Source organism: Narcine bancroftii, chromosome 6 (assembly GCF_036971445.1).
Source record: "Narcine bancroftii isolate sNarBan1 chromosome 6, sNarBan1.hap1, whole genome shotgun sequence".
NCBI classification, from domain to species: domain Eukaryota; kingdom Metazoa; phylum Chordata; class Chondrichthyes; order Torpediniformes; family Narcinidae; genus Narcine; species Narcine bancroftii.
Window position 1 is genome coordinate 35,087,368 of NC_091474.1, and position 60,948 is coordinate 35,148,315.

The window sequence follows — 60,948 nt, forward strand, 5'->3', positions numbered from 1 at the left end:
ATTATACCCATATTTTAATTTTTTTTTAATTTTACAAGTCAAGTGAATATATACAAACAATATAAGACATTTTATTATCACACAATATAATGTTCATATTTATAAAGTAGTTTTTCTTCCTTCCCCAGATAAAATGGGAAAAAAAACAAATTGAAAACTAAAAATTAAAAGACATCGTCTGTACCACAACCTTAATTCAGTCTTAGAGAGAGAGAAAGAGTGTGTGTGTGTGTGTGTGTGTGTGTGTGTGTGTGTGAGAGAGATTGATCTATATCATGTGTGTCTGTATACCCATCTCGTGGTTCTGCATCACTAATATACAGCCCTGATTATGAACTCACAACTTGACCATTAAAAATAGGGTTGAAATTCAAGAAACTACTACAAGTTAAGTTGGTTAATCAGAATAACATAATGGATTTACACATCCTGTCCAACTGGCATTCCTCCTAGTTATATTTATTCCCTCTTGTTATTCATGCCAAGTAGCTCATAAGTAAAATTCACAGCATGAGAAATTATGGAATGGAAATAAAGCTTCAGAAGTCATGGCACTTCATGAGAAATCAAAGCACTGCATTTTAAGAAGTGTGATGTAAAGGGAACCCTCTTTGAACTAAATTAATGTGCTAATATATTCATTAAAACATATCAGGCTCTTGAGCCATGATGAAAATGATGATCTTATTGTGAAATTATTTAACGCTCAGTTTTTCTTTGGTAGTTGGGGGGACGAAATGCATTACAAACACCACCCTCAAACATCTATCAAAGGAATGTTTAACTATGTGACTCTATAGTCTGCACAGCCAGAATTTATCCAAAGATAGAGAGCAAAGTCCACCACACAAAGAAGTAAGATCTGCTTATTAGTAATAAATTCACTATGACATAATGGCTTCTTTGTACAGCCATTGCCTGGAATTTCAAGTGTAATCAGTACATGCACCTCACTGTAGAGAATTAATCATTAAAATAAAATATCACATCTTTGGTCGAACATTCTGTCAACATTTCTGTAGGATTGGTCAACAGGCCAATTAATATTCAAAATACGAAGAAATGTTGCTACAGAAAAAAATTAAAGAACTATGTTCTAATTAGAATTACTTAGGCAAAAACATGAGCGTATCAGTTACTTGGGCAGCTTGTGTGTAATTATTACTGACAATTCTTAAATATGCTTTTTTTTTAGACCCTCAACAAATCATTGACCATGGTAACAGTTTACAACTTTGCTATTAATCTAAAGAACTTTTTTGTAAATACACACCAGACAATCGACATTTAGTGATAAAGAACATGATATGAAAAAGCGACAGATTGATTCCTAGTTTCCCAGACTCAGCTCTTAAAAAAATATGCAGGCTAAGAAAACAAAGATATTAACTTAACCAATAACTATTTATATCTACCTGGAGTTTTTAATCATGCCAAGGTCTCCAAAATAATCTTATACCATTATAAATAAGTCATTATTAGGGATAGTGTAATAAAAAGATTGATTGATTGATTGAACATTTTTTATGTAATGTTTTTCAAAAGAAAGTCATGTTAAGCAACAATGCCTTTTAAAAAAATGTTTCCAAAGTTTAAGAAAGGTGAAGTAATTGACTTTAGGGTTGAAAAAGAAGACAGAATTCACAGGCTATGGAGTGATTTAAAAACAAGCATCAGAATTTGAAAAGTATAGGTTTTGTTTCATTGGGAATGAGCACAAAGAATAGTGGGTAAATGGGACTTTACACAAGTTAGGTCTCTCCCGGCAGAATTTTGAAAACCCCTAATTTACAGAAATCTAATTAGTTAATCAGACTGCTTGGGAATCTGGGAGATTACCAGGTTTGTGGATCAGGATTTTTCCAGCACTTCTGTGTTTTGACGATAATCACTGCATCTGCAGACTTTCGTGTTTCACTCCTTTCAATGTCAGGTTAGCACTTTCAGACTTAGATTTGACAATGTCACCAGGGTGAAATGAGCAGTTTTGATGAAATCATGGATAGGAGAGCATACTGTGACAGATTATGTTGTATTTGTATTGTATATAGGTATGTTTTTGGGAGATAAATTTGGGCAGGTTTTTAGGGTAGGTCAAACACTTTAAAACAGATCTTTTTTTAAAAATACTGGAGCTTCCTTCATGCAAGACAGGCCGGCTCCAAGAGCCTTTGCAAAAGCTTTGGAGAGTGCCCAGGAGACTTCACTAATGGATTGTTGTTTACCAAAAGGCAACAGATGAAATAACTCGTCGGAGTCGCAGGCTGTCTGGAGTGAAACTTGCTGTTCTAAGAGGGTCATGTGGTTTTGCAAGCAGCGAGGGTCAAGCAGGCTTTCTCTATGCAAGAGGGAGAGAGAGAATTCAGTTCTGCAGCTTTACAGTCAGCAGCAGTAGCTGGGACTGGAAAAGGACAAACTGGTAAGCTTATGGAAAAAACCCATTTGGAAGACAGGATGTGAGTGCTTAGTTCAGCCTGGTCAAAGTCCTTGTAGTTCATTCAAGAGGAGAGGACTGGCTGCCTAATGTTTCACTTGAAATAAGAAAAACAAAAGGAACTCTGTGATGACCTGAAAGAAAGAGGTTATCATCTGGAGAACCCTGATGGGGCAAGTTTCTTCGGCAAGACACTGAAGTGGCTGGTTACAAGAAATCAGTTGTGGGTGTCCAGTGAACAACAAATCTCTCTCTGAAAACCGACAAGAACCTTTCAAGCACAAAAGCCTGGTGAATTTTATAAATGTTAAATTCAGTGCACAGTATAAGAATCACCTGCTACCAATGAACTTGGAGGAATGAGAAATGAGATTGAACATTTCTGAACTTACACACATATTACATACAAGCACGCTTAGAATTAGAAGGGGGTTAAGTTAGGTTAGTTAAGTTAATAGTGATAAGTTAAAGTGTGATCCTGTTTTCATGTTTAAAGATAATTAAAAGCAACTTTTGTGTAAGTTACCATTTGTCTTGGTGAATATCTATTGCTGCTGGGTTTGGGGTCCTCTGGACTCGTAACAATCCAGTCATAATAGCATGGAAACAGGACCTTCAGCCCAACCTGCACATGCTGACCAAAATGTCCCAACCAGACAAATCTCACTTGCCTGCATTTAGCCCATATCCTTCTAAAGGCAGCACGGTTAGCATAGCAGTTACAGCACCAGCAATTGGAACCAGAGTTTGAATCGTGGGCTGCCTGTAAGAAGCTTGTACATTCTCCCCATGTCTGGGTGAGTTTACCCCACGGGCTCTGGTTTCTTCCCACTGTTCAAAAAAACATGCCGGGGTTGTAGGTCAATTGGGTGTAATTTGGCAGCGTAAGCTCGTGGGCCGAAAGGGCCTGTTACCGTGGTGTATGTCTAAATTTAAATTCTAAAATATTTATAAATTTACATTTAAAATTTAAAAATGTTATTTTTAAAAATAAATATTAAATTCAAACATGTCATAACAAATCTTCTAAAACATTGCATTCGTACAGCTGATTCCATATACCCTGTGTAAAAATAGGCTACCCCTCAGAATACTAGTGAATCTTAACCCCCTCACCTTAAACCTGTCCTCTAGTTACCAATTCTCCTAGGCTGAGCTGTACCACCAATTAGTGGTGATTCTGCCGTGCCCATGGGAAAAAGGAATCTCAGGGTTGTATATGTGATGTTATGTATGTACTCTGACAATAAATCTGAAATCTGTAGAGAAAGGAACATGACCTAAGGAGAGAATTAATATCAAGGAGGAACAGTCAGGTTATTATATATCTCATTGCTGAAGGAATGCAAGGCAGAGTGAACCATGTTTTTCTTGAACAAAATAGATTTATTCACAATAAATTTCTTAAAATGGAAAACCATTCAAATTCTCTTTGAACCCTGAGTGTTGAATGCATACATTTCTATTTAGTAGCATTGTGGCACCTTGTTATTACTCCTTCCTCTGTTGTTTGAGGGCCTTTCCCTTGATCTCAGTCCTCAATCCCTGATAACAGAAAACCTCCAGACAGTGGTCCTTCCCTACAAGTCCTCTCGTTGGCTGCAGCAAGCCTCAGTGCATCCCTCATCACATAGGTCGGCAGTTTGGAATGTGTCAGTAAGCAGCATTCCACGTCAACATCTCTGTGTGCTGAAAGACCAACAGATTTTGGGCAAAACAGTGCTTCTTTCACTGAGTTGATGGTCTTCCAGTGGTTCTGGATGTCCTCCTCTGTTTGCATCCCAAGAAACAGGCCATAAATCAGAGGTTCCTCAGTCATGGTGCAGCTGGGGATCAACCATGTCAAGGATCCTTGCATCTTTCTCCATACACTCTTAGCACTGGCAATAGGCCCTTTTAAACTGCCATGCAAAATGGGGTTAACTAAACAACTTGCACATGGCAATTTGAAAGGGTCCAACTGGGTCAACCCGGTCAGAACCCAATCGGGTTCCTCACCTATCTCAGAGGTGGTCAGGGAACCCAGGAAAACTTATCAAGTCCTGCTCCAGTGGTTTGAAAAGGGAAATAGTTGACCCGGTTGCACTGGTGACATCAGCGCTTGCAATGCATGCATCACAGGGAAAACTCCTGGCTGAAGTGCCATTGCCACGATTGGGGGGAGAGGCCGCAATCGGGATGAGAGAGATCACTGACACGATCGGAGGGAGAGTGGGGGCCACAATCCGGGAGAGAGAGGTCGCTGCTGTGATCAGTGGGGAGAGTGGAGGGGGGACCACGATTTGCCACGGTTCGTGCCGATGGCTCAATGCAAGAGTGCAGGAACAATGGCTGTCTTTCTTATCTATAATTCCCCACTCCGCTGGAACCACTCTGACACCTGAGATTTGAAAGGTGCATCCTGCAACCATGACCCAATAATTGCACCCGGGTCCCAGGAGGACTGCCCGGATGTTGCAATTTGAAAGCACCTAATGAGGCATTCCCCAAGATGACCTGGACAGTCTGCTGCAGGAACTAATCCACCGTGTCCATCAAGTCCACATCTCTCACTGTCTGCAGGATGTTCTGTGCAGACCACTGCCTGATAGCCTGAAGATCAAAGCCGGAAAAACTTTTCCATGGTGTGCACCAGTGAGAAAGTGGCATTCTATTTTGTTCATCTGGACTCCTCCCCCTGCCAGTCTTCAGTTTTTATTCTGACACCTTCTTTATACCTTGAGGAAGGTCTCAGGCCTGAAACATCAGTAATACATTTTTTCCTCCACTGTGAGACAGGCTGAGTTCCTCCAGTATTTCTGTGTGTTATTAGGTTATTGAAGAAGTCAAGAGAGAACACACACACGCAAAGGAACGAGTATAAGCTATGAAATGCAAAGTCCACTATTCTTTTGGAGAGAGAAAAACAGAAAATGGTTACCTGAAGTCATGATTTGGATTCAGAAGACTATTATGTATGAGGTATTGGTCAAGATTTTATTGGGCCTTTTTGTAAGTACATAGGAGGCAACAAAAAGGTAAGTCACAGTGGGAAGCATCATACAACACAAAACTGAGTTGCCACTGTGGATTGAACATAGGTGTTTGATAAAACAATCACCCCGTCTTGTGTTTGTTTTTTTTTTAATAAGGCATGAGGTGGCCACATTGGAGGGACTGCAAATCAATCTGTTATGACAATGTTAACGGGACTGAACAGATATTAACAATGAACTCAGCCAATGCGAAGAAACAGACTTTGCATGGCTTCACTATCACCTGCTGAACATAGGTTTGAACACTTCGGTGTGTGCCAGTGAGAAAGTGGCCTTCGATTTGCACATTGCAAAATTAGGATTGACATTATGTGAACTCAGGCACACACTTGTACTTTTTTTTAACCCCAGTGTCTCACTTCCAAACCCTGTATTACATGTAATTTCTCAAATTATGTCACTTTTTCAGTTTCAAAAGAGGGCCAGCGTCCATTTCTGCACATTGAATTTCTGCAGCCCACATAGAATTGGTGAGTCTTGGCAGGCTAGGTCAACATGCTTCCTCAATTGCATGACCACAAAATGTGCCTGGTTTACATTTTTTAAGAGCTCTACATTACCTTCTTGGTCAAGGAATCAGAGGAAAACGATGAGTCCCATCAAGCATCCCTCCTATTGGGGAGGTAACGTGTGGGTGAATGGTTTGAATTGGGAGACTCAAACTGTGTCCTAGGGAGACTCAAACTTCTCCCAGCAATGTGAATGGTGCCAGGGATCCCTTTGAGTCTGAGGAGGGGATGCTACATTTCTAAAGGAAGCCTTGAGGACATCATCGTAGTGCCGCTTTTCCCTTGCTAGAAATCTCCTGTGGTGATGGGGCTTGAGAGTAGAGGGTCCGGTGCTCGTTCCGGGAGGTTGGTCATGAACCCGATCACACCTTGAAGCTGGACACGTTGGTTCGAGGGAAGACACTGTGTGTGTGTGCGTGGACTTTAGGAAGGCAGGCGTGGTTGGTCGGTCTCCAGTGCTTTGAGGTGCCTCCCAGAAAGGGGTCCACGTCGCTGCAGCCCTCACTGGTGCCTCGGAGCTTGATGTTCGCGATCCCGACTGGCAGCTGCCCTTCGGACGGCCCAAGAGAAGCAGCCTGTTTCGCGAGTTGTCACCCAAACGAGCAACTGGAGGGAGTGAATACCTTCCCCGTGACCGGGCAAACCAATGCCAGGCGGGAAACAAAATGCGGATGAGTTCATTCCTGGAGACTCTTCTGTTGCGCGCTCGGGGCTCCTGAACGACGCTGCAGTTTGTCTGGCAGGAAAGCTTTTGTTGGGCCTTGACGGGACCAAGTGTCCCTGTATTTCCAAGGTCAGTGCCGTGCTGCTGTTGCAACAGGACGCCAGGCTTCGTCCTTGAGGCGAGAGAATGCAGATCGGGTGCACCGAAGGTAAGAATGCTCCGGACTTTCGTGACCCACTGTCGGGATCTCGGGGGGTGGGGGAGTTTGCCACGTCAATCAGCAGAGATCCCGGCCAATGGGGCAGCTGGTTGTAAATTTCCATGTGGGTGGGACTGGTGTGAAACTGACAACAGCTGAATCACGCGGAGCGGTGAGCGGAGAGAGAGAGAGAGAGAGAGAGAGAGAGGGGGGAAAGACCCCGCTCCACTTGCCTGGGACCTGCGTGCACCGGACAGGAGAGCAGGCAGACCATGCTCGCACACTCTTTCCTGCCGTCCGGACCCTGCCTGATGTTGCAGAAGTGTTCGGCGAGAGGAGCCCGCGCCTGTTGGGGCGGCGCAGCTGTCAGACGGGGAGCTTGCACCGCCGGAGGGGAGCCCAACAGCCGAGCCCGCAGCCAGCCCCCGGCCACGGGCAGATGGCCGGACGCCCGCCTCGGGGCATTGAGAGGACTGTGCACGGTGAGAAAACCAGTGGCAGCTTTCTAACCTTCAGATCCGAATCTCCCCCCCGCGCCCCCGCGCCCCCGCCGCTGCCCGTGGTCCAGATCGGGGTCCGCTGGCCACCCTGAACCAACTCTTTGCTAAGACGTGCACCCGGACGGTGGAAAGTTGTTCTGTAAATAAGCGGAGCCAGACGTGTGTTCCCAACAATTTCCAGTTTGCTTGGAGCTGCTCGCCTTTCAGCTGTTTCAGAAATAAGGTTCAAGTAACAAAGGGCAACTTATAAAGCAGGATCACGCCTCGCCTGAGTTCCTTGGTATCTAGTCGATGTCAAGTGTTTCGCATGAGCTGGTCCAAGGTCAACAGGGAGCCGGTTATGTATGTCTGCTTGGCGGTGTATAAGGGGACAGTCTGGGGACATCTCACCGATTCACCGAGAGTTGAGGTGTGTTTAAAGTGAGGCGTGTCTGTTTGCAAATAAGATGTGGTTCATTGCTTTAAAAAAAAATAGAACCAAACTATTTCTAGAAGAAATGAACAAATCCAAACATTGTGCTGGAAAATAGTGATATAATTTTGAGGAATTATTCGATTTGGTGTCTTGGATTTAAGATCTGAAATCAGTATCAGCTGTAGATATCTGGAGGACAGCATGCAAATCCTATGCTTTGCATTAAATCCTCACAGCAGAGAGAGAGGCAGTTCCTTGCTACCCACCACCTGATTATGGGAAACGTTTCACTCCAATACAGTGCTGGTTTTTAGATTATTGTAGTGAAGCTTTGTCACGGAGGTTACCTGAGACACATTTATGACCCCAGAGCTTACAGAGGGAAAGAAAAATGCACTGAACAAAAATGATAATTACTCAATTACTGAAGGATGGCAGATCAGGCACCTACTGACCAATAAAGAATCCTTATCCCTGGATTAAAAGATGCAAAATGAATACCTTGAAGATTATTAAAGTGCTTAGTTTGAAGGAACTTAGTTTTCTGGAAATGGATTCATACTTCACGGAGGATAGAAGTGTTATAGTCATCTGATGAGTAAATCAGAGTAGAGCATAATTTGGTTTGAGAGAATAATCCAGTAATTTTATTGAGTTCATATTTTTACCTGAAATGCAACAAAGCAGTCTGGAAAATACTGAAATTAATTATATCTTTCAGTTTTCATAGATGTAACAACAAAGTAATAATTCATTAATCAAAAATTAATTTAATTTAACTAGTTTTGTGAAGTACATTGCTGTTATAATTTCACTTAATATAGTGCAGAAGTGACTTCACAATCTATTACATTGCCACCAAAAGGAAATCTGTGCTCCAGCAACAAAGTGATATAATGTCTTTCTTGCTTAAAAAATCCTTTGATGGCTTTTAAAAAAAATCTCATTTATTTATATTACTTGTTCATTTTGCTGACCCAGATTTTCAGTGTCCTTTCTTTGTATTGAGGATTATTAATGACATCATTCAACTGAAGACAGGTAATTCCACATGAAATTTGTGGCCCATGAAATTGATCTCTGCCACCGAGAAAATTGTGGTGTTGGGGGTCTGAGTTTAAACAGAAACTATTAGTCAGCTGTAATGTGCTGCATCTCGGTAACCCAGGATTGGAGGATAAATCAGGGCAGAGTACTCCGTCTTAAATCCCTTTTGGAGTTTGAAATGAATGGATTTGTGAACCTAATGTCTGCAGGCTAAATACATGGATTACTTTCTACATTGTGTCATGGGATTGATGCAGTTGGCTGAAGAAGGCCTAGGTATCATCGTGAATATTTGAAGGGTCCTGGCTTTGGTTCAATACACAAAAATGCTGGAGCAACTCAGCAAGTCACACAGCATTCCTTGTGCAGCAAAGAAATGTAACCAGCATTTTGGGCCTGTGCCCTTCATCAAGATATGAGCAAAAAACAGGCCAGGTGCCTGAATAAAGTAGTTGGGGGGAGGTGTGTATGTGTGGGGTGGAGAGGAAGGACCACAGGCAAGAGGTTATGGATATGGGTGGAAGTGCAGAAGTTTTTAAAAAAAGCTGGGAAGTGATGAGGGAGGCATCTCTGAATGGAGAGAGAAGGGGATTGGAAGCTGCAGGAAAGGAGCCAGAGATGTAGGGAGAGAGATGGAGTGGGGGGGGGGGGGGGGGAGGGGGGAGAGAGGAAGGAACAACGAAAGCACGGGATGAGGTAGATGACCCCTGCAGATTCACCAGTGAAGTGTTGTTTCACTTGGAATGGATGAGAGAGGCTCGGATGTAGCATTTCCACTTTAAATACACCTAAATTGTGGCTTTAAGTCACGAATGGTAATACCCTTCACTGCAAAGTTCAATCAGAGACTTGTATAGCATACAAGCACTTATTCTATGCAATCATAATTTTATAACCACCCCCCAATATTTCCATCTACTCCTCTGACATTTTACCATTCTACTATACACAAGGGGCAAGTTGCAGTGATCTATTAACCAACCAGCCGTGAGATCCAGAAGGAGACCAGCAGACATCCACATAGTCATGAGAAGAATGTGCAAACTGCGTGCAAACTGCATGCAAACAGTCCTAATGGACAGGATTGAACCCAAGTCACTGGAGCTGTGAGGCTGCACCACTGCGCTGACCCGACCTGGTCAAGCCCCAGTGTGAGTGCAGTAACGTGCTTGGATGATAGATCAGGACAAACAAATGGCACAAAATGGAGCAAGATGGGTGACAAAGTGACTGTAACCTTGCCCATGACAGGAACATTGCAACAGTTTATGGCCAGTGATGGCGAAGGTTCTAGCTGTTGTTGCATGTGAACAATCCAATATGACTGATGAAAAAGTTGATAATTTCTCAGGTGAGAATTTTCCCCTCCCCACAACCCACACTGACACAGCACCACTGATCTGGGTTTGAATCCAGCATTGTCTGTCATGAGTTTGTACCTTCTCCCCGTGTCTGTGTGGGTTTCCTCTGGGTGCTGCAGTTTCTTCCCACCCTTAAAAACCTACAGACCAATTGGGTGTAATTGGGCGGTGCAGCTTCACGGGCCAGAAGGCCTGTTGGGTTTAAATTTAAAATTTGAATCCTGTCTTTGGCACAGGAGTGGTTCCACGTGGTTACATTATCCTCTTTGCCAGGCTGAAGGAAAGAACAGCACAGATGGAGGAGGGGTGTGTTTATTTGGGGAATCAGAAACCTCTTGTGCTGAAGCACATTGCTTGGCCCAGTAGGTTTGTTTACTGCTTTGTGACAGCATGCAAAAATCCCTGTGGCATTGCATGCAGTAAATCATGCAATACACCATTTCCGAAACAGAATGCTGACAACTGTGTAGTGTTCCCTGAAGTGCCTTAATTGGGAAAAGTTGGATTTTGCTGAATTCAGCTAAAGCCCTAACTTTTGCAGATTTAAGTGTCAAATTAATACCTTAACGAGAGGATGAAAATAAAGGCAAACAATTTTATTGCAAATGTTTAGAATTAATGCCTGAAATGTGCCATTTAAAAATACCTTCTTACATCAGAGTATTTGTTTTGATGGTCTGGCTGAGGGGAAACATCTTATTTCCTCACAGTAGTTGAAGTGACATTCTAGGTTTGCATTCCTGTTTGTATTTGTATATCCTGGTGCATCTCTGTGTGAATCACTTTGAGGTAATGTAGATCAGAAGTCGTCATTCTTCTGGGTTCACCCCTCCCTCCCGACTGTGGAAAAGTATTGCTTTATGTTCCCTTACTAGAATGGTATTGGTTCTCAACTTCATAGTAGTGTCCGCTCTAAGTTTGTTACAATACTTTCACAAGAGTCAAAGGTGACGTGGATCCTTATTTTGCTCTGTGGATTGAAGATATAACCGAGCTGGCGCTTCGGTACCATATTTTGAATGAAACATTAATTTCAGTCCTGCATATGACATTTCGGTGGATCCTAAGGGAAGTTTTTTGAGATTTGAGACTCGCTCAAATATCACCAGGAAAATGGATTGGGTTATGTTGTATTTTTTTTTTGTCAATGCTTGTTAGAAACAAATTGGGTGTTGTGCTACATTATAGGCATAACTTTACTTGATGGGTGGAGGGTAACTTTATTGACTATAAATTTTGCCCACCTGCATATTGGTGGAACAATACCTTGCACTGGGTGGCATGGTTCATGTCATGGTTAGTGCAGTCAGCTCTGGGGTTTGAATCTGATGCTGTCTGTAAGGAGTTTACACGTTCTCCCTGTGCTTGCGTGGGTTTCCTTTGGGTGCTCTGGTTTCCTCTCCCTTCCCCCTCTCCCCCTTTAAAAAGTACCAGATTGCAGGTTAATTGGGTGTAATTGGACAGCATGGGCTCGGGGGCTGAAAGGGCCTGTTTTTTTTAAAAAAAAATTCCGACTCGGTAGTCTCCAACCAGATGGCATCACCGTCAACCTCCAGTTTCCATTACCACCTCCTGCCTCCCCTGGACTTTCCCTTTCTTCAGCCCTCTTCCCTTCCTTTTCCCATCATCAGAGAATTCATTATTAACTCTGCTCCTCCTTCCTCCTGCCACCTTTTTATTCAGACCTGCCTGACTGTAGACTGACAAAGGGCTCAGGCCCGAAATGCTGACTGCCTTTTCCTTCCAAAGGATGATGTGTATGTGTGACCTGCTGAGTTTATCTAGCACTTTTGTGTTGCAGTAGAACCCAGCATCAGCAGACCCCCTCGTTTACCTTTATTGGCTATAAAGTGCTTTAGGATATCCTGAGGTTGTGAAATTAACTATGCAAATTGAAGGGGAGAAATGTGTGCAGATATTGCTGTGAGCATTAAATAGCCCTGATAATGTGTTTCTTGCATAATGTTGCTAGATAGTTATACAATGTTAGGCTGTGCAACAGCATGACATTTGGCCTTGGATAAACACAAAAATGGGAACACTTGAATCTCAAAGGGCCTATAGCAAAGCTGGAAAGCTGCTCTAAACTTCCCAGCTCATTCATTTTCAGCTGTGTGTGAACTGAAAGGACAAAGCTTCCTTTACGATTTCTGAAGCAGTTCTAGTTACTTTTTTGCCACCGACTTCCTGACAAGATCTCAAACCGAGCCTGCCTCATTGAAGCATGATAAATCCTGCAGCACCTTTCTAAAAAAGACCAGGTGGGATTTAATTGTTCCAGTACCCTGGCTAGTTTTCACCTCTCCAATAATTTACTTTGCAAGCATATTACCTGTTCTCAGGGTGTTGTCATTTTGGTCAAGGGATTTTGCTGGACTCTAATCAGATTTTGTGTTTCCTTTGTTGAAGTAACTGGATTTCAAAAGGATGTAGGGGGAGTGAAGGAACATTCACCAGGTGGATTCCTAAGATGTTTGCTTGTGGGGAGATTGCGTCAGCTTGATCTGCTGTTCGGTGGTGTTTGGAAGATTGAGAGGTGACTTTATTAAAAAGCACAGAATTCTCACAGGACTAAGGGGCACAAATTGAAAAAGTGAAGTAAACCATTTAAAAGTGATTGAAATGTCATCATTCAGAGGACAGTGTGTTGTCGAGACCAGGGCTTCAGTGCTGCTCTGGCACCTCATGGGGCCGCCCCGGCACCTCCTTGTCATTGTTTTTGGTGATCCGGCACCTTAAAAACAAAAAAAAATTAGCACTGCCCCCATGCTCAAGACTCGGTTATCTTTCTTTGGCTTGGCTTCGCGGACGAAGATTTATGGAGGGGGTAAATGTCCACGTCAGCTGCAGGCTCGTTTGTGGCTGACAAGTCCGATGCGGGACAGGCAGACACGGTTGCAAGGGAAAATTGGTGGGTTGGGGTTGGGTTTTTCCTCCTTTGTCTTTTGTCAGTGAGGTGGGCTCTGCGGTCTTCTTCAAAGGAGGTTGCTGCCCGCCGAACGGTGAGGCGCCAAGATGCACGGTTTGAGGCGAGATCAGCCCACTGGCGGTGGTCAATGTGGCAGGCACCAAGAGATTGGATCTTCTAGAGATGAAGGGTTAGTGCATGAAAAGAATGTGGGGTAGAAGATCAGCAGAGTTGGCTTGAGGGACTGAATGGCTGACCTCCCCGTGCTCATATTTCTTAGGAATGGCTTTGGAAATGTGAAGGAGTGAAAAGTGATGGATAAATATAAGCGTTCTTTTCTTAAAGAAGGGTGCATCTTGGATCATCAGAAAAGTTAACTTCCTGCTTTGGATAGGAAACGTCTGGGATGTCTCATTGGAAATGAGCCCAACTTCAGTTGAAATGTGTTTTCTGAAAATCCAAGGTTGTTTGATAACCTTCATGGTCCTTACCACCGTGTGATGATGATAGATCTGCGAGCCTGCCAAAGTAAAACATTAATCTGGCAACTGAAACGAAATAATCAGTGAACCAAACTCTCGCTGAACCAAACTGCGATTGTGATGAAAAAACACATTGGGTGAGATTTTACACCTTCAATAAGTGAGTCTCCTTGCAGTTGTGTGTGACCTAATTTGGTACCACAGAGATCGTCTTAAAAGGTCAAGGAATAAGTTTGCTTTAGGTTATGGCAGAAAGCTGCTTGCTGAGGCGTATCATTTGGCTATAATTGGTCTGATAACAGGATTAAGGGTGTTACAAAACTGGGCTGGTGTTTAGCGTGCAATATGTTGCTACAGCTTGCATTTGGTGGCAGGGGTAGCACAGTGTTTAAGGCATTGATGAGACCTAGGCTTCTCCATCATTTTAACAAATCCAATGTCTGCATTAAGATTATAACAAAGAAATACGAATTTTGTAAATTTTGGGTAGATGACAATAAACTAATCTTGAAGACCCAAAGGCATTTGTACCATGTCTGGATCTTGAGACTCCCCTCTGCCAGAGCTAAAATGCTTGATTAGACTCAGGAATGAATTCTTTACTGCCATTATTAGACTCCTAAATGAACTTCCCATCAGTAAAATAGCCTTCACTTTGTTTTGTGCTCAGTGGTTTTCAAACTTTTTCTTTCCACTCACATACCACTTTCAGTGAGCCCTATGCCATAGGTGCTCTGTGATTAATAAGGGATTGCTTAAGGTGGTATGTGAGTGGAAAAAAGTTTGAGAACCACTGTGCTAACTGATTTTTCTCTGGAATGGTTTTAAATGGCTGTACTATGTGAGTTGTCAAGCTAGATTGCTCGCAAGACAAACTTTCTCACTGCACCTTGGTATATGTGACTATAAACTTGAATGGCAACTGATGGCTGGGTAGGAAAGAAAAAGGAGCATGGCCTGGCTGTATCATCAGGAAGACTCGAGGCCGATAATGATAATTGGTGGTGGTACTTTCAGGGATTTGCTTTCTCTTGAGAATGTATTTTTGTCAGCTGACTTCTGCCTCTTGCAGCTGCATCTGCAAGAGGTCAAGTAAATAGCTCCAACTCACTTCCTGCAAATTCTTCAGATGATCACTCTGTTTGAATTTTAGAAAAATATAAATGTATGTTTTCTTTCCCTTCTCTTGAAGGAATCTGCCATCTTTGTTTGTTTAGTTAATGTGAGGATACAAGATTCCCACATGTAGATATCTCATTTATTCTTGGGTCTCTGACATGCTGGGTAGAAAATGAGACCATAACATTCACTGTCTCTACCTGCTGTCTGATTGTTATGAGCCCGTGGATCAGAACGTTGAGTCAAACACAGCCCTCATTGTCATGTAATGATCTTCACTAACGAACTGATGCTTTGTTATTATATTTGAGTTATATTCTACAGTATTAGGGCTTTTGGTCCACTGTCTTGATGAACTCTTCTAGCCCAAAACCACTCATTTCCTCCCACTGATGCTGCTCGACCCACTGGGTTCCTCCAGCAGATTGTGTTTTGGTTCATATCCCAGAATCTGCAGTCTCTCGTGTGATTGCTTTGGTCTGCTGAGTCTGTGTCAACCACTAGACGTCCATTTACACTGATCCTTTTTTAAAAAAAAATTCTGCCCACGTATATTCTACCAGTTGCCTGTAGCTCACACCAAGACACAAGAGCAACTTGTCCGTGAACTACTCTTTGCAGACGATGCCGCTTTAGTTGCCCATTCAGAGCCAGCTCTTCAGCGCTTGACGTCCTGTTTTGCGGAAACTGCAATGTTTGGCCTGGAAGTCAGCCTGAAGAAAACTGAGGTCCTCCATCAGCCAGCTCCCCACCATGACCACCAGCCCCCCCCACATCTCCATTGAGCACACTGAACTCAAAACGGTCAACCAGTTTACCTATCTCAGCTGCACCATTTCATCTGATTCAAGGATTGACAAAGAGATGGACAACAGACTCGCCAAGGCAAATAGCGCCTTTGGAAGACTACACAAAAGAGTCTGGAAAAACAACCAACTGAAAAACCTCACAAAGATTAGCGTATACAGAGCCGTTGTCATACCCACACTCCTGTTCAGCTCTGAATCATGGGTCCTCTACTGGCATCACCTACGGCTCCTAGAACGCTTCCACCAGCGTTGGCTCCGCTCCATCCTCAACATTCATTGAGCGACTTCATCCCTAACATCGAAGTACTCGAGATGGCAGAGGCCGACAGCATCGAATCCACGCTGCTGAAGATCCAACTGCGCTGGGTGGGTCACGTCTCCAGAATGGAGGACCATCGCCTTCCCAAGATCGTGTTATATGGCGAGCTCTCCACTGGCCACCGTGACAGAGGTCCACCAAAGAAGAGGTACAAAGACTGCCTAAAGAAATCTCTTGGTGCCTGCCACATTGACCACTGCCAGTGGGCTGATATCGCCTCAAATCGTGCATCTTGGCGCCTCACAGTTCGGCAGGCAGCAACCTCCTTTGAAGAAGACCGCAGAGCCCACCTCACTGACAAAAGACAAAGGAGGAAAAACCCAACACCAACCCACCAATTTTCCGCTGCAACCGTGTCTGCCTGTCCTGCATCGGACTTGTCAGCCACAAACGAGCCTGCAGCTGACGTGGACATTTACCCCTCCATGAATCTTCGTCTGCGAAGCCAAGCCAAAAAAAACAACAAACAGCTAGTCGACCAACCCACGGGTAACTGGAGCACCTGGCCGATATCCTCATGGTCCCAGGGAAAAAATGGACATTGACAGCATGGGTGATAGGATTGAACTCTGTTCACTGAAACTGTGTGGAAACGCCTCTTTATGCCATTGTGCTGTCGTTATTATTAAGGAAACCCTTGTTGCTCACTGCAATCAACATTTCAGAATGGAATAAGAATACCTTGAGCCTTTCCTTCGCTGCATTTCCTGCATAACACACATCAATATACCATGGAAAATTTTTGCCTCGCTGTACTTAACACTCATGGTTAAAGCCTTAATTTTAAAGATGAGATTGTAAATTGCTGACAGTTATTGTTAAGGGAATTGGGATTCAAGATTTGATGGCGGGTACATTCCAAGTCTTATCCATTTAGCCAATTATCCATTGCAAATATGATGATAATACAGGTGGCGGCGCAAAGGGACATTATTAGCAGTCCTCGGGGTGGCCAGATCTTGCTTTTGTTGTGAACATTCTGTTTTATGAAGTCCATTAATTTAATTATAATGCTGTACCACAGTTAATCTGTCGAGGATGAATTGAGGCATACAGTTCAAAGCTTTGTTGGACTACAAGATCTGGCAAACTCTTCACACTTGGCCACCCAAATAAAAGGATTACCAATTAGGCTAAATAAGCAATGCAGTTGAAACATCTCTTCGTTGAGATATGATTAGATGCCTGTCAATGTTCTGGGACCTAAAAAAGGATTTCTTTAATATTAACAACTGGTTAAACAGTGGATTCCAATGAACACAGCAGGAACTGAAAAAGCTATTCTAGTTTGCAGCTTTAGAACAAGCTAGAATAAACTCTTAACCAAAGATGAAATAGAATCTGGGACAGCTCATAAAATTGACAAGCAATCCAAAGTTTAAAGAAGTTTCTGCAGAGCTGTATGGTCCAAGAACAAATAATAACTGTACCATTAAAGAATGCATCCCATGAACATTTAGCATTAAACGTCAAGTGACTCATTTGTTCACACAAGCTTTGTTGTGCATAAATGGTGAATGTTGGAAGACTAATCGTAATGGGCACTAACAAATTGCCTGTGGAAACACAGAATGTTGGAGCCGTTCTGCCAAAAAAAATCAAATCCGATAAATGGGGACTTGAAAAATGTCATAGCTACTGCAAGGATTAGCTGCTTGCAAATAACCTGCCCTGTACCTTAGAGTAAAGCTCCAATGACTTCATTGGCCTTGTGAACTCTCCCTCCATTCACCACCAATACATCTCTTTTAATTATCCAAGGGATTTGGATTGTTTATTTTTCAAAACCTGTATGTTCTTTTACATTTCCAGCAGTCAGCCTGAAGAAAATGTACATTTTAACTTTGCAGGCGTATTAATTTCAAAAGAGTATCAAGGGCTGGAACTTGAATTGGCTTCACTTACTTCATACAGCAGAACAAATTTTGAAGAGGTGGCTTACAAATGAAGTTTTCTCAAAGTGGACCAGGGGTGATTGATGCAGACTGATTTCTCCCCTGAGAATTCAGTAAAGCGCTCACTGACGAGTCTGCCTGGTTGTTTTTCAAAGTGTGTTTCGCTGATAGTTTGTGTTTTTTTTAAAAAAAAGCATAAAGGAGTCGGCATGGGCATTCCCCGGCACCTATAACAATAGGAAAAAAAGAAGCAAAGGTGATTCCCACAGAGACACTGAGTGTGATGGATTTGCCTTCAGTGTACCCGCAGTCTCACAGACTCCTGTTCAAATCATTGATGACTTGAACTCCAAACATCCAAACATCTGATACAATGAGAAAGCCTTCGGTGCCCAAAGCGTTTCTGGAGCCCTACTTGCCATCAGCACCCTCTCGAATTCTAGTTCCAATACCTGGTTCCTATTAGCTAGTCTCCAGCAGTCCGCAACCCTTGTGGGTCCTTTGACTGCATGTCACCAGCAGTCTGAAGCCTGTGTGAGTCCGTCAGCTGTGTCAACAACAGGCCATTCAGCCTGTGTAGGTTAGTCAGCTGCTGACCCACGCTTCTGTGTCACCTTCCCTCCTTGGTTGCTCCCATGCTTCTACTTCTCAATGGTAGGGGGCAGGGGAGTTTACCCCATTTCTAATGCCCTGTGCTGGTCCTCATAGTATGCTGCCCAGCCATCTTGGGCACAAACATCCATGGCTTCAGGACTTTTTTTTTTAAAAAAAAAGTTCACTTCTTGAACAGGGCCTTTGGAACCTATATGGAGCTTGTTGATGTCAGGACTTGGCAATAGGACCGTGCAGACTAGCACTGTGTCTCTGCATCTCACTCACCTGGGTCTGCACCACTGGTAGAGCTGCCATCATTTAGCAGCTCCAGCAGACCCACCCTTATTTTTTAAAACTGGCCACGTTTGAAGAATTATGCATAGTTTTGGTCTATAGAACCAAAAGAGACCATCGACCTGCTCTGCCATTCGAGTCATGGCTGATGTAATCTTCCTTTAATTTTCCTGCCTTCTCCCCATAATCTTTGACACCCTTACTAATCAAGAATGTATAAGCCTCCCCTTTAAATATACTCAATGACTTTCCTTCCACAGCCATATGTGGCAACAAATTCCATTGATTCTGGCAGAAGAAATTTCTCCTCTGTTCTCAAGAAGCTTCCTTTTATTCTGAGGCTGTGCACTCACTACTGGAAACATCTCCATGTGCACTCTATCCAGCTCTTCAATATTTGATGTGTTTCAATAAAATCCCCTCTCATCCTTCTAAACTCTAGCGAGTACAGGAAGAGTCATCCAACACTCCTCATGTGCCTTCCTTACTACTGACTCTAACTGCAAGTTAACTCTTAGGGAATCCTGCTCCAGGATGCCCAAGTTCCTTTGAACCTCTGCTTTCTGACTTTTCTACCCATTTAGAAAATGGGCTATGCCTTGATTCTTTCTGCCAGAGTGCATGACCATACCCTACAAATACTGTTTCCCAACCTGTCCAAATCCCTCTGCTTTCACCAGGCCCTACTTATCCTGGAAGGGATATGCTTTCGTTAGAGGAAATGCAATACGGAGAGATTGGATAGCTCGACTGATATTTACTGAGTTTAGAACAATGAGAGGATATGTCTTTGCAGAGCTTGGCATGCCAGACGCAGAGGATATTTCTCCTGTAGTGCTATCAATTAAACCCAACAGACCAGGTCGAGATTAATAGGCTTTAATCCTTTTAAACTTACAGGTATATCTTGCATGCAGTTGGCCCAATTCCAAGGAATCCTGAAGGGGGAGGAGTTACAGCATCAGGGGAGGAGTTACAGCATCAGGGGAGGAGTTACAGCATCAGGAGAGGAGTTACAGCATCAGGGGAGGAGTTACAGCATCAGGGGAGGAGTTACAGCATCAGGGGAGGAGTTACAGCATCAGGGGAGGAGTTACAGCATCAGGGGAGGAGTTACAGCATCAGGGGAGGAGTTACAGCATCAGGGGAGGAGTTACAGCATCAGGGGAGGAGTTACAGCATCAGGGGAGGAGTTACAGCATCAGGGGAGGAGTTACAGCATCAGGGGAGGAGTTACAGCATCAGGGGAGGAGTTACAGCATCAGGGGAGGAGTTACAGCATCAGGGGAGGAGTTACAGCATCAGGGGAGGAGTTACAGCATCAGGGGAGGAGTTACAGCATCAGGGGAGGAGTTACAGCATCAGGGGAGGAGTTACAGCATCAGGGGAGGAGTTACAGCATCAGGGGAGGAGTTACAGCATCAGGGGAGGAGTTACAGCATCAGGGGAGGAGTTACAGCATCAGGGGAGGAGTTACAGCATCAGGGGAGGAGTTACAGCATCAGGGGAGGAGTTACAGCATCAGGGGAGGAGTTACAGCATCAGGGGAGGAGTTACAGCATCAGGGGAGGAGTTACAGCATCAGGGGAGGAGTTACAGCATCAGGGGAGGAGTTACAGCATCAGGGGAGGAGTTACAGCATCAGGGGAGGGCAAATCAGTACAATGCATGAATTACAGTGTTCCACCACATTGGTCCAGAGAAGCAGGAATCACTATCTTGGAGTACAAGGTAAAATATTTTGGGGCTAAGGCTGGGAAAATGGTATTAAGGTACTGTACATGCTTAACCGTGGTGGCACTGAGTGCTCAAAAGGACCCAGTGGCATACTCTGTTTTTACTGTTTCCAGTGTTACAACGGGATCTTAAACACCTACCTGAGAGGCAGGGAAGAGTTAATGTCTTGGTACAAAAACCCCCTTAGAAACATTACCATACCTGACTGAAGGCCCAGGCCTGAAAGGTTGGTCACCCTTTACTTCCTATGGATGCTCCATGACCTGCTAAGTTTCTCCAGCATGTTTGTGTATTGGACTCGCGCGCGCCCCCCCCCCCCCCCCCCCCCCCCAAGCATCTGCAGACTTTCTTGTTTAACTCATGAGAAACATTAGCCTAGTTTATGAACTTGCATTTCTGAAATGGGAATTGGGGCCCACTCAATAGCCATCAGAAATAATCTCATCCCAATGGACGATTCCACTACCCCCTAAACTTGAACTCTCTTTCAACATTAAGACATTCAGAAAAGAAAACTTTTCAACATAATCCCCGGTGTCTGCAGACTTTCCTGTTTAACTCTAAAGCTTATTTGCGGACTATTTTAATGAATATGGATAAACTGCTGAATAACTTCCTGGCTTGTCGTTCTTTGATACAGAGTGTAAAATAAGTGTTTATTGCTGACTAACATTGAAAAGAAAACCCATTCAAAGTCCATTTATAGTGAATGAAACTCTTTGAGTTGCACTTGTGTAGTAAAGGGATACACTTGGATTAGTTAGTTACTCCTGGGTAAAGTAAAAGCATGAAATTAGCTTTCCTGAATGCAGAGATCAATTTCTGAGGGACTGTGGCGACTAATAGTGGCTGTTCATTGAAAAGGCTTGACAGTCAGGCCATTGCAATACCCAAAGATTTAACGTTTTTGCCTTGATTGGTACGGCATAGCCTGGAGACTGACTCATCCTGCATGTAGACTAGAGGCTTGAAATTCCAAAAGCAACCTGAATGTAGTAATGAGTATAACTGCTTGTCTCAGGACTATCATTAGAGCAGATTCTGTGTATTATTATCCTGTTGGTTTCTAAGCAGCAGCGTATGATGACATGATCAGACACCATGTCATGGCTTAAATATGAACTAATGAATATTTCCAGTATTTCTGATTTATCCTTTGGCAACAGAGGGACATTTTCCTTTGAAAGCAATTTTTAAAATGATTTTATCTTGAACTTTTTATCCTTATTTATCTTAAATTAATAATGCTTCTCTCAACCAGCTTCATTTATTTGGTTGTCATTAATCCCATGGATGAACTGTATTTGTTTAGAGTAGATTTACAGTTTTTGCACCCTTGTTAAATGTCTCTGAAACTTTTGGTAAAAGAATGACCAAATACATCAGTAACAAAAGTGAAAAATTGGGGCTTGGAATTTCAATTGCAGGGAATTCCTGTTCCTTCTTTGAAATAGGAAGCTTTGAAATGACCTCACGTTACCTTCCCAGATCATGTCGATAGCTGACACAAGTGTTTATTAAAGCGATAATTTTTTTTTTGGAGCTCATAATGAATCTCATTAAATTTCAACTGGAGAATGCATCAGGAGAATATTTTTATATCTGAGAAATGTGCTCTGGTTTACTCACATCCCAAGATGTGGGTAATAAAGACAGTTTTTAGTTCATAGGAAAGAGCATTAAGAACTGGGACAGCTGTGCAAGACCTTGCTGGGAATATTGTGTGCAGTTCTGGCCACTACTCTAGAGAAAGAATTCTGGAAAGAATGCAGAAGAGATTCATCAATGTTTTGCCTGCAACCTGGGCTCCTACTGTTCTCTCTTAGGGCCAGCATGGTTAGAATAGCAGTTAGCGCAATGCTGTTACAGCACCAGTGATGAGGTTTCAAATCCCACGCTATCTGTAATGAGTTTCTATGTTCTCCCCATGTCTGCAAGGGTTTCCTCCGGGTGCTCCGGTTTCCTCCCATTTTCAAAATGTACCAGGTTAGTCAATTGGGTGTAACTGGGAGGCATGGTATTGTGGGCCAAAAGGGCCTGTTACTGCACTGCATATCTAAATTTAACTTTTTTTTAAATTAAAAATTGAATTGCAGGGAAAGATGTACAGGTTGGGATTGTTCTCACTGGAGCACAGGAGGCTGAAGGGTAATCTCACAGGTGTACTAAATTATGAGGGGCATTGATAGAGTAGGTAGTCACAGTCTTGTTCAAAGAATGAGTGAGTCTAAAAGGAAAAGATGTAGGTTTAAGAATAGAGTGGGAATATTTTGAAAGAAGGACAAGGTTTCTCATGGAGGGTGGTGTGAATATGGAACAGCTACTATAGGAGGTAGTAGAGGGAAGGGCAATCATAGCGTTTACAAAGCATTTGGACAGGCACATGGGTAGGAGCGGAATAAAACAGTGGAAAATGGGTCAAGTATAGATGGGCACCTCGATCAGTGTGAATGAGTTGGGCCAAGGGATCTGTGTGGCTCTCTGACCCAAATTTGTGCAGGTGAAAATATTTAAGATATTTTAATCATTATAATGGCACCGATTTCTTCAGAGTGAGCGTGGTCTCATCAATTCTTCCCAGATGTTATCACGCACAGTTGGCAAATGACAGCAGCCAATTTGTGTCTGAGTTGTGGGAGGGAATCCGAGCACGTAGTGGTCACGTGGAGAACGTGGACACTCCACACAGAGGGTGCTGATGATCAGGATTGAATCTGGGTTACTGGAACTGTCAGGCAGCTGGTCTACTTGGTGTACCACTGTGCTGAAACTCACCTTACTCCCCCCCCACCCACCAAAATGTGCTCGAGAAAAGCTGAAATAATAAATCTGAATTTTCAAAGGAACTTCTAATTCTCGAGATGCTCCTTCCATTTACTTCCTTTCTACTCTGCTCAGCTCAGAATTGTTAAGTGTGGATCAAAGCTGGAAGTGAATTGAATATTCAAAGATAAAATGTCTTGAGCATTAAACAAAGCTGCATCTGTGGAATAAAGCAGAATGAAGCTGTAGAAACTCAGCTTGAGGGCTCAGGCCCAAATGTTTTTTATACAGCACAACTGCGATTATCCAAACTGGTCGGAATTTTCAGGTAACTGGTGCTTTTCTAAAAACAACCCAGTAGCAACAGCAAATCACTTGTATCAATGTTTAAACAACAACAAACAACAAGGGAAGGATTTTTAAGCAGGAAATAATGTTTAATTCTCAACAAAAAAAAACCTGAACAAAATGAGATGAATCCAACAACTCGAAATTTGACTCTTGAGTTTTTTCCCCAAAATTCCAAAACAATTTTCAACCTGTGACGTCAGTTCGGCTCTGGAAAATTTTTTCAGCTAACTGAGGATTTTTGATTGTTTCGGATATCCTCAATGATCCAAAATTTTTTGGATAAATGAGGTTTTCTGATTTTTTTTTTTTCTCTGAAATCCTCAATTATCTGAAATTTTTTTGGAGACAAACAGATGTTCAGATTTTTGGATAATTTCGGATAATTGTACTCTATATCTTTGACTCCTGTGGATGCTACAGGACCTGCCGAATTCTTCCGGCAGTTTTGTGTATTTACTAAAATCGCAGCTTCTGCAGACTTTCTTGTTTCACTGAATTTAGACGAGACTGCCTGTTGATTGGAGTCCAGCCTGTGTCATATCAGATGTGGGGAGTCTTTGAAAATACTAATTGGTTCATGCATGTGCAATCCAGAAGGCAAGGATTAGGGTGTGGACAGACATATTTGCTGGAAGCAAGCAGTGGAGGGACTGTTTCAGGGAGCTGTGATACAAGAGCAGTGTGTGGCCGGCTCCCTGCCAGCTGTTTAATGGAGGTACACAACTCGTGAGCAATCCTTGTTATGTTACATTCCAGCACGATTGTTAAAACAAACCTTTCAAGGACAGGATTGCTTTGATCATGTTCCAGGATACAGTGCTTATTTAAAGTTTAGAATTACTCATCTAAATAGTTACCAGTCAAGTACTGTGGCATCTTGCACTATACACATTTTTTTAACCCTTGACATAACTTCTGCCATTGACTTTCAGCAGATCACTGCTGAAATTTCTTAGTTTTGTATCTGGCATGCACCTGATTTTTTTGGGGTATATTTTCAGCATTAGTGACCACCTGTTCATCTGCCCATTCCCCAAACTCTGCATTTCTGTACCTCAACTCTCTATCATCTGTCTCTCCTTCATCCTGTTAAGATGCTTCTTAAAATCTACTTGTGACCAAGCATTTATTAACTAGTGTTGAGTCTCTGTGGCATATTGTAGGACTTGCTTGATATTTTGTGTGAAGCTCTTAGAAGTATTTGCCATGAAGCTAGCCCCTCTGTTCTCACTGGGTATTGTAAGGTAAAACATCATGAGATGGGAATGTGTAGGGAGTTACCCTGTACAAGGCTGTAACAAGAAGGGGAGGTGTCCTTGTACTCCTGTTAGGTAAAACATCATGAGATGGGAATGTACAGGGCTGTAACAAGATGTGAATGCATCCTTGTACTTACAAGATAAGAGAGACATTGATGGATTGAGAGGCAGGAAGCTAGCAGGGAAAGGATAGCAACAGTTTTAGTCATTGGACAAGTAATGATATGATGATGTTCTAAGCACATATCCAAGGGTATAAAAAATCACCATTTTGCTGATAACGGCAGAATGCATTCTCCGACTAACATGTTTAGTCGCAAGTGTTACAATCCGGTAATAAAGAACAAAGAACCCTGATTTCGACTCAGCCTGGTGTTTGTCTCACTCATTCATGAACAAAGCAGACCTAACAGTATCCAGGAATTCCTGGTCATACCTCATGGATCTACATTGGAAATTCACTGTATTCACCGAAGCCAGCTCTCGTGAGAGGTTGGCCATACCTGCCAAAGGCGCTATTTTCCATAGATAGGCCCCAACCTACTTTCACCCTAACAGCATAATTTTCATATTTACACATTTAAAATAAAAAAACATTTTGGTTGTATGTGTAGTGGCAGCCTGGGGGTGAGGTGGGGGGGGGGGGGAAGGTGGGGCGTGGGGCTCCATGTTCGAATCGTCCATGTAACGTTGGCTGACCACGAGTTCCGAGGGCCCGCGCTGAGATGGCGCAGGACCCCCTCCACCTCGGGGACGAAGCCCGCGGGCTGAGAAATGCGTCAGAATTGACTTAAAAAGTGGTCCACAGAGAGATTAAAACATAGTTACAACGTGAATCAGTGTTTTCCTTTGCAGCTCTGCCTTAAAAGGCACCACCGTAGGTACAGATGGCCATAAATCGCATAGGTTGTAAGTCAGGGACTGTTCCTTGTTACAATGCCATACTCTTCATTCGTGTGATGTAGCATCATGTTTATGCACACAGTAAAATGACTGATCAATCCATCACATTTGCCAATTTGATACAATATCTTAAAGAACCAAATGACTGATAATCTTCAAAGAAATATTGATAAATCAAATGTTTGGGCTTTCTCTGCCTTTAGTACAAGAAGAGTAACCCTCCCTCTCAGTTCCAATATTCCCACTCCCCCTTGATGACTTCTGTGTCTAACAATCTATCGATAGTTTGGAGAGACAGCATGGTTAATGGGCCCTCCAGCCCAGGAGCATGCACTGCCCACTTACACCTATAAGAGCAATTAACTTGCTAATGCTGTACATCTTTGAAACATGAGAGGAAACCAGAGCACCCAGAAGAAATCCATGCAGTCACACACTCCTTTTGGACAGCTGCTGATTCGAACCCAGATCGCTACCACTGCAATAGTGTTGTGCAAACTGTGCTGCCCCATCCATAATCCTAAATATTCAATGACTCAGCTTCCTTGGCCTTCTGTGGCACTCCATCGAAGTCGTTTGCAAGAGGAGGTGTCTTAAGAAAGCAGCCTCCATCATTAAGGACCCTCTACACTGATCCCATCAGGAAGGAGGGGCAGGAGCCTGAAGATGAACACCCAGGGGTACAAAATCTTCTTTCCCAAAATGGTTTCTTCCCATCTGCCACCAGATTTCTGAATGAACAACAAATCACAGATACAACCTCACTTTCTCTTTTTTTAAAACACAAAATTTATTTATTTTTAGATGTAATTTATGGCAATATTTATGATGGGCTCTATCAATAACCACAGAGTCGTAGGCTGCAGGATCAATAGGCTTTAATGCACACAAGACTTTGGCTGGCCCGGGGATCCAAGTACAGGGCTGCTGGAAAGGGGAAGGTATCGCGACCTTTATGGCCAGGGCAAAAGGGGAGGAGACTTAAGGGATGAGCCATTAGTGGGTGGACCAGCCTCATGTATACAGTAACTGTTAAGGGCTATACAATGGAGGAAAACATATCCGTGCAAATTACACCTGTAATGCTGCCGAGAAACAACGAATTTCGTGGCGTGACAATAAATTCTGTTGAGTGAAGACATTTCTCCACATCACCGTGCGCAATATCCTGCTACCAGAGCTTCCAAGACCTCCTCCCTGCATCCTCTCTGTCAAGCCTTCTAAGCATTTCATATAAATGTATTTTTGTTGCTCTAATGAACCAAATGAACCAAATCTCACCTTGCAAAACAGCTGCCATCCCAAGATTCTGGTACCTGTACTTCCTATTAGACAAATAAGTCTATTTTTAGGATGACAGGCACTTTTTCAGACTTGTTTCTTTCTCTTATTTTGCCTTGGGCTTTATACAGTGCTTTCCTCAAATGGTTTTCTCAGTGCCTTGTAGCAAAGCAATCACCAATGCATATGAGATTATTGTGATCGCTGGGTCCCACCAGGAGTCCTTGACTTTCTCACTTTCTTACCATTTTGCACTTGGGGTGTTGACGTCCTGTCAGTTGTTTGGGAATGAGTCAATTAACCTTGTGTACATCCATATGATGAGGCATTAAAACAAGGTGTAAGAAGATGACAAAATTTTGACTGTTCCTTCCACAGGCAGAGAAATGTCACCTGATGGCACAGTGAAACATTTTAGTAACCAAAGAGGGAAAACTTTCCTTTGAAAACACAATCTAGATGTTTTTGTTTGAGCATGCAATTCTAAATATTGTATTATTCACAAAATTTATTCTCCACCCCCCCCCCCCCCCCACCCCAACAAAAAATAACAGGCAGAAGCTATGTACTTATAGATTCAGGGACAATGTTTTCTCTGCTAATATCAAACTATTGAACTATTGAACTTTTTTAATTTTTATATATATCTATCTATATCTATATCTATCTATATATAGATATAGATATAGATAGATATAGATCTAGATATAGATATATCTATCTATATCTATCTATATATAGATAGATATAGATATAGATCTAGATATATCTAGATATGTAAAACAGAAAGTCTCTTCCCATTCTTTGTTTCATATCCATACACTTTCATAACTGTACATGGTTAGATTAATTTCTATTTACACCATTACCACTACTGTGGTACCTTGTAGTTACCTCCCCTCGCTTTCAGTCCCTCAATGACCAGTAATGGAAGGACTCCAGACTGTGGTCTTTCCCCACTGTGCCCTCACTTTGGCTGCGCCAAGCCTCACTGCTCCCCTCAGCACGTATCCCTACAACCTGGAATGTGCCTGTCTGCAATATTTCTGTACCCGATTATCTATGTGCTGAAAGAATAACAGGTTTTGGACATCCTCTAATTTGTGTTAGCTGTTAGTTTGGGGCCAGTAAAACCTCCTACTGTCAGACTGACCCTCCCCAAATATGCCCAAAAGGAGATGAAAATTAAAGAAAACTGCAGATATCTGATCTGGAATATGAGCTCGGTTTCTCTTTGAAATGAGACCGATGCTAAGTGCTTACAGCATTTTCATCTTTTTCGGGCCAGAAGGCAGATTACTGCCCCCGCTCCTATGTTCATTGGCTTTCTTTGGACTAATAATTACTTGGAAAGTGATAAGAATTGTGAGGTAATTTCATGTTTGTGTAAAAAGTGCTAAAATGCTTTGCTAGCCCAAATTTGGCACCTCCTTTTGCGTTGGGGGTCAGTCGCAGAGATGGGTAAAGCAATGGGCTTTGGTAAAAGTGTTGTTTCTACATTTTACTGCATTTAATCTGGCATCTAGGATTTGATCTGTTGCTCTCAAGCTGCTATTTGTAAATTTAGATAAATTCTTTCTCATTATCGCTTCACCATGTTCTCTTTCTGCAATCTTAACTAGCGGAGCCACCATCACCACATAGTTATCTACAAATTCTTTACAGTATCGCGTTGACCATAAGAGTGATCGTAGAGATTATGTACTTGTGCAGCATTTCTGTTTAGCCTTGTTCTCTCTCCCTCTCTGAGCACTAGTTCCAAGAACTGTACCTTTTTACAATTTGCCTCCACATATGAAAGTTCTGATAACATAAATGTACTTTCAAAAATTTGTTGGGTTCTTTTACCTATTAAAAACAATAATTATCTACATATTAGACTAACTGATCCAGTCCATGGAAGTTGTTTAAGCCCTGCTCTACATTGGTGGAAACTATTTGGCTGTTTTCAATTAAAAAATTTTAATTTAATGTAGGAACAATAACTTTGGACAACAATTTTTTTCAAAAGGCTTGCTTCCTGGGAGGAAAAATATGGGGATTATGATAGACAAAGATAATTTCAGATTTGCTGCATCACATAGAAAGTTGGAGAAACATTAAATGAACTTTTATTGAATTTAGTGTGTTTTAATCGCATAATGATGCCGACACCTTGTGTTAGTTCAAATGACAAAAATCGTTTTGCTGCTGATTTTCATTTGTACTCAGCATCTGATGCCTCTCATGTCAGTGCCCAACAATAGTCGGCCAGCACTGATGGATTCCAGTTGCCCTGATACTGCTTTTCCATGGTGACAATGTCCTGGTGAAACCTTTCACCATGTTCGTCACTGACTGCACCAAGATCAGCAGGGAAGACGTCCAAATGTGTACGCATAAAATGAATTTTCAATGACATGTTGCACTTCATAGTTTTGTATGTTTAAAGTGGACATAAAGTATGACAGGAAACCATAAAAATAGGTTCTATCCAAAATATGGTATGTGATAGGAAAAATTTAAGACTATTTGTATAATCAACAGTTCAAAATCCATAAAATAAACTCAAAAGTGTTCAGGAAAAAAAACTTAATTGACCAGTGTTATCAATGAATTGTTCATCAAGATCCACCTGTTTTCTTTTAAATTTAGACATACAGCACGATAACAGGCCATTTTGGCCCACGAGTCCGTTCCGCCCAATTTAAACCCCATTAACCTATACCCTCGGTACACTTTGAGTGGTGGAAGGAAATTGGAGCACCCAGGGAAGCCGTCACGAGCCGGCCAGTGAGAACAGAGTCAACCAGGAAAGGTCATGTTATTTAAATATGACAAATATGTACAATAGTGGTTTCACCACATCCTGGAGACTAACTTGGGTAGTTCAAAGTTTTAGATACCACCCCAGCCAGGTTATTTCCAATGAGCAAGGATTTTTGATTTGTTATCTTGCAGTGTACTTCAGATGTGCTACTGAATGCTACTTCAATGTCTGCTCAAAACCCATCCCACTATTTCCAAGTAGCCATGGGATATAAGAGTTGGCCACCATTGATTGCTGGGATTATTTCCTGATTAAGAATTCTGAGATGAATTATATCCCTTTGTGGTGTTACAGGAAGGCCATGTAAGGTACAGCAAAAATTCTTGAACGTTACATTTGTTAGGATCCCAAATGGGTCTGCTTTTGCATGGTCTACTTCTGAACCCTTTTGTCTAATCCAATGTTCGTCTGTTTGGAATGACTTTGTGTAATCTTGCAAACATGCTTAAACTGCAGGTTAACATAATTTCTCAGTGGCTGGATCCCCCAGTGCACTTAATTGGAATGGTCCCCTGGGATCCCCTCCCTATCCCATCTTCATATTCCTGCCGGTCTCCACGATCCTCTGCAGTAAATGTTCATCTTGCTGGCTCCTCTGATTCTGGATGGTTTGGAGCCTGATATTTTTGATGTTGCCCGAGTTATTTTTTCCACTCTTCAGCTGCTCAGTATCCCACTTGGATCACATTTAGAGTTGTTTATTATTGTCAAGTGAATCAGGATACAATGAAAAGTGTAATTTTATGCGCCCTTCAAGGCTAGCAACGGGTCTCCGTGCTCCCAGCACCATCTTGCAAAATAAAGAAAAAGAAGTCCCTTCAGAGAATGCATGTAATCCAGGATCATGGTGCCATTAGCCACTGCTGCTTGTTCCTGTTGTTCCCACATGAAGGTCCGAGCAAGTCTATCCAGCTCCCTGCTCACCGCTGCCCCTCCTCAACTTAGAGTATCCTCTTCTACCCGACATGTCCCATTTAACTGCCTGGGACATTGCAGAAGTCACAGTGTGCACCCTTCCACTCGGTGCCTGCAACTTGCATTCCAAAGCTCTCATCTTCCACTGGGGCTGCTTCTGATCTGCTGTCAATCATTGCTCCTCATTGCAACTACTCTAATGGTCGAATGATCAGCTCGTCTAACCATGGCCATTTCGCATCTCAGTTCATCCAAGAGACTCCTTGCGTCATGTTAACTACTAACACGGATGCAGAACAGGTACAATTGTAATGTCTGAAAGACATTTAGGCAGGTATATGGAAAGGTTTAGAGGAATATGGCTGAACACAAGCAAATGCGACTAATCAGGGAAGACAGTTTGGTTAGCACGGACAAGTTGGGCCAAAGGGTCTGTTTCCATACTGCAGAACTCTCTGACTCTGTATTTTAAGATTCATGTTTATTTCACGATTGTGCCAATCATCCACGCCGTCCCTTGTTAGAGCTCTTTTGATAACTAATAAACAAACAGTCACATTTTCATCCATGGTCTCATGAGACTATGTTGAAATACTCTTTGTTTCTCACAAACTATCATAAAGACAAAACCAGATTGGGTGATTGCATCTCTAAACACCTTCAATTTGTTAGTGGGTCTAAACTTGAGTTTCCTGTCAACAAGTTTCAACCATTCCTGAAAAGACATGTCCATCTTCACCCTCATCCATTCCCAAGGTGAGGTCAGACAGAAACCTCAGATCAGATACTAATGTTACACAAAATTGCCTTTAGTTTAGAGAAAGAGAAGCAAAACAGAGTGTGCCCAGAGTCACCAAGTTCCACGGATTTGTCTCCTCTGCTGCTCCACAAGACTCCAGTTCAGTTCAAACCTTTGGGAAACCCAAGCATAGATTCAAACCTCCGACACTGAGGAAACCTTCAACACCCAGGGCCCTTTGGGAACCCTCCTTGCCCTCAGCACCCTCTCGAATCCTGGTTCCGATACCCGGTTCTCATGATCCAGTCTCCAGCAACCCACAGCCTATGTGGGTTTGTCACCCGCAAATTGCCAACAACTCACCGCCTGTGTGTGTCCTTCAATTGCAAAGCCCCTTGTTGGTCCGCCACTGTGTTTGCCCTGAACAGTCTGAAAACTAACGTCATGAACATTTTGTTTTCATTTTAGGTCTCTCCCCATCCCACCTGATTCCATTGCTTCCATTTTTTTTAACCACCTCCTGTACTTGTATTTTTCTCTAACTTTTTTCCTCCCCTTCCTTATGTTTTCTCCCTCTTCCTGTCTCTCTATCTCTCAACCTTCTGTCATCTACTCTATCACCTCTGGCCTCCTCCCTCAGTTTCTTTATACAGTATATGTGATTTTACCGGATTTTGGGCTGATAACGCCTCAAACCGTGCATCTTGGCGCCTCACAGTTTGGCGGGCAGCAACCTCCTTTGAAGAAGACCGCAGAGCCCACCTCACTGACAAAAGACAAAGGAGGAAAAACCCAACACCCAACCCCAACCCACCAATTTTCCCCTGCAACCGCTGCAATCGTGTCTGCCTGTCCCGCATCGGACTTGTCAGCCACAAACGAGCCTGCAGCTGACGTGGACTTTTTACCCCCTCCATAAATCTTCGTCCGCGAAGCCAAGCCAAAGAAGATATTGATAAAGGGTTCAGACCCAAAGACCATTTCTATTCATGGAGAGTTCCTGTAGCAATTCTTTGCTGAATATCATGCACATTTCTGATTTTTTTTTAAAATTGACAGATCTCCGAGTCTTGAAAGCAGCTGTAAAAGTTTATAAGGATGTCGTGAGAATCCGAGCTGAATTTGTGTCTTTTATCCCGTGGCATAATAATTGTGAATAAACTGGGTTGAATTCTTCGTGGTTCTACTGTGGATTTCTATTTCAGCGCGGCCAGACTTTAACACAGCTTCCTCTATGGACAGTTCTAGAATTCCTCTTACCCATCCCTTGAAGAGTCACATTTTTTGATATTTTCTGCACCACTACATGAATGCATCAATTTCTTAGTAAACCATCAGCGATCCAGTTCAAACAGTGTTAAGCCTTCTGATCCCCTTCAACCTGACCCACCCTTTACTTCCGGTGAATGCTGTGCGACTTGATCAGTATATCAAGCATGGTTGTGTACAGCACTCGATCCAGGCATTTGCAGACTTTCTTGTCTAACCCCACCCTTGCCTCTCTAGTTACCTTAAAATTGAGTGAGAATAGATCTCACTGAAAATTTCATTTCCTATTCCAGCCTTCAATTAATTGCGGAATGTTATCCAACACAGTAATTCACCACTCTTGAGCTGCTTATCTGTACAGGTGACCCACCCATTAGCAGCAATTTACACAACTCCTCAAATGTCATCCACCACTTACAGTGTATAGTAAATTCTGGCCCACCCAAAGAATGTCCAGACATTGTGCTGTTGTGTAGCCACAAATATCATGTTTGTTTACATAGAACTACCTCTGGTGTTTGGTTTTTCTTCCTCAGTTACAGGGCTCTATCTCCAATCATGTACTCTGCCACCAATTACATCCACTAGAGTGTTTTGTCTTTAGTTATTTACCAAAATTGTCTTAAAATAGTCTGCACAATGGCATTGAACAAAGTCTACCAGTGCAAGTCATTGCTTCAAAGTTTGTTCCGACACCCCCACCCTCACCTTTCCGATTGGTTTTCGGAGCCACGCTTGTCGGCTTTGATTCTTGCCCAGCCTTGCTGCTCACAGAGATGCAGAATCAGGTTTGGGTGTATGAATCCTGTAGCACCAAAGGAGGCCATTCATTCCATCATGACTGTTCAACCAGAGCTTTCTCCTGTGTGGAGATACCACCTTGTTGATGCTCTAGCCAAGTTAATTCTGCCAGACCAGACCCATTTTGTGAGTTCACAATGCTGAGAGAGTGCCCTGATGAGCAGTTTAGACCAGGCCAAAAACAAGATTAGATTATTGAAGTTTATTGTCACATATATAAGTACAATATACAGATGGATTTTAATTCTTGCTGCAGCCACACAGGTACATAATATACATCGACTACAGTGGTATAAATTACCACAATATGGCAACACAGAAAAAGATAATAAATAAATATAAAAGGGTCGATAAATAAATACATTTAATGCAAGGAGTCCTTTATAATGTTGGCTGCCTTCTTGAGGCAATGTGTCACATAAATGCTTTCAGTGGAGGGGAGATGGGTACTCATGATAAACTTGGCGACAATTACATTCTACAGTCTTCTGTATTCCTGGGCACTCAAGTTTCCAAAGCTGGCCTTCTCTGAAACTGAATCAATACATCCTCAGCATTGTCCAGGATTGTTCTCCCATCCAACAGAGATGCTTGAACAATGTTGAGCTCGCCTAACAGGAAGCTATTGCTTGGTTCTACAGATTTGTAAGCAAATTTCTTGCATGTGTAACCAGTATGTATACTGATTTTGCTAACCTCATGTAACTTTATTAGGTAGATGGAGGAAACTTGGTTGATTTCAAGTTCAGGGTCTGTGTAATGTTGTGGACAATTTTCACTCTGGTCTTTGAAAGCTCAGCGAATAAGTTACCATCATGAATTTTGAGTACAACTCCAACAGAGTCTTTTAACTTTTTTTTTCGGATGTCATTTTGATGATTCACAATGTTGTCCTCTAGGCAGTTTATTTGAAGACTGTGAGAATCGATAAGGGTGCTCGCTACTGACAAGTGCCATAAGATAAGAGAGCAGGCAGCTGATAATGCGAAATCCAGTGCAAAGCAATATCTTGTCGCTTCATCCCAGCTTGTGAGGATAATGCAGAAAATTGTAGATTAATGTGAACAGAACAATTAGGAAGAGTGAAGCTAATCACCAGGAAACTGCACAAATGTACTTCCACACAAAGTTTCTACCAGAACATTGATTATTAGTTATGCAGGGTTAACGAGAAGTTCCCTGATATTCTGGTAACTTTCAAATATATTTTCAGGATTGTGTTTGTCAGAATCAAACAGTGTAGAAGTGACCCGATATACCCCTAACAGCTCTTCTCTACGTCACAGTCTAGTGTTCGAACTCCACAACCCCTAAAATAGTTGCCCCGCTTGTACTAGATAACCAATATGCTTTGAGAGACAGAATCAGAGTGAGACTTCCGCAGTGGCTTCTGGCAACTCGTGTCCTATATGCACCACCTTCTAGATAAAAATGACTACTCAAATCCTTCTTTAAATCTTTCCCCTTCACGTTCAACCAAGACCAGCTGGATTTTGATTCCCTTGCCCTGAGGAAAAGACTTGTCTATCTCTTAAAAGACTATTCCCCTTATCTGTCCCATTCTATAAAGTCACCACTCATTCTCCTTTATTCTCGGGGAAAAGTCTGAGCCTATCCAGATTCTCCTGTATCACACACTCTCCATGTCTGCTGGCCTCCCCGTGAATCTTTTTTTGTACCCTTTCCATCTAAATGACATTTTTCCTGTAGCAGGGCAATGGGAACAGTTACCCTTTTGCCTTAAATATGCCTGTAGAATCTGTGAAGATTCTCCATTGTCTTACCTGCCAAAACCATTGTTCCTTCCTGATTTGCCTCATGTACTTTGACATCCTTGTGGCTTGACCCAGCTGCCCACATCTGACATGTGCTTAACCGCAGCCTCTTGTCACCCAACGTTCCCTGCTCCTACTGCCTTGCCCTTCACTTGAACAGGGAAATGCTGTCTCTAAATCCTTGCTCTCTTACCTTTAAAAGCTTCCCACTTGCCAGACATCTTTTCATCTGCAAAGGGCCTCTCCCAATCAAACTCTGGAATTTCAGATCTAAGTGGACACCTGTGGAACACCTACAGATGTTCTTGTCTCGTCGTTCGTGAGACTAGGGCTAGTCAGATACTGTTTGAAGTTTGCATGTTTTCCATGTGACCCTATGCATTTCTTAAACATGCTGGTAGATTAATGAGCTATAACCAATTACTCTTTTCGAGCAGGTAAGTGTAAGAAGAATTGATGGGAAGTTCCCAACCATGTGAGGGTTGCAAGGGGAAAGGAAAAGGAAATGGGACTGATGGAATTCCTCTGCTGAGAGCCAGCATAGTCCCAATTAGCTGAATCATCCCCTCTTTTAAAATAAAGTAATCCCTGAAAAGTTATTTATCAATGATTTAGTGTTGAAGACCTCTCAAGGTCGTATTATTGGCATTTTATTGAATTGCTTGACTGGCAAATGTGTATGTTTTGCTTTAAGCATCCAGTGCCAAAGACACAAGGGGCTGAATGGCCAACTGGCTGTATTACTGAAAGATTCTCTGATGCCTGGGATTTAATCAAGAGAATGAAACTGAATAATTGCAGTCTATAAATTCTATAACCTGTGTGTCTTGAATACAGAGAACAGTATTCAATTTGAGTACCTGCCTGTATGTTTGATTCAGATGACCTTTTCAAGGTAGATTATGTTCAAGCTTTATGGCAAAGGGCAGTGCTCAGACCCTTTTGCGGAGATGATGAGATTCTGATGCCTTGCCAGTTCACAGATTATACTGAGAAAATGAGACCCTGTATTTGACCCTGCTCAATCCCATCAATGCTAGAACCACGTAATTTTGGCAGATGGAACGATAGCATTTGGGTGGTGTTGGCCAAGCAGATGTTGTCATGGTAATGTGTTCGGAAGCACTAATGCCTGGTGTGGAGTTGCGTGCACACCGGCCACTGGGTCACCTGCTGTCCAATGCAAATGGCACTGGCACCAATTCTTGCCAAGGGAGGATAAACACACCCATTAGTAGGAAATCTCAGCTGCCAACATTTAAAAGCCATTGTTTAAATCGGATGAAAATTCTGCAGACTCTATATCATTTGCTTCTAATGTCGTCTTTAATTATACTTTTGTTAGCATTAACAATATAATAAAGGCGGATTTAAGGTGGAGACACAATTTTTGAAAGATCAAGCACTTACAGATTATGGGGAGCTAGCTCAGTGAAGAAGCCTGCCCTAGACAAGCCATGACCATATGGAATGGTGGGACAGTCCAGAGGGGCCTATTGATTAACTCCTGCTCCCCTCTCCTTGTGATCGCAGATGTATAAAGGCACCATAAAGCTGAAAACAGCCAAGACCAGACTTTTGTGCAATACACAACAGTGCCTCAGAAATTCATCGGGTTACGCAACATCTAAAAGAAGGAAAGGGTAACCAACGTTTTTGGCCTGAGCCCTTTTTTCAAGTTATGAGCAAAAAGAAAGCAGGTGCCTGAATAAAAAGGTGCGAACAGAAGAGGAGGGAGGAAAGGGCAGGAGGAAGAATTCAGAGTAATGGGCAGCCTGGTAAGCGCAACTCCCTTATAGCGCCAGCGATTTGGACCAGGGTTCAAATCCTGCGCTGTCTGTAAAGAGCTTGTGAGTTTGTACATTCTCCCCGTGTCTCTGTGGGTTTTTCCTGGGGGCTCTGGTTTCCTCCCACCATTCAAAATGTGCTGGGGTTGTAGGTTATTTGGGTGTAAATTGGGCAGCACAGAGTTGTGGGCTGAAATGGACTGGTACTGTCGAAATTTGTTTTTTAAAAATAGATGAGATTGTAGGTGGATTCAGGTGGAAGGGTAAAAGAGGAAAAAAACCTGAAGGGATGGGCTAGTATGGGTGGGGAGCTGGAGAAAAGGAGACAGGGATAGGCAAAGAGAAAGGCAATGGATGGGTTTAACAAAAACTAGAGGTCGATGTTAGTGCCATCTGGTGAGTGAGTGCCCAGATGGAATATTAGGTGCGGTTCTTCCAATTTGCTGGTAGCCTCAGATTGTCAGTGCATAAGGCCATATATTGTTGTGGGAATGGAGTGTGGTATTTAAATGGTTGGCCACTGTGCTCGGGTCCTAAATGTTGGTTTAGCCTTTACTTCCTATAGTCATTATGTGGCCTGCTGAGTTCTCCAGCGCAGAACAACAATCACAGCATCTGCAGACGTGGCTGTTCAACAATAAACAGATTTGGTATGTTTGTGATGGGCTGGTTTATCTTCTTCTCTGTGAAGTTCAGCCACCATGAATTTTAGTGTTTGTTTACCTGCACTGATGGCCCACTAGTCTGCACCGAATAAGAAGATAGGGGTGGGACTGGGCTGCTCTGCCCTTGTGTGGTGTGGCCCAGATTTGAAGTTTTTAAAAAGAATCTTGATGCTCAAATCTAATTGTGGCCTCTTCTCCCTCTAACCTTCGCTAACCCTTCCACATTTTGTTTTCCCATACTCTGCTGCCAGTTTTGTTTTTGTCTTCAGCCACTGCAAATTCTCAGCTTAAAAGTCCTTAGAATTTTAAAAAAAAATGCTGCCTAAAACTTCCCACATTGACCATATTTTTGATCACCTGCCATTAAGATGCCCACCGGTTTTGGCGTCGGTTTGAGCTGACACCTCCTCCTGTGAAGAGCTTTAGGGGCATTTGCCACATTTGAGTTATTTCCTCGAGTGCAAACAGTGCTTTGTGCAGTTAATCAACATGTTGATTTATGCCCTGTTTGTGTGCCTGATCATTTTCTCCTCCAAAAATAAACTTTATTCACAGTGATTTTTTAAAAAAAGAAAACCATTCAAAATCTTTTCACATCCTTAGTCATATCCATACATTTTTATCAATGTTCTCCATTTAGGACCATTGCCCCAACTGTGGTACCTTATAGTTACTTCCCATTCTATTGTTTGAGGGGCTTCCCCTCTGGACTCAGCCCCTCAATGTAAAGTAGCAGAAGGAATCTTGAGCCCTTTTTGCTCTGGCATCCCAGTCAATTGGCCGTGTAGTGTCCTGGAAAGGAAGCTGTTTGTGCTTGTCTCCACTGGGCCACCTTGAACCGGGACACTGGCTGCTTTTCCACTGAACACACTCATCCCCAGGGATTGGAGAGTCTACCTTCGAATGGAATGGATGGAAGTCCTTTTTCCACTGGTTTAATCAGCACGCCAACATCAGCTGACGCCGGGGATATGAGTAGGGGTGGAGGCCGTCAATCCCCAGCACGATTTGATGCCGGAGTGCTGATTGTTTTAGCTGGGATAAGATGCCAGTAGAAAAGGGCTGTAGACTATCGTCCTTTCCCCACAACACCCTCGCGATGGCTGTGCTAAGCCTCAGTACATTCGTCATCACTTACTTCTGTAGGCTGGAATGTGCTGTTCCTGATCATTTACACACTAGTGATAACTGAATAAATGAAATGCTGCAGGAAATCTGCATTTTGACCAAATGCATGAAAATGGATCCACAGGAAGACAGTGAGTGCGGTCTCCAATGTTATTTATGTGGAGAAAGGAGAATTAACTTCTTACGTCAGACTCCATAATCTAAAAATCCAATGAGGAAACACATCTTTAAAAGAGTGCGCGATTGAACTCAAGTGCAGAATTGATCTCTGAAACAATCAGTGTTTCCCATCATGCACTGCATCTAATGGGAGGGTGAATCAGAAGATTCTATCCACTTTGTGCACCTGTGCACGGAGGCCACAGAGCTCCCAGCGTTGGTGTCTATCACCATGCAGTGCACATTTAATTGAACTGCCATAATAGTGGCGGATGGATTCACTGGACCCTGTTGGAAGGAGGAAACCTTGCTCCAACTCTCTCTCCAGGGGTATAGGTTGGCAATGGGTTTTGCTAGAGTGGACCACTTTACTCTGCAGTTATTTTGAGCGGGCTTGGACCACTCTGCTCCTGATCCTGCTGTCTATCTCTGCTACAGGGCCTGATGGTGGATTGGAGTAATGGGCTCCTGCACCTGTATTCATACTGTTAAGTAAGCCTCAAGCACCTCTCACTGCTTACAACAGTGAAAACTGCTAAGGCTCCTGGAAATGGCTAGACACATTGCTGGTAGGTAGATGTGCTCAGTGAGTTTGTAATTTCAAAGAGTCCTGTACAACCTGATAGATGTGAGACATGAGGATTGCCAACAAACCTCTGCATAAATGTTTATTCAAAATGTATCATAGAATGTTTTTAAATGTGTTTATGGCCAGAGAGCAATGAGTTGCATGTTATCCTTCAAAGAATGTCAGCCTTGAAGCAACACTCATTGTTCACAGCCAAGATTCCATTTACCACAGTGGCCTTGAATGTAATTCTTGTGGGAAATCAGTGTCTGCGTCACCAGCAGAAAGAGCCCTGTGCTCTCTCTACAAATGTTGTTTTGTCATCCATTTTCGCCACGCAGTTTCAAAATGTGCATCTTTACAATGTCTGGTGAAAGTTGTCTGACGATATGACATAGTCCAGCCTCCTTGCATTATGCATTTTGAACCTTTTGCAATTTTCTGTCATCAAAACAATCTATGTATTGAATCAGACTTCGAGCAAATGGATTTTCAGCTACCTAGATGTATGGCTGCTATGCTGCCACAAAGGTTCATATATTTTCTCACAAGGCCATTCTGTCCATTTAGTCTATGCCAGTTTATTGGAAAACAGCATTGAACTCTTTCCTATACTACAAAGTGAAAAACATTAAAAGAAAATCTTATTGTAAAAAAAATATTTTTTTCTCATTGTTGGATTCCCCAATGTGGATCACCATCAATAGGGGATTTATTGAATGTGGCCTGATAGGTCTTCAATTTATAAACATCCAAACCTCAGAAAGCACTTGGTGCATCAAGAAATATTATGAATGTTAACACATCAAAAACATTCATTATATATTTTTTAAAGTTTAGTATAGTTCGATTTTATTTATTTGCAAAAACATACAAATCCTTTTTATGATTTAAATTCTATTGACTTCTTTTAAAAAAAAGTGGCCCAACCTTTGAGTCAGTGTTAAATTTACGTAACTCAGTAGTTACAAAACATAAACTTATCCATAAAAAAGAAACAAACATGGCAGCAAAAAAATCAAAATAATAACCACACGTGTCTATATAAACATCTAATAACAGAAAAAAACTGCCGTTCATTAATGCGCCTCACCACTACCACTATTCCCCCTCCTCCCCCACACCCCAAGGAAACCATGATATTTGCTCCATTTTGGTTTATAAATGTCCAATTTATCAAACTGTTTGTAAGACGTGCGTTCAAGCGCTGCCACTGGCCATTTCTGAGGCCCATTCTGGTCCCCCCCCCCTCAAAATTCTTTCAACCTCTAAGTATTATTGGTCTTCTTACCATGATGCTTGTCTGAATCCAATTTTGAGAGTATTTATCCCCAAATGACCCACGTGTGTCTCCCAAGATAAAGAGTACAGGGCAAAAAGGAATATGAATACCTGAAACTTCACCAATATATTTGTGTATCATAATCCAAAATTCTTGACTTCTGGGACAAGACCAAAGAGAATGTACTAAATCCCCTTTATCTGCCTCACCATCACCAGCATTCAGGGATATTTTTCAATCCGTATCTATATAACTTTGCTGGAGTCCATATAAATGGTGCAGAATCTTAAAATGATTAGATGCACTTCTCTGTGGTCTCTTGACATTTTGATATTTTTACAAATTTTGCAGACAGATACTATTTAAAAATTATACCAAGGACGCAGAAACATTTATGTTAAAAATGTTACATGTTTGAATTCTGTATTTTGAATTAATCCATTATCAAATACTGATCAGTCCAAAGGGTTTTTGTACTGGAAACGTTCCACTCTATTTGCTTTGAAGGAACAATAGCCCATACGTAGCAATATTAAAATGTTTTAATAGTTGAATAGATGGTAGAAGTCTGAATTAAATACTGAGATTCAAGTACTTTTTATAGGTTAGGCAGCACTTCTGGAAAGAGAAACACCTATCACCAGAACCTTTTTTTTTATATAAATTTTTTATTTTTCACACCATAAATCACAATAGCCATGATATACACTTTTTCTTTTCCACACATTTACAGTGACTTTTTCTCCCTCCCCCCTCCCTCCTCCCAAGCCACCCCCCCACCCCCCCCTCTCATCCATTTTAGGTATACAATCTAGGTTGCATTAATTCAGTTAGACAATGTTGTCGTTCAACAAAAATACACCAGAAATTCTACTGAGTCCATTCTTTTCTTTTCTTCTCCTTCCATCAACTTAGGTAATGTTTGTTCCCGGTAGGTTTTCGCTATTGTATTTAATGTAAGGCTCCCATACTTGTTCGAATATTTCAATATTATTTCTTAAACTATATGTTATTTTTTCTAATGGAATACATTTATTCATTTCTATATACCATTGTTGTATTTTCAAATTATCTTCCAATTTCCAGGTTGACATAATACATTTTTTTGCTACGGCTAGGGCTATCTTGACAAATCTTTTTTGTGCATCTTCCAAGTCAATTCCAAATTCTTTATTTTTTATGTTACTTAGGAGAAAGATCTCTGGATTCTTTGGTATATTGTTTTCTGTTATTTTATTTAATATCTGATTGAGATCATCCCAAAATTTTTCTACTCTCTCACATGTCCAGATTGCATGAATTGTTGTTCCCCTTTCTTTTTTACATCGAAAACATCTATCAGATACTGTTGGGTCCCATTTATTTAACTTTTGCGGTGTAATGTATAGTCTGTGTAACCAATTATATTGTATCATACGCAGCCTCGTATTTATTGTATTTCTCATCGTTCCAGAGCATAACTTCTCCCATGTTTCCTTTTTTATCTTTATATTTAAATCTTGTTCCCATTTTTGTTTAGTTTTACCATTTGTTTCCTCATTTTCCTTTTCTTGCAGTTTAATATACATATTTGTTATAAATCTTTTGATTAACATTGTATCTGTAATCACATATTCAAGGTTACTTCCCTCTGGTAAACTCAAGTTGCTTCCTAATTTATCTTTCAAGTAGGATCTCAGTTGGTAATATGCCAGCGCTGTATCTCCAGTTATATTGTACTTATCTCTCATTTGTTCAAAGGATAAGAATCTACTTCCTGAAAAACAATTTTCTATTCTTTTAATCCCTTTTTTTTCCCATTTTCTAAAGGCAAGGTTGTCTATTGTAAAAGGGAGTAGCTTATTTTGCGTCAATATTAGTTTTGGTATTTGGTAATTTATTTTATTTCTTTCTACATGAATCTTCTTCCATATATTGAGGAGATGGTGTAATACTGGAGAAGTTCTATGTTGTACCAATTTTTCGTCCCATTTATATAATATGTGTTCAGGTATCTTTTCCCCTATTTTATCTAATTCTAGTCTCGTCCAGTCTGGTTTTTCCCTTGTTTGATAAAAATCTGATAGGTACCTTAATTGTGCGGCTCTATAATAATTTTTGAAGTTTGGCAATTGTAAGCCTCCTTGTTTATACCATTCTGTTAATTTATCTAGTGCTATCCTCGGTTTCCCCCCTCTCCATAAAAATCTCCTTATTATTTTCTTTAACTCTTTGAAGAATTTTTCTGTCAGTTGTATTGGCAATGCCTGAAATAAGTATAGTATCCTTGGAAAAATGTTCATTTTAATACAGTTTATCCTTCCTATCAGTGTTAGTGGTAGCTCTTTCCAATGCTCTAAATCGTCCTGTAATTTTTTCATTAGTGGATTGTAATTGAGTTTATATAATTGGCCTAGATTTTTGTTTATTTGCACACCTAGGTATCTTATTGCCTGCGTTTGCCATCTGAATGGGGATTCCTCCTTAAATTTTGAGAAATCCGCGTTATTCATAGGCATTGCTTCACTTTTATTTACGTTTATCTTGTATCCCGACACTTCTCCATATTCCTTCAATTTCTTATATAGTTCTTTTATTGATAGTTCTGGTTCTGTTAAGTACACTATCACATCATCCGCAAACAGACTGATTTTATATTCCCTGTCTTTTATTTTTATTCCTTTTATATTATTATCTATTCTTATCGATTCTGCTAGTGGTTCTATAGCTAGCGCAAACAATAATGGACCTATCACCAGAACCTGATGAAACATCATCAACCTAAAACCTTTCCTTCTGCATAGGTCATGTCAGACCTCCGGAGTATTTAAAAAAAAAATCCATGATTGTTTCCATTTTAGAGGGCTTGGGAGAGTTACGTCTCCGAAGACTCTCGGAAATTTTCCCAGGTGAAAGCATTCTGGCTGGTTGCATCCCTGATTAGTGAGGAGATGCCATCGCTCAGGACAAGATCAAACTCCAGAGAGTCATTAGCTCGGTCGGTGACAACATGGGCTCCAGATTTCACTTCACTGAGGACATCTACAAGGGACGGTATCTTAAGAAAGCAGCCTCTATCCTCAAGGACCCCCACCACCCAGGCCAAGCCCTCTTCACTCTGCTACCATCGGGGAAAAAGGTACAGGAGCTTAAAGACGGGCACTCAATAGCAAAAGGACAGCTTTATCCCCACTGCCATCAGATTCCTGAATTATCAATGAACCAAAGACACTGCCTTACTTTGACTTTTCGTGCACCTTTTTTATTTATTGCTTTGTAAGGTGGTTTATATGAATGTTTGTACTGTGATGGTGCCACAAAACAATGAATTTTGTGACTTGTTCATGTCAGTAAATTCTCATTCTGATTCAGAATTAATTTTGGCCAAGAAACTGACAGGACATTTCCTCTTGGAAGGTTGTCGCGAGATGGTGGTGATGCACATGTTAAGCTGTAGCTGCTGTACGTTCTACTTTTGTACCAAAATTCAGATCCTTTGCAACCACATTTTGGAAATGATGTACAATATGCCACCACTGTTATTTGGAGCTACTGACTGTACAATAATGCACTCCCAGTCAGTAGCTCCAAATAACAGTGGTGGCATATTGTACATCATTTCCAAAATGTGTATGAATTTTATTGTCTTCCCATCCTAAGAGATATGACACCCGGAATTAAACATTTGAGCATCAAAATTTACAGGGATTCATGACACTTTAATTGCATTGAGGTCATTTAGCTATAATGTTCAAAACCAAAAAGATAAAGGCCAATTTAAAAAAATATATATATACAGTTGTACATTTGCTCTCTCCAGGAATGCCTCAACAGATTCAACTCTGTATATGAAACACTCTACCATTGGGTATTGATGGAAGGGGCAGATTTTGCCATGTGTGTACAAGTAAGGCTTTGTTCAAAAGTGACTCCAGGGAGTGGTAACGAAAGGCCAACTTCTATTTTTAGTTACTATATTTGAAAACTATTAGAACTGTTGGATCCCAAATGAGATGGTAATTCCGGTTAAAAAATCAGTTTGTGTTTCTTATGTGTAAAATTTTCTGTTGGTGATAATAAAAACAGGAAAAGTGGGAAATATTAAGCAAATCTGAAGATGCATGTTGAGAGAGAGAGAGAGAGAGAGAGAGAAACATTCTGACAATGAACTTTCAATAATATTTCCTTTAGTTGCATTTTTCTATTTTTTTTGTCAGTTTTCTGTTGGTTTTGGCTGTGAGATAGGAAATGAAAGATATCATTATTGATCATTCTTATTTGATATTGCATTAAATTAAGATGTTCCACAGGACCTGAATGGTGTTATCCATTGGTTACCTCATTATTCTATCTGTTATCACTAATGCCAGACCTTGAAGCAACTGTGTGGAAGTAGAAGCAATCTTCACTGTTACCAGTTTCCTGTGGTTTAAAGACTCCCCAAAGCCTGGTAAGTTAGCACAGTTGTATTTGTCAGTTAAACTCTAGTACCGCAAATGCAGTTTAAATCCATGTAACTGAGATCTCAAAATGCTATTTCTAACAGATGTTGGCTTTTGCAATATGGGATTGGTTTGCCTATGAGGCAGGTGCACCTTTGAAACTTGCAGGCTTACTGTACTTCCAGAAACAATGACTCCAAACCTAAACTTAAAAATGTAAATAGCCTCTACACTTCCAATTAGAACAAGATTACATTTAGTTTTCAACCAAGCACAAGAAGAAAAAAGAAATTTCTGATGTAGTTTATTTTTAAAAAATGTGCAGCAAGTAGCACATTGATTGTTTTCCCTCTTAACTAATTATTGATAAATAAAAATATGTATATAATGAAAGTATACTTCTTAATATTCTTATCAAAAAAAGTAAGTAACTCAATGAATTGAATGCCAAGAGAAAACCTTATAAAACTGCAATCCAAATGGGTTGATAACGCCGAATAATATTATTAAAACAAATTTTAAAAATAAAACAATCAAACAATCCTCAACCAATGGATCTGGTATAGGTAAGTGATAGAAATCTTAAAAATAACAGTAATAAATCATCTTCAGTCATGAAATAACAGTTAGCACAGGGCATGATGTAGAAGGAAGATCAGCAATATATTTCTGAGCTTCACTCACTGAACCGAACCACTTCTTACGACTATTCGAGAAGGTAATGCAAAGTCGAGCAGGGTATATCAATGAAGGTTAAAATCCTGATGATACAGTTCCGACATAACGTTTCTGTATTTGACAAGCTGATTCATTCCCTCAAGGCAATAATCCTCGACAGTCCTGATATGTTGACTGTGATATTCAAGCTTTCCACTTCGTCAAGCTTCACTGATCAAAAGATCCTGATGAATCACTACATTTGCCATTTTTTTTGTATAGTTTCTTTATTATTCAAAATAAAGCATACAATAGAAACAAAATACAATATACATAATATTTTCTCCCCTAATGGGGTGAAGCAGGGTTGTGTACCAGCCCCAGTCTTGTTCAATCTGTTCTTCACTTGCATGTTGTCATGTGCTGTCCAAGGCCTGGAGGGAGGGAGGGAGTTTTAGTCAGGTACCAATTGAACGGCTCTCTCTTTGACCTTTGCCGGTTGGACAAAGTGCCTCTACGCGTTCATTCAAGATACCCTTTTTGCTGATGACTGTACTCTTGGTGCACAGAGAGAGTGATCTACAGTTCATGCTGGACCAATTCGTAGACGCTCCTGCGCTCTTTGGCCTATCAACCCGAGCAAGACTGAAGTACTCCATCAGTCCGTGCCAAATACCAACATCATAGAACCAAAGATCACTGTTGACGGCACCCAGCTGACAAATGTAAACAACTTCAAATACTTGGGGAGCATCATTTTCAGGGCCAGCAAGGCCAATTTAGAAATACAGCATGGTTGAAAGAAAAACTCTTCCAGCCCACGATCCCTGTGCTGCCTATAAATACACTGATTTGACCAATTAATCTACTAACCCTGTATGTCTTTGTAATATGGGAGGAAACCCATGAGGACACTGGGAGAACATGCAAACTCCTCCAGACAGTACTAGATTCAAACTTGAGGTACTGTGATAGGGTTGTGGCAAACCGCTACGTTAACACTACCGATCTTCTACTTCATTCCAGTCTTATGCTCTGTAAATTGTGCTCTTAACATGGTGTATGTAGTACTAGCGATAATCCGTTTGCAGAATAACCCTTCTCACTATATCAGGTATTTTGTGACATATCAACTTAAATATCACTAACCATGTACAACAGGACTAGGAGAACGGGCCAGTGGCAGGAATGTGGTCCATCAGCCAATAATATAGCTTTTTATCAATGATTCTAAACTTCTATCTGCCTGGATATAGTTCTGGGGCAGAAGTTTTGAGTTGAAATGTTGTGAATGTGTGGACCATTCACTGGGGCAGCTTTATGCCATAGAGCTGTTATCATTCCATGGAATGGTCCTTTCTCTGTCTTTTGGGAGGGGTGTTGCTGTCACCCACCATGACTTTCTTTGAGAGAGTTGAACTGACAGCCACTTCTCCTTAAATGTCTTTTTTATCTCCGTGTCAGTTTGGCTACTTTTTCCCGCAGGAAAAAGAATCTCAGGGCTGTATATGTACTCAGACAATAAATCTGAAATCTAGAATCTGGACTACTCTTCCTCACCTCAGAAGACTGGTGGTTTAGATTGAAATAGCTCTGTAGTAGATGTTTAATAGAAATTGTTCAGCTTGTTGCCTGTCTCCCAGTTTTTCTCATCACCTGGTTTTCTCACTCATCCCCATTTAGATTCTGTATTAGATTTGAGCTGCTCATTTTCTGAATTGCCAGTTAAATTGCTTGCTTTCTCTGTGTTCTTTTAATGCCACGTCAGCGTAGGAGAGCGTATATGCTCCTTAACACCCCTGTGGACGTACAGAATTCCATGATTGCACTGTAGTTTCGGATGGATACTCTTCTCAAACTTTCAGATGCACGTGGAAAATGTACTGGCTGGTTGTATCACAACTGGCGTTGAAATTCGACCTCAGGAATTCAGAGGCTGCAGAAGATCATAAACGTAGGCAGGTCCATCACAGCTTCTGGCCTCCCGTTCAGTGCAGATGTCTCTGTGAGGCGTTGCCTCAAGAAGGCAATCAGCATCATAAAGAAACCCCATCACCCTGGTCACAACCTCTTCTCACTGCTACTTTCGGGCCGAAGCCTGAAGGCCAGGACCTCAGGCTCAAGAACAGTTTATTTCCAACAACTAACAGACTCTTGAACCTTTCCTTCAAACACTAATCATGGACCGTCTGCACTATTGCCAGGACATTTTGGCTGTGAATTAAGTAAGAATTTTGGTGCAACTATGCATTATACAATGTGTAGATCAATAAACCCACTGTCATAGATGCTGCGCAGGTCGTGCAGCATCTATAGGAAGTCAGAGGTGACCAACATTTCAAGACTTTTACCCTGTACTTCCTGTATGACCTGCTGAGTTTGTCCAGCACATTTATGTAGTGCACGACCTCAGCTCAACATCTGTAGATTTTCTTGTTTAACATCTGTAGTTGCTGTTAAAATCCAAGATGGATTGATTTGTGGTTCATCTATTTCTGACTTGTGGCATTATCAGTGAGGAGCAGCTCTGCAGTTTGTCCATTTTCTACGTTTAAAAACAGGACCTCGCATGAGCCAAGCCTTTTGACCCTGCCTTTTGTTTTGACACTTCTGCAGCTCTTTATTGTATGTACATTTTTAATTCTGCAATGCCTTAGGCCATTTTGTTACATTGAAAGTATATAACGAATAAAAGTTGTTTAAAATTGCGATTTCATTGTCGACAAGGTATGTATTTTAAATAATTTATGAACTTGAAGGTGGATTATGTTGCTATTATTAAAGGACTTGCTTTTCATCTTGAAGAATAAGAATTATCTGCTTTTTGAAAGATATGCTGTTATGATTATATTGGCAATGAAAATAATTAAATACATGTTTTTTTTTTACAGCAGCAATTTTCTCTCTGAATCATTGGGATCTGACAGATCTATCATTATTAGGGAAGGTTTGGTTGATGGAGGGGGAGAACCAGGAATGCCAAAAGACTCAAAAGAGCAGGTTGACACATTCAGAGAATGGGTGGTTGAATGTCCCTCAAACAATCAATACCTACTGGCTGAAGGGCCAGTTACTCCTATTTGTCTAGTGTAAAATCAGGAACTGGCCTATTAATGTTTCAAACGCTGTTCTCAAAGGAGAATAACAATTAAATAGATCATGCTGAAAGGCCTTGCCTAAATGTACAACTCTTGGTCGCCAAGAGGCTGTAACCTGGTGTACATTTCCATCATTATTCAATGCTCCTGTGTTTCTGTTCTACTTGGGATGCTCCTGGGGATTGAGGATGACTCCTGTTTTTAAGGGTTCTAATGAGGTCACTGTGGGAACCACAGATGTGGCTTGTGAGCATGTGTTTCTTATGAGCCTCTGTATATTCTCTATTAATGTCCTTAAGTTTCTCAAAGGCATCTCAATACACATTTCTTTACCCCATGCGGGATTATGTAGTTCAGAGGTCTGGAGTTGGTGTATGGTCTAATCTGAAGTTATGCATGAAGCAATTGTTTTTAGATTCCACTCCCACTTTTCTGGAACAGCTGGCCATCTGAACATCTTCAAATAGATGTATATACTCAACCAGTACCTTGCCAGGTTGGCTACCATAAATCAAAGCAAAGAGCACCAGGAATTATAGCAGTGAATGTGTGAGTTAAGTGGCCAGCCAGCTGATCTCCAAAGGGAGAAGAGCCAGGGCACTGGGTTTAGAGAGAGAGGAGAAAAAAAAAATCAGGGCTAGCTCTAAACATTTCTCAGATGGGTGAGAAACCAACGTTTCTGCGCGTCATATCTTGTAATAATACAGAAGGAGGCCATCGTGATAAATGGGATTGCACTCCTGAGTCCATTTCAGCACCCAAGAGTGCAATCCCATTTATCACGATCAAACCCAAGCTGCAGGGATGGTGAGGCAGCCATGGGAACTGCTGCAGGCCTATCCCGCTCATTGTGTGTCGCGTTTCCAGGATTTCCTTTATTTCACCGTATTTTGAGCTGGCAACTGATATCTGGACCAACCATCAGAAGATTTAAGTCTAAAATAAGATGAGAAAAGAAATGCGTTTGGCCAAATAAGCTATCATTGTCTTATGAGTTGGATGTGCACGAGATTTAATTCCAGCTTCTGGAAGGGTTTTAATTAATAATTTGTGGACCATTCCTGATACTCCTGCATCTCTTCCCTGATTGGAGCAAGCTGAAAGATGTGTGCGGGGTGGAAGGGGTCCTCGGTGATTTTCTGTGCCCTCTTCAGACAACGATCCCAGTCGATCACATCGATGGGGAGGAGGGGCACTTCAGTGATCCTCTCTGCCACTCTTATGGTTCTGTGGGATTGACCTCCAATCCATTTCTCTGCAGCAACTATACCACAGTGTGATCCAGCCAGCATGGACAATCTCGATAGAGGTCCTGTAGAAGGTTAACATAATGGTGGCTGGAAGCCTTCCCTGCTTCCATTTTCTCAGGAAGTGCAGTCGCTGTTGCGCCTTCCTGACAAGTAAGGATATGTTGTGTGTCCACAATAGGTCTCTAGTTAAATGAACTCCAAGTAATTTGGTGCTCTCCACTCCAGAGTTGTTGATGTGTAGTGAACAGTGGTTGTTCCTTGTAATCCCGAAATCCATGATCATCTCCTTCCATTTTGTCCACCTTGAGACTCCAGTTGTTGCTCTCACATCATATCATGAGATTTTATACCTCTTCTCTGTGGTGTGACTCATCGTGGTTGCTGTCGAGGCCAACTACTGTTGTACCAGCTGCAACTTGATGACACTGTTGGATCTGGATCTGGCAATGCAGCTGTGAAACAGGAGTGGGTGAGCACAGAGCCCTTGGTGCACCAGTGCTCAGTGTAATGGTGCTCAACGTTCTGCTTCTGAGCTGGACGGACTGTGGGCTTTCTGTAGGAAGTCCAGAATCCAGGTACAGAGAGGGGTGTTGAGTCCCAGTGAGGTCAACTTCTCCACCAGCCTTTGGGGAATGATTGTATTAAATGCCAAGCTGAAGTTGATGAACAGCAGTCGATGATTATCTTAAGGAATTGTATTTAATGAATCCTTGTTTCTTTTTAAAATTAAATTTAGATATACAGCACGCTAACAGTCCATTTTAGCCCTCAAGTCCGTGGTGCCCAATTTACACCCAATTAACCTACACCCCCAGTACGTTTCGAATGGTGGGAGGTGTAGCGCGTCAAATGACTCAAAGACTTGTTGACTCAAACCAAGGTTTTTATTGACAAAAGACTGGAGTGTAGTACATCGAGGACGACCAGTCCAGACTGACCTGGGTCTGGTTATGGGCAGCCCTTTATGACCTGCCAGTAGGCGTGGCTATGGCTCTCAGCCAATCACTACTACTCTATGTAAATATATACATTGTTGATAGTATTCTGTCCTATCAGAGAAGCAAACTGGAGCTGCCGGGGAAAACCCACACAGACATGGGGAGAACGCACAAACTCCTTACAGACAGTGCGGGTTTCGAACCCTGGTCCCGATCGCTGGTGTCGTAAAGGTCTTGCGCTACATCAACTGTGTCGCCCAACAATAACTTGCATCCTCTCCCTCCTCCAGGGAGCCAGCAGAACACCTGGGAAAGAAGCCAGAAGATCTGACGGGGATGATGGTAAAAAGCTCAATAAATCCCAGCAGCTGAAACAAGTCTTTAAAGAATATGGAGCTGTGGGAGTGGTATTTCATACTGGAATATCGCTAACTTCACTTGGAATCTTCTATTTGGCTGTTTCAAGGTGAGTCTTGGAGAAGATCCTTGGATTCAAATGGTGTAACATATTGTCATGGAAATTAACTCAAAGACAAAAACTTTGAGATTTGCTTTAAGAGTTTATTAAGGAGCAAGCATCCTTCACCACCATCAGAACTCCAGCAGCTACAAAGTTCACATTTATACAGGAAAGCAGATAAACTGGCATGATTCTTTCTTGCATTCCCCCATTCAATGTCTAATAAATCTTTCACTACATGTACCAATTAGTCATTCAGCACAGCTCAACAATTCTCTTTATTCTGTATTATCAGGATCTCCGAGTTCCTCCAGACACCTCCTCTCCCTGGTCTCAGAGAGATTCTTGGGACCACACTTGTCACTCAAGGTTACTCTCCACTAGCATCAGCAGTTTTGTATTCGGCTTCAAAATGGTCGAGTATCCCATCATACACTCATTTTAGCCATTTCTACCATTCATGTAGTAAAACATGAAGGACTGCAGACACTGTGATTGTAGTAAAAACACAATGCTGGAGGAACTCAGGTCAAGAAGTGGACTTTATTTAGCAAAGATAAAGATACATAACCAACATTTCAGAGATGAGCCCTTCATCAAGGTATGAACAGAACTATTCAAGCATATGCCTACATTTTGCTCATACCTTGATGAAGGGCTCATCTCTGAAATGTTGGTTATATAGCTTTAACTTTGCTATAAAAGATTCACTGTTTGACTGACTTTCTCCAGCATTATGTTTCTATCATATGTAAACTCCTCCTCCAGCCCTCGTCCGTGCTGACTTTTATGTGTTGATCTATACTAATTCTACACTGTTCCTATTATCTCCTGCCCCACTGTTTCCACCTATTTCTCCCTATCTGCATAAGGAAAGTTTGCAGTGGCCAATTAACCTAACTACCCACACACCTTTGAGATGTGGGATTAGAGAACTACTGAGGTGGGGGGGGGGGGGAGGGGATCCACACAGTCACGGGGTAACAAGCAAACTCCACACTGACAGCCTCAGAGGTCAGGAATGAACTCTGGTCACTGGAGCTGTGAGGTAAAGCCACTGCTCACCATCACACTGTGCTGTCTTTATTACGATGTATGTGATGGAGGGTCCCTAAGGATACACTCAGGTTCCTTTTTTTTGCATTCCTGCGCATCACCCGCCAATCTTCCTGCCATGAAGAAACCATTGTGATTCAAGGCATAAGTTCAAATTTCAGATCACCGCCTTATATTTGTATCCTAGAGTAATTGTTAAGGGAACATGGAATAGGAATTTGATATCGGATTCATTCCGTGTTCTGTTTAATTTACCAGTTCATTGTACACACATTGATAGCAAAGGAGAACATCTACCACCTCCGTACATGTCCTCCATTATGAATATTATGGATCTGTGAGGCAACAGCTCCATCAACGGCACAACTGTGACTAAAACACTTTTGATGCCTTTCTAAATGTCACCCTTTTGATGGTCTCCGTGATGAGAACTGATTAGCTCTGGTGCAGTTGTGCCTAATGGCTGGAGTCATCCAAGTTAAAACTGCTGCTGGCTGCCTGTTCAATGTGGTGTATGGTGGTGTTGAATCTGGACCTAACCTTGCCTCATGTTGAAATGGCAGGAAATACCAGGCCGTATTCCCCAACTCGTGTAGCCTTGGTGTCTGACTTGTTTCAGCACGTATCGTATCACAAGCTGTTGATAACTTCTGCTCAGTTAAACGCACACGTGTGGAAAAGCTAGCAGGTGGTTCAGGTTTGCTGTGGAGACTGGTGCTCAACTTGCAGTCATGAATGTTGGGGGAGGCAGAAGCGATTAGAAATTTGGAGTGAGATCCTCCCTGTGAGGAGGTATAATTAAGGGTGTGCACAGTCAGTGATAGTTTCGGAGAGGTGACTAGGAGAGAGTGAGAGATCTTGTTGGAGAGGTAATATGGGGTTTACAATCCAAGGTCAATGGGAGGGGGAGGGGAGATGAGACAGCTGTGACTAGCGAGGGGACCGGTGATGTAACGGCATTTCCAAAGGTTTGAGCATTGGGTATGGCAGCAATGGGGAAGCAAGTAATTGAGCACGTTGAAATCAAAATAGGAAGAAAGGCATATCAACCTGGTGGATGGCATAGACCTCTGATTCCTTGTCACAGGCCTAGTTGGGCTGGGCCTCTTTAATGCTGAAGCATGTCTGAATACTTTAGTGAAGGCCTTCTCTATTGTGCAAGGACTGCCAGTCTTGAATGCACACATTTTGCTCAAGTGTTGTCGAAGCATGCATCACCGCCATACCCACAAAGAGGATTGAACACAAATCATGCGATGAGTTACCGAAACATCAAATTTGCAAAAGCACCTGGCGATTGTTGTTTGATTAACCACTCAAATATGTTACAAGAAATAGAAGATGCTTTAGGCCAAAGATTTCTCTCTGCCTTGACAAGTTTTTAATCACTTATCAGATCATCAATAATGAGCAGGATTAATCAGCAAACTTGGTTACTTGTGAACCACGTTAGCTATGTTTGACAACAGAACATAAATTCACACTTGGTTTGTTTGTTGCATGTACCGAGTAAATCAACAGAGCAGGTAGTGTTGCAATAAAAGACAACACAGGGTGCAATTACATAAGTCACGATATGGAGACTAACGGTTAAAACAGAGCAAGGATATCATCTTTTACAAGTGAGAGGTCCATTTAAGAGACTGATAACTTGATGTCTCTGAATCTGGAGGTTTATGTTTTCAAACTGCTTGACATGCTAGTGTGAGAGATGAGTACAACTGAAATAAAAATATGAAAATGAAGAAACTAAAATTGATACATTGGTAAATGAATAAAGCCAGTATGAACAGGATAAGACATGGATATTAGAATGCAGGAAGCAGAATCAGTCTGAGTAAGATAAGAATCTCCTAGCCTTTAGACAGAATCAGCAAGGACACAGCCCTGAGGGTCGGGAAGGTGTAAATTAGAACAAAGACAGGTTTGTGAATAAGGACAATGAGGATAATGACATGATAAGACACCGACAGGATACCCCCCTGGTCCTCCAAGTGCACAGAAACAGCACGTAGGCAGGCAGGATTGCCTAATGCCAAACCTCTCCAGGAGGCAGAAGAATGTAAGGGGGGGGGGATTCCTATACTGAAATGAACTGTATAAAGTTGGGTGAGCCCTAATGTATGTGTGCATTCCCAGGGTAAGGGGAAGCACCCAACTTTGCATTGTTGTATAATAAATGTTCTTTGTTCTCAATTTTTGTCTCGAGCAATTTCTGTGAAGGTACTTCTGATTCTAACACTAGGAATGCATGTGGACTGCATCAACACAGTCTGTGAAACTATGGAATCTGCTGCTTTGTAGGAAAGCTGATTTTTAGCATGCATTAAGAGGATTTGTGTTATTCTTATAACCCAAAACTTCAGCAAATTTTCATTGGCACTTTTTAGACTTCGGCTTTCAAACTACTAAAAATGCAGTGTTTTCTCACCTATACCAGTTTTTATTTCTGCTCTCAGGTCTCCGGGAAGGTGGTGCTTGGCGATTGTTGCCAACTGCTTGTAAAAGAATAACAAAGATTATTTCCCCCTACATTTCTAACCCAATTCACACTGGGTCGAGGGGATTAAATATTATAAGCCATATAATCATATGACATACCAAACCCGTGTCCATGCGTCTCCTATAGCCCGGTGTTCCCAAATGTAACCTACATCAAGCTCATGAAACATTTTTCCTTTGAACCTCATTTATCAATTATTGCTTCCCAGAAATGGTGGAATAAAAGATTATTGTGCCGTTGTAACAAAAAAAATACCTTGTAACAGTTTTTGTACCAAATTGTCACAGGTTCTTGAGCTGTGATTTAATTTAATGCATGATTTTTTTCTTCTTTTATCCCAATCTAACCAGCTATGATTTAAACTAAAACTTCATTGATCATGTGGCAGAACACACAATAAAAGTCAGCTGACCTGAATAGAATTAATTAGTAAAAATTAAATTTGAAGCAATTTCAACAACAAATATCAATGGTTAAAACTAGAAAACAGCTTTTTAAAAAAAGATTTTTAAAATAATCTTAGGTTAAAACTAGAAAACAGCTTTTTAAAAAAAGATTTTTTAAATAATCTTAGGTTAAAACTAGAAAACAGCTTTTTTAAAAAAAATAGTATAAAATCAGACTAAATTTGCAGGCTTATTTTATGCAAAGTTCAAAGATATCCAAGTCGTGTACATTAAGCCTTAATGAGGATATGAAGCCCAATTTGCATTTGTTGTTCTGAACAAGCTAAAATGTTAAAAGTTCCTGGTCACTGTCTCTCCTCTCTTAACTTCAGTATGGTACAGGATGTGCTACACTGGAGAGGATGAAAGCTTTAAGATCGGGCATTAAACCAAGGCTTCCTGCCCTGTTGTGTAAAGGTTAGGGTATCCCGAAGGTCCTGGTCCAATCATTTTACTTTTGTCACCAGCACTAAAACAAATTAAGTTTGTATTGTTATAGCTATATACAAATGGACTTTACGCTTTCTTTCATTACTGCAATGACTGACCACATTTCCAGAGTTCTTCAATGCTTTGAGCTGCCCTGAGGTGATGAAAGATGTTGTATAAATGCAAGTCAGTTTCATTTACATCATGACGCCATTCACTGGCATTCCCACCTTGGCAGTGGTACTTGTGGATTGAATGATGGGTTTTGTGCACCAAGGAACACTTAATACATGCCTCAAATCTGAGGTCATGCCAGTTCGTGCCAGTGAGCCTCCTGCTTCAGTGGGGGAAGAAGAATCTCAATGAAACATAGTTTTCACATTGACCATTGGACAAATCGAGGTGGTCAGAAAGCTGGCATCATTTTGTGTTGGGGCTGCAACTATTAAAGGGGGGTTAGCAGAGGGGCAACTGACAGAACACCATTCTAAGGAGAGAGGGGGTCTGTGGTGATGGAATTTGAGTCAAAATCTATCTTTTCATAATATAGAGAACAGCAGTGAGGAACGGTCCCTGTAGAAGCAATGAATTACTTTTCAAGGTAGGCATGCCATCTCACAGGAATGATGAGGGCGATCAATCAAAGGTGAATTAATTTCCACAATTCCTGCCTTTTCCTATCATTAATGTTTTTTTCATACAGCGTTCCAGAAAATTGTTCCCAAAATTGGGGAATGCAGTCTGTATAAAAGGTTATGTGGAGGTAAAATATTGTTCCGACATTTTATCTCCTGGACCCCTAGACCATTTCACAGAACGCCCGCAATCTAAACGCAACTGCAGACGTTCAGCAACAACAATGGAACGTCATTGATGCTGCATGACACACGTAAGTTATATATCACAGTCGACATTGACGCAGTGGTGTCCCACGTCGACCGAAAATACCGCACCTCAGTCACTTAGTGTAGACATGTGGTGAGATCTGAATTTTTGGCGTTCTGGTCGTTCCTGTGAGAATGACCACTCTGAAAGGTAGGTGTGATAATTGCTGACAGGAAATAAGTCGGTTATATGTAAAAAAAAAAGCATAAAATACCATTGTGTGATCATCTGCAACATAGGTACAGTTCCCTAAGATGCAAAAGGAAAATCTGGTTCTGCTGCTATTGGTGTTGTTATCCAATCCCCTCCCCCTCTACCTATTCTCATGTTCTCGATGACTTCAATTGTTTTTTCTTAAGAAAATAAATTTTAACTTTTTCTTCATTATTCTCTCTGAATAATCTTGTGTTTCCTAACTGTTACTTTCTTTGTTCCATCTAAACACTACCCATTACTCCTTGATTGGCATGTCCTACCTCAGAATATGAATCAAGGGCTCAGGGAAAAAATATATTATCCAAAAGAAAGAAACCCGAAGATTTTTTTTAAAGTGGCAATAATGAAGACTAGCACTGAACGAGAGGCTGAGCCAAGTTTCTCCACTGATTGCAATAGATAAGTGGTCTGACTGTATCACTTAACATTTTAAGAGCTTGGAAGCAGGACATTAATCACTGCTATGCAAAATCAGCATTTTAATTGGCTCTGCAATTTTGTCAGTTTTAAATTATTTAGGCTAAAAGTTTCATATCTCTGGATAATAGAAGTTTGCATCTAGGTAAAATAAATCAAATTTGTTTCAAGACTTTTAATAAGGTAAAGCATGCAGCAATGAACAGAAATGCCATTTCTGCAGATTTTGCATGCTCTTTGAGTAACAAAAACATGTTTTATTATATTATCCTATGTTATACAATACATTGCTTTTAAGCCATTTGATCAACATTTTTGCTTATTTTCAGTGGTGTGGATGTGACTGCAATCCTTTACAAGATGGGACTTAACGAAACAGTGGTGCAGTCCAGGATGGCAGCTGGTACCAGTACCTTTGTAATAGCATATGCCGTTCACAAGGTCTTTGCCCCAGTGCGAATGAGCATTACCTTGATTTCTGTTCCTCTCATAGTGAGGTATTTTCGTAAGATGGGACTTTTTAAAGCCTCTCCTTCCAAACCATGAAGAACTATTGAAGGAGGTTAACTTTGAGCACAGTACAATGAAACTTAGAGCTGTCATCTCCCAAGTCTCAGTCCTGCTGGTTCTTTGAAGTTATGCATTAAATGCTGAACCTCTCTTAATTTCAGTACCATGCAGGACATTATGCCGAGCTTTCACCAGCTGCCAGATAAATTTTAACTCCTTGTTGTTATCCCACAATATCTGGTGCCTGTCACAAAATTTATAGGGCAATATGATTTGAGAACCACATTTTTTTTTGGCTGACACATTAATATATTTCATCTGGTTCACAAAATGGTTCAGTTCTTAATTACTCTCTTCATCAGACAGCTCTTCAATTTCTTCTCTATCTCCACCAATGGCCATCCAAAATGCTTTAGCAACTTTTTCTGCATGGACTTTTCTTTCGAGAACCACATTTAAGTTATATCAAATGTAATGATCAGATGGTATAATGTTGGTTTTACGATGATTCTTGAAGAGAGCTCAGAAAATTCTATTTTGTTGGGCATGCCAATTAAACCTGTTATTTCTTTTAAATATGGCCATATTAATTTCACTTGAATGAAATAATTGGTTTTCAAGTATATACACATTACTCATTTGTGTTATTAATATATTTTTTATGATCTACTTGAGCAACTCTAGCTGATTTTTCTAACAGAGTTATGTACAAGGTAATCATGCCTTTGAACAAGATTGTGGCATTTCCTATTCATTTTTATACAGCAAATTATCCAGATATCTGCTGCTCAAAGTACTGTTGAAGATGATGATTTAGATTCGCTTTCTGATCAGGACCACTAGATGAAGTTTAGTTTATGAAAATGCCTTTTCTGGCTTTCAGGGAAAATTAGAATATGTTGGGTCATAGTATGAGAACATTACTCTCTCCATGTTGACCTTGTATAGTTTAATAATATCCAACTTCTGCTTTGATTTCCTCCCCATCACCAAAAAAATATCAAGGCACCTTCAGAAAGTTGGCTGCTACCAGCATGAGCAAACTTTAATAATCATTTATTGCAAGTAGTATTCAGTGATACTTCAGCTTGCTTTTCCTTAAATGCTCCAAAGGAGAATCTTGAAAACAAACCATCTCTATTGGCTTTGAGACATTTGGTTTGGTGGTTCAAATTATCTGCAAGTTATCACAACAGGCAGTACCCATCAATGCCAAATAGAAATGCAGCAGGGTAGGAGACCAAATCATTAACTATTGAAGTATAGATGAAGCAGTGAACATTTCCATGAAGAATACACATTTTCAAAGTATCACATTTGTGTACTTGCATTCCTGGCATCCTGAAAGATTTATCAATTATTTTGTGTATTTATCTGTTGTCAGAAAACAAAGCAGACATATGAAGTTGTGTATGAATTAAATGTTGGTCTTCAGTGATCCTAATTTATGTAATTTAACATGAAAGTTAATTATTTTGTCCACAACAACTGTCAAATTTTTGTATGGAAATTTTGGAAAGTTTAAAGCAGGGCACTTTTGGAACATGTGGGTTAAATGTCTTTAACATTGTATTTTTAAAATAACTGCATTATTTGATTCTAGTAATATTTCCACTGATATAGGAATGTGACCAATTATAAACTATTTTTGAATATGACCAATTTAAAATCAAAGCAGAATATGATCAAGAAATACAGACAAAGCAGGTATGTAATTAAATCTAGAATTTAAAAAAATTGTTCAAGCTCCATCTTGTTCACTATTACCCTTCAAAAGAAATACCATCTTCACATTACCTCTTCAAACTCAAACCATTCTGTTGGTTGACACTCAATCACTGCCTTGGGAACAATTAGGAATGGACTGAGGGTCATGCCAAATATTTAAAGTGCTTCCAATTGCTGTAGGCTTCAGACTACACTTTCAAACTTCCTTTGGCAGTTTCAAGCTTGGAACTCAATGTTGTTTCGCTGCCTCCATGGGCACCATCCTGCATAAACTTCAGTGCCAATAACTAAGAAAAGTACATGACCAGTCTACATACAAGTTCTACGAAAAAATGCTTTCTTCCACTGACTGCAACTTTTCAGACATTTGCTAATAAAAACAAATGCAAGGCCACTTATCCATGCTGTGTCTGGGAGCACTGAATTAGGTACTTGCTAAATATTTCTCCAAGTGGGGAAAGAAAATCAGCCCTCAAAGCAGGAGAATCCATGCAGGAAGTAGGAAAAAAAAGTCTGCCGTAACACCCAACTTGCCAAAAACAAACTAAAAATCAAAATATTTATTGTTAAATCTGAATCAAAGATGCAGTAAAATCTCTTGAATTCCCCCAAATTGAAGAGAATGCTGAATCCCAACTTGATAGGTTGGTCCAGTAGATTCACCAACTTAAACAATGGTCAAGAGAATATTATTAATACTCTCTCAATTATCATTCAATAGACAACTACACTACAATTCCAAATGGTCACACAACATCAGAAGTGGAGAAACTCCTGAGTCCTATTTACTATTGTCAATTAATACACTCACTCAACAGGAACAGTCTTCTGGCTTAAAATTTCACTGGGAGTTAAAGGCAGTTACAATTTATATCTTCTTCTTTGGCTTGGCTTCGCGGACGAAGATTTATGGAGGGGGTAAAAAGTCCACGTCAGCTGCAGGCTCGTTTGTGGCTGACAAGTCCGATGCGGGACAGGCAGACACGATTGCAGCGGTTGCAGGGGAAAATTGGTTGGTTGGGGTTGGGTGTTGGGTTTTTCCTCCTTTGCCTTTTGTCAGTGAAGTGGGCTCTGCGGTCTTCTTCAAAGGAGGTTGCTGCCCGCCAAACTGAGGCGCCAAGATGCACGGTTTGAGGCGTTATCAGCCCACTGGCGGTGG

At 41.4% G+C, this 60,948-nt stretch overlaps 1 protein-coding gene across 1 annotated transcript; it reads left to right on the plus strand.

The window, feature by feature from the left end:
- Positions 1 to 6,988: 6,988 nt before the first annotated feature.
- Positions 6,989 to 59,519, plus strand: fam210b (family with sequence similarity 210 member B). The gene is made up of 3 exons (XM_069884610.1): positions 6,989 to 7,323; positions 51,430 to 51,605; positions 57,881 to 59,519. Exons 1-3 carry the CDS (start codon positions 7,114 to 7,116, stop codon positions 58,095 to 58,097), a joined length of 603 nt encoding a protein of 200 aa, XP_069740711.1. The 5' UTR covers positions 6,989 to 7,113; the 3' UTR covers positions 58,098 to 59,519.
- Positions 59,520 to 60,948: the final 1,429 nt, after the last annotated feature.

What these genes read in the sequence shown, in the direction of transcription:
- fam210b (XM_069884610.1), top strand. Translation starts at nt 7,114, where the DNA reads ATGCTCGCACACTCTTTCCTGCCGTCCGGACCCTGCCTGATGTTGCAG. An exon ending in CATTGAGAGGACTGTGCACG is followed by an intron (nt 7,324 to 51,429) that starts GTGAGAAAACCA and finishes TCCCTCCTCCAG; the next exon opens with GGAGCCAGCAGAACACCTGG. An exon ending in TTCTATTTGGCTGTTTCAAG is followed by an intron (nt 51,606 to 57,880) that starts GTGAGTCTTGGA and finishes GCTTATTTTCAG; the next exon opens with TGGTGTGGATGTGACTGCAA.